This window comes from Bactrocera tryoni, chromosome 4 (genome assembly GCF_016617805.1).
Source record: "Bactrocera tryoni isolate S06 chromosome 4, CSIRO_BtryS06_freeze2, whole genome shotgun sequence".
NCBI classification, from domain to species: Eukaryota; Metazoa; Arthropoda; class Insecta; order Diptera; family Tephritidae; genus Bactrocera; species Bactrocera tryoni.
Window position 1 is genome coordinate 447,362 of NC_052502.1, and position 72,089 is coordinate 519,450.

The window sequence follows — 72,089 nt, forward strand, 5'->3', positions numbered from 1 at the left end:
GTTATTCTATGTAAATTAAATGTGTTTTTAAATTAATTATATATGAACTTGCAGTGGCTTAAAGATGAAACGATGATTTGTCCCTGCGATCTGACCAATAAGTGACTAGTATTTGTTTTTAAAGGGACTTATAGTTTTAAATAATCAAGAAAAATTTGGCTGTTTTGTAATGAGTCTTAAGTAGAAGATTGCTGAATAAAGGCTATTCTAATTATTGTGAAAAAATATGTAGTGTCTTGTGTCTAATTTGTTAGATTTTTTACACACAATATATGTTTGAAAACATTATGGGGAAAATGCTGGAAAAATGCCGATTCTAATTTGAAAATATTTAAAAACTTATATTAAAACATTCTAGTTTTGGATGTAAATATTCATGAATAACCCAAAGATACTTATTTTTCTTGATGTTAGTGTCTTATTAGCTGAGAGGCGCAAACAATTTGTGTTGATTAAAATACTGAAAATAACCAAAATTAAACTGCATTCCAGCAGAACTTGCTGTTTACTTTAAACCTTGCCTGGTGCGGACAAGTAATCGAAATTCAAAAGGTAAAGATGAGAACTAAATAAATGGAAATGACTTCAGCAATCATAATCACCGAGTCATGGTAAAGTTTGCAATCGCCCGCTGGCGCATTTGGGAGCTGGGCGTATGTAACTATATGGTAAGCTTCTAATGGAGTGTTTTAGAAGCGAGACTTTTAGACAAATAAATTGCTCAAAATTAATCATGAATGTGTTCATAAAATACCATCAATATTTAATAATTAATATCATTTATATAATGAACTTTTTAATAACTGTTCCATAGATTATTTTGTGTACAGAGAAGAGTGACAAAGAAGATAGAATAAAATATTTCATAATGTTTTCTTATAGAACTTTACCAATAATTACTTTCATAAAAGGGCATTGCTTTGTTGAGCTGAAAACTATTGTGATCCGTATTCAATTTGTTATCATGAGGTTAAATAACAAAAACGATATAGGAGAAGTGAAGTAAAACAGAGCATGGCATACTTAAAGAAGAAAAACGCGAATGAAAAAATTGGACAGCATTATAATATCGGTGTGTGGCATACTAGTTTTACATGTACAAATACATCGATTAACCCAATTTCTTAAACATGGACCACAATGCTGCATTTTTACTTGCACTTCGACTAGAGGCCTTACTTAAAGTAATGGATGTTCAAATCTTTATTTTAAGTGATACTTTGCTGGTTCTGTTATTGGCATATCACATAATTTATATTGGGATATCATGTTTGCACTTTTCGAGATTTTTGAATGCTATCTGCTATATATATATATATTTTATCTTAGCAGGTTAATTTAAAGGCTACTGTTATTTTGAGAATAAATAAAAAAAAGCTGCTGCTGTTTACTAAGCTCATATTTAATCATAAGGATGCTCAAGTTAATAAAATCAAAACCTAGAATTTCCTGTTTTTATTTTTTTCAAACATTTATGAAGTGACCTCAAAGTATGTTAGCCAAAGTTCTTGCATTAACGTTGTTTTTCGTCACTCTGTTATAATAAAAAAATTCAGTTACTTCTTGAAATCAGCAAACACAAATTGGCGGTTTTCGCTGATTGTTAGGTAGAAGATCGTTGAGCTAAGAATCAGTATCGTCGGCATCACAATGGTGAAGCCTTTTTCATCTTCTTCTTGAAATTAGTAATTTCATACAATTTTCAAAAAAATCGCTGTAGTCTTTCTTTACCAATAACGCTGGTTACTTTATGACGGAAAACACAATAAGCGTTACGGTTGTTGTTGTGAAATGTGCAGTAGGATATTAACGGCACTGCCTAATCGGAAGCGAATTTGATGCAGACTGGAAAATCATAGGAAAATGCCAAAGCTTTTGACTCAGTTACTTCCTTGGCAAGCGAAAATGTGTCTGCATTGGTATATGCTTCTGCGTATGAGGGAAAGCGGTTGCGGATTTAGTGGAGGGCAGGGGAGATATGCATTGCAGTGCACACTGATATGGAGTGGGTGAAGTGGGAATATTTGCATTGGTTTTAATTGAATGCACTGAAGTGTGCATAAGTCACTATGAATATTGCTGAGATTTATACGGTGTTGATATGTGTAGTGTTAGTACGGCTGGCTTCGTAGGTATACTATATAAGAGTGGATTGTTCCGTATTACAAAATGAAAGTATGAGGCCATTTGATTTTATTAATTTTTGAAAAACTGAAAAACAAATGAAATTTTAATGAATTTGATTCGAAAAAATTTAAAAGGATTTTAGGCCACTGAATCATATCCTGTGTTATTTTGTACTTTCCATTCTTTATCCTGTTGTGTTGCTGTTTTTTTTTTGGCGTACAGACTATGCAAAGCTAAGATCCCATATATAGTAAGCAAACTCGCCATATTTTGCATTTTCCACTTAATCTTCTTCATTTTCCTTAGGTGGTATGTGTATTGCCTAACAGAGCTTAGTGCTGTCTCATTATCATAGTGTTTTGTTTTTTAATTTCACCTAAAAGATCGGCCATGCAAAGGTTTGAATGAAACTGCTTCATTAATTAAAAACAAAAATGCATCCCCTACCACATAACACTGTATATCGATTCATTTCCGGCACTCAGGTCAATTATTTGCAAACAATTGTTTTAGTAAAAATATTTTTTGGAAAATTATATTAAACCCCTCATAGGTTTTGTTGCTGAATCTGGAAAAACAGTGCTATTATTAAGACAACCTGTACCTTAAAATCAGTTTTCTTATCAAACAATTTGTAAAAGGACCACCCTACTGACTTCACAGCCACACAGTAAGGTGGCTGCTGCTTTCCAAAGTAATTTCAATATTAAATTTGAGAATATAAAGAACAGTGAAGAGGGTCTGAAAAGCTTTCCTCAAAATTCGGCTAATTTGTGGGATAGCTTACATAACACACGGATTCTTCATATTACCTCATACAAGTTTTTAATGCAGTGTGCTCCCAACTACATTGTTGGTGGGCAGACGAGACAAGTGAGAAAATAATCGTAAAATATGGTAATATTTCTGAGCACATACGATGTTATCCATAAGAAAACACCGACTCAGAAGCTTCATAACTAATACAACGGAATTGAGGAAACCTGTCAGTATATGATCACAAATGTACATACATGTACATGGTTGCAAAATGTGCAGAAATATTTAAAATATTAAACAAACAGCTTTAACTAACACTAACAAATATTTGTATATTACAGATTCAAGTTACTAGAAGTGTTTCTGGTTGCCATTTTGAGAAAATTATATTATATTAGAGAAGATAGCCGGATTAAGCAGTATAATTGCAGTAAAGTAGTCGTCCTAAGTTTAGAACAATATTCAAAGTGCATTAAAAAACAATTAATCATTTTAAACAGCAACCAAGACCTCTTCTTTGCAAAATAAATCATTAGCAACCTCCGTAGTCACTGCCTAAGCAACTGGCCCGTCCTACCCTTTTTTCATTATCCAGGATGATGTTATAAAAAACTCATGTAGGATTCTAAAGGTGCTTAGATTGCTCATTACAATGCCATGAAAGTTGTCTATAATATTGTTAAGTGCAGTCGAATGCGCCAGTAGAGAGTGCCAACAAATAACAACTGCTATCCATGATGCTTTACACCCGCAACAGCAACTGCAACTGCTTCAGGTTGGCCAATAACAACTTGCTGGGGGGAATGGACGCAAGAATGAGGGAAATTTGTCGAAAGTGATGACTGCAGTGCAAACAGAAAAATGCGGCAACATGAATAATTCACAGTATTCTCAAATATGGCATGCATTAAAGTTTTGACGATTAGATACACATATCTAAACGGGTTTGGTTGAAAACCCGAAAGGAAGCTTGCGAGGGTGAACAAGCTCTCAGCCGAGAAAAGTTGCCCTGAACAGGGCATATTAAGTTTGCCACGAACCACCACCATATAAAATGCATTTATAAATGATCAGCATGTCGAGCTGAGTCTGTTTAGTTCGCTACTTGTACTGTTAAACATGTGAGAAAAAAAATTTAAAAGCAAGTTCTGTAAAAACTTGATCAAAAAATTAATGAATTAAAATTAAATTTGCTATTTACGCTTTTAGAGAGTTCTCTAAAGATCTTTAAATGAAAACTGTTGTAATGCAAATGACAGGAAGCTCTTACAGTTAAGTAAAGGTGTATGTAAATATGTGGGCATCAACAAAAACACCTTTCTGAATAAGAAAATCTTTGTGGGGATCGGATTCCCTCGCACATGTATTTTAAGTAAGTAAACTTATGTTGGTCTCAATTGATGCTACCTACAGAATGAAAGCCTTTTGAATTTTCTAAGTCTTCTGATGTTTTTTTTCACATTTTTGTCCCTTTATTCCCAAATTTGCGTGAATATTGCCATATCAGCTTTTAGGCTCAAGCTTATTGATGAAAGTGTTTGGCGTGTTATTTGAGAATTCCAAGATGGGAGCTGCTTTTATAAATTGATGAATGTTAAGTGCTTATTTTGCACTTTTTTCTCGTTCATTTTTCTCTTCTTCACACCGGCAAGGTAGTACGGTGCTCTAAACCTGATTTTTCCACGAAAATCGCATATTTTTGTATTTGTCTCGTAAATGACAAGAGCTATAGAAAAGTGACAAACTTGTAGGACATTTTATTTTCTACAAAAAAGGTCCGAGAGCAAACTCACTATCATTAATACTTCACGAAATATTCGGCTTTTTAAGTAAGGCTGTATGGAATTTTCATAGGTTTTTTAGTACATACACTTACCATAGGGTATTTCATGAGGGGATTAAAAACAATGAATAGTTAAAAAAAAACACCCTAATGTGTATGTATAGACATTTGTTACCTGTAGTTATCTGCAGACGTTATTTTAATGCTTAATTAAATTCCTATTATGTTATTATAACGTGAGAGAGGCTCTTTTTGTTTTAAAATATTTTACTACATTATCAAATACAGTAATATCTCTCTGATGTTCACTCTTCATGTTAAAAATCTCAGATTATTGAGAAATAAAATAAATTTTCACAAATGGTTGGTTGAAATAGTTTGTGACTGATAAGTAGTGGGTAACAACTGTGAAGCTAATCAACTGAAATCATTTCAAGTTGTGTTATTATTTCCGTTAATTCTGTTCAACTTCATTACTCACTTCGAATTCATTCCATTTGTGGGCGAAATTTCGATTATTTGGCTTGTGTTTATCTGTATTTTCAAATATCAAATTTAATTAAATAAATTGCATGCACTGTAACTGTATTAGCTATTTGTCAATTAGAGTACTTGCGTGCTTATATGATTTCGTTTGCCAAATATTGATAGTCTGTGGAGGTTGCTTTCAGCACTCTATAATTGGATGCATTAAAGTGCAGAAATTTATTAATATTTGCCAGTTTGATTTTCAGTTTTGGGTTCCTTTCGGTTGGAAAAAGTTAAAACTATCCGTTTAAATAAAGAAAAGCAGAAAGTAAGTGAACTTTGTATTAGTTTGTTTCGGGCAAAAATATTGTTGAAAAGAAAATGTACAAACCGGCTACTGTGCATAGTCATTTTACATACATTTAAATTTTTCAAAAGAATCAAAGAGAATGCATTTTTTTTAAAACATGTGAATTGCCATTCATACATTGAGTGCGGACTGTTAACTAATTGCTTCTATGACGCTGGTGGGTTCTACATTGCGTATACTTAACCTATATGAAACTCTACCGATAGACCTCTCCTTTTTCGTTTTTCATACCAATTTATGTATATTGAAAAGCATACAAGAAGAAGAGGTAAGCCAAAACTGTGATAAAGGTAGTGATGTGTGACTGAGAGTGAGAATTGACTGCCTACGATAAAACGAGCTTCTCTCGTATGATTTTTGCAATATTCTCTCTCATGAAGTTTATTTGAGTCTTTCCCTTTTTGCACTGTATGATTAGGCGACGTTGGCATTCATGGAGAGCAGAAGTTTTTTCTGTATTGGCGCACAATTACACCTTCGGAAGAGAGGGATATAGGGTTTTTAATGCATCCGTAATATTGAAACTCAATGACCAATGTTTATATTCTCCACACTTTAGAGTTTTTTAAGTGTTATAACAGATAGAGTATCGCTTTATCAAATTAATATAATACCAAAATTGCATTCCAAAGCATTAATTCGCAGAGGCATTTCGCTCATGACGAAATATCATATACATGTTGCATTTGCCGCTCTAGCAGTTTCCATCATAAATGCAAAAATGCCGCTTCAACACAAAAATGTCATAAACAACTTTTAGTTGTTGAACTGACAAATCGAAGAGACATGCTCTTACCCGTTGCTACAAGTGGAATTCAGCTCTTCTTTGACAGTCGCTGAATCATATAGATAAATTCCAATGACACTTTTGCTCTTCACACATTTTAGTGAACTTGACGTAGTGTACTGTCACACATGTTGCATCCGCATAAACAGAAATATAACACGCTTCTCTAAGTAATACTAAACGATGTGGTACGTACTTCAAGGTCTCTCTAAGTACCAAAGTTCAAATGAATTAAAATTCCGCTGCGTGTTCCCTGTGCATATATTTATGGGTATGTGTGTGTGGTTGAGTTGTAACTATTCGAAAGTTGGAAAAATGTAAATGAGTTTTGAAAGAGCGTCGTATGAAATACCGGCAGAGACATGGAGAAGTTCGATGTGAAAGCACTTGGCTTTGCGAAGTTTTCAGCTCTTTTCTACTTTGAAATCTTCCATAGAACTTCTCTAAAACTTGCGCTTACGTCATAGCAGTGAATGTGTCGAATGCTTATGAACTTATGATAAGTTGTGGTTTTTAATGGTGTTGGAAAGTACTGAAAAAGAAGCTTCTATTTCATAGAAAATTAAAACCATTGTGTTTGTTTTTATTGTGCACTGTTTTCGGGTCAACAGTTAAGACAAGAGCGGCAGCGTGATTAAAAATTTTGAATCTGCTAAACTAAAGAGTCAGTAGAACAGCTTGGAGTTAAAAATTCCAAACTTCTTGTATCATATTGATTTATTTTGATGATTCTTTCACAGTATTGGTTTTTAGTTTACCTTAATCTACAAAGCCCAGTCAGGTTTATCATAATTGCTTATGTTGCCACCTCTAGGTCATATGCTCCGCCAGTTCCCCTACCCTGGAATGTGAAAATTTATGAGCGTTGGGGAAAATTTCTCATCACTGTAATAAAATTACTCCATGTAATAAAGTAATTTACTGCTTTCAGGCGAGAATTGCTGTTACTTCTACAGTTGTTGGCTCTGCGTTATCCGCATTTTTGCATTCCCTTGTTGAGCAAAGCTTTTTAATTAAAAGTAATCTTTGATTTATGCAGTCATTAAGCTTTATTATTCACATGCGAACAAGGGAAAAATTGAAAATAAACGAGTTTACACCTTAAACTCAAATGAAAATGCAAAATTGCTTGCAAACGCAATATGTTGCGTATACGCAGGGGCATATCTGCTTTTGTGTATGGAGAGTGATAAACTTATTGGCAATCGGCGTACCTGTGTAACCTAATCAGTGCCAAACAGTGTATGTGATAGGCCAACATGTAATATCAGAAAATTTAGTAAAAATATATTGGCATAAAAATTCGGGGTAAAGCTTCCTTACCTTTCTGTAGAAGATATATTACGGAGAAGAAAATATATTTCCTTGAATTATTGGATAAAGTTATACTTAAAACTCTTAGAGCTACATTAGGATATAAAGAAAGTATAATAACAAAATTCATAGATGCATTGCAGACTAAAATTCTTTTCAATTTATCTTGCACAAATTGGCCGAATTATAGGTAAACACAAAAGAATCCACACTCATTATGCCACATAAGCGCCTTAACCGCTTTCTGCTTCAATGCAAAATGTTAATCAAAGGCCCGCATTGCTTGCTTAATACAAAGGAGTGCAGCTGAGAAAGTAAAGAACACTAACAGCAGTATCGTTGCACTTGGTTGCATGCCTGTAATCTCTTTTACATCACACATATGATGCTACTTGCACACTGCTGGGCCTAAATTATTCACAGATGATGGTCCTTTGCGATACCAAATGAAGTTCAGTTGCTAGGCTCATTAAGAGTAGTCACCTTTTACGAAGCCCCGCGCTTGACGCCAATTCTAACAGACTCTGCGGGCTCACCATCGTTATTATCCCGTGTATCATACTGTGGGGATCACAGATGCTAAAGCAACAGCCCTGTTAATGCGGGACAAGTGCACAATACACGCTACTGAGACTACCATAGCTACATCTTGCATGCTGGTTTAGAATTAGAAAAGTTAATTTTTGACTTGTAAGATTTTCAGAGCCAAGCATCCAGAGCGGAGATAAAAATAGATGTATCATGAGAAATACAAGTTGTCCCCATTGGTTCACATGAAGATCGGTTCTGTTTTATTTAAATTTTTAATTATTTGTCATTTTATTGAACTCAGATCCTCATTCCGCACCACCAAAGATCATTTAACGCTGATTCGGTTTTGCGACATTTGTCAAATTGCTGTGGTAGAATGAAATAAGTAATTCGACAAAATGATGGCAAGTAGAGAAACATGCATTTATTACCATATTTGCTTTCAGTTGTAATAGAGTAAGTTAGGGATATACGGCCCATGTGGGTAATATGGCCCACCTCAATATATTCTGAACCACAAAGCAAAGACATCGCACAATGACTTCATTTCGCTCATATTTTACCAAAGCACGACTCAGTGTTGTTTGACGAGTGTGGTGGACCAAACGTGCGCAGTACAGCCCGAAACATATTTTTGGTGGTAATTTTATACTATTTTGGTACGTTTTCTTAAGGTGTTTTTTTGTTAAATTTTAATTGAAAAATATGTTTGGGAGTGTTAAATATACAGTGATTGAACCTGTTTTCTTGAAGTGGAATCTAACTTTAATAAATAACTAGTGAAGTATGCATAAATAAAGAAAAAAGTGAAAAGTGTGTGGTGTGGGCAATATGGCCCATTTAGATGTTGATAATATGGACCAGTGGGCCATATTTGACACGTGTTTCATTCAAAGTCTATAATACTAAATTCTTTTATTTTGAAGGTTAATTTTCTTCTTTTGAAAGGAGCACCTCCGGGATCGATACATGCTAATCATCCCTCTGGATGGGTTCAAACCAATTTGTTTACTAAATGGTTCAAGCACTTCCTTGCTACAGTAAAACCTTCTGAATCATCACCTGTGTTGCTCATTTTAGACGGACATGCCAGTCATACAAGAAATATTGATATCATAGAGCTAGCTAGAAACAACCACGTTCGCATTCTTTCAATACCTCCGCATTCAAGCCATAAAATTCAACCTCTTGACAAAACTTTTATGGGGCAGTTGAAAAAATATTTGACCGAGGAAACAAGGATCTGGGTGATAAATAATGCAAAAGCATTGACACATTTTGACATTATTGAATTATTTGGTCGATCATACATGAAAACGCAAACTGGAGAACTTGCTGTCAAAGGGTTTTCTTCAACCGGAATATACCCCTTCAATAGGAATATTTTTAGCGATCACGACTTTTTACCTGCAGAAGAAATTGACGCACCGGTAGAAAGCATGGTGAATACAGTTTCGTCCTCAATGCCAACTGTACAAACTTCTGAAATTTTGCAATCGGAACATCGTTCTAATTTCGAAGAACCGATTTCTTTCGAACCTTCTACGTCCTCAGGTATGCAATCAAGGTCTTACATAAAGCCTCAAGACATTTCTCCGATACCGGTCCGTACCAAAAAAAACTTCAAACCGCGGACGAAAATCGGGAAAATCAGAACTAATTTCATCGTCACCATACAAGCAGGCTCTAGAAGAATCTCTGAAGAAAACAAAGACTGAGACGCATGTCAAGAAACTTAAGCCAAAAGTGGCAAAGCGCACCCGAAAAGAAAACATTTTAAAAAAGAAGGTACGAGTACTTAGATAGAAACTACAAAATAATTTTTAAAATATTAACTCCAAACGTGTTTTTCGGAAGAAACTTCAAAGTGTAGAAGAAAACACTTCATCAGAAAGTGACGACAACTTCGTGGTAAATGACTCGCCGGATCTTAGTCCAGATAGATCTAATCAGGAGGACGCAAAATGCATCTATTGTGCCGGTCTATTTTCTGATGATAAAGGAGGAGATCCATGGATGTAATGTGTTATATGTACAATGTGGGCACATGAACTATGTTCTGGAAACGAAAAAACATACTTCATCTGTGATTTTTGCATCTCTTAAATGATGTTAAATATGGACCATATTAAACGCACATGTTTTAAAGTGCTAAATTGAGATTCCTTTCATTTTTCAATTATATTTTTTATTTGTGTTATTTTTTTTACTATTGTTAATAACAGACTGAATTGATATGATTTTTAAAGCTTTTTAAAAAAACAAATAAATGAAAAATCATAGAAACCGCAGTTTTATTAACAGAAACGTTAAGGGTGGTCCATATATGCCGAACTTACTCTAACGTTTGAATATTTTGGAAATTATATAAAATAAAATATCCATTTTCATATATTTATTTTTTATTTTTGCACATTTTCGCTAATTTTCAATAAATTTGCTGATTGATGCCATGGATGAAGCAAAAACCGATTAACCAGCACAGGAAATATGAATAGTTTCGCAAAAACACCCAAATGCACCGAAATTCACTGTTAGGACCGCTACAAGCATAACTCACGTATCACAATAAATATTTAGAAATTTCATTATGAGTGAACAATTTTCGCGTTTTTGATGCATGTGTGTGTGAGTACACATTTGCTCTCTTTCACTTCATGCAAATTGTAATCTGGTCTCAAATGGCTTTTGAATTCTAATATTGCTATTAACGAACCAATGATTTTAATGGAATTGGTTCACCTGCTGATAGCTTCATATAATTTTGATGACCCGCTCGTTTTTGAGCGATGTCCTTTTTATGTGAAGGTGAGTGCGTTCGAGCGAAGAACAATGCACTGCTGCTGATACAATTTGTGTGGCAGAAATAATCAACAATTTGCACACTGTACATTAAATTTTTGTTATTTCACGCTGCGACTGTTATTCGCTTCGTAGTAATTTGTCTTTGACATAAAAAACTCACTTTTTATTATAACCTTTTGAATAAATTTGAATAAGCTTCCCAATATTCATCAAAATGCAATTTTTTCCTTTAGGTGCCTCTCTTTTTCGCCTTGGTTACGCTCCAAATTCAAAAAAATGTTTGATTTCGTCTATGGTTTAAAACTTCAAATTTCTCCTCCTCTTTGGATAATTTATACATTGTCTATCGACTTCGTCTACATCAAACTACACCTCTCGAATAAAAATATGAAAGGAAATATAATACATATTATTACTATTGATGCAATAGGTCTATAAAAGGTCCATGATATGAGGATAAAGTTTTCAAATGCCATCTCTGAAATTATCATCTGACTTTAAGATATTTAGCAAACATCTTTTTCGTGCAGTTGTAAATGAAATATAATTGTTTCCTCTTAGCTGTAAATGAAATGAAATCTTACCTCGAGTTCTGTTTTCTCTTTTTAAATTGAAATATACTTTTACGGGTTGCGCTTTTATTATCATTAAAACTTGAGATATTTATTTAAAATATAATTAATAAAATTAATTTCAATCCGTGCAATTCTATCTCAGGTTTTCACTGATGTGGACTTCGAAATTAAGATTCCTGGAATATGAAATGAGCGAAATATTAGTTAAAAACTTTCATTAAAAATACCAGAAAGAACTTACTCATCATAACGCATCACATATTAGCTTGTCTATCCGCGACAGTGGCGAGATATCGAAACCCAAATAGTATTTATTGCTATTGTGCTATGAGATGTAAATCAGGTTGCAGCCATAATGGTATAGTTGCTATCTTTTATATCGGCCACATTAGCATCCAAAGTGCCTGAGCGTTTGAGGTCATGAGGATGTCATCAGGTATGTAATGGGTCGACATAGCTAAGTTAAGGAGTTACCCTGATCTACAATCGATTTGCTTTTTCGTCTGCCTGCGTATTTTCAAAAGAAAGGTAAATTTTTTTAGATCGGTTTCATATAGTTAGTTATGAAAATTGTGCTAATATTATTCTGACCACATTCCATCTAAGTTGAAATGTTTTATTCGAAGCAACCATACTAGTTGAAACTTAAAAATTGTATGCGTATTTGGGGTATTGGCGGCGGGTTAGGGCGTATGAGCAACATTTGCGCAACACTTTATTTTATCCTTGGCTTGTATGTGTATGTATGTGTGTATTGGGTGGCGTTGGTTATTTCATTGCTATTAACATATCTTGGAAGTATTTACAAGAGTGCCTTTGTTTTTCCAAAATATGCAATAGCTAAAGCGGGCATAAGTGTATGCCAGCAGTGAGCTTTCGTATACGTTCATGGGTTGGTCTTTTATGAAACATTTGATGTTGTTGTTGCTGTTACATTTGTATGAATCATATCTTGATTTTGGATTACCAAAAATGTATTTTTTTTATTTTTATCTTATTCTCTGCTATAAGAGGGTTCAGGAAATTTGCATGTTTTGGAAGAAAGACGACTGCAGGATCTTTTGGTTAAAATAATTTTGGTTGTGGGCAAACTATTTATGAAAATTAGGTACTATGTCCGAGTTATTTATACAATTTATCAAAAACAAAAGGAAAATAATGCTGAATTTTAGAAGCTTTTTGCTTTTGTTTTTGTTTTCTTCAGTTTTGTGTTATAAGCGAGAGCATATTGGCATTATTACACGTGCAACATGTTGCCAAAGTCTGATAAAGCTAGTGTACTTGGCACCTGCTGTTGCGTCTCTTATCACTTAGCATGAGTTGCGTGAGGCTGAGTTGCCACCATAAATTGCTGTGGTTTCTGTATTTTTATGTGGTATTTGTTGTATTTTGAGGCGTGATCGATGAGGAAACTAGATATCTTGTACCGTTGTTTTTTTTTTTTCAAATAAATACTGAATTGTGGTAAAGGAATATAGGGATTTGCTAAAACCTATGCTATGAGTGCATAGCAAACAATTCAGCTTTTGCAAAGGTTCACTTTGAATGTGTGATGTTATTTTTATCCACCCCAAAAATGTGGAATTTGTTGGCGTTTGAACAAAGACACTTTCGCTAGATATTTAGAAAATAATAAAGTCGTTTTTTAGGATAACCAAACATGGATTATTGGTTTTAATGAAAGACAACCACGTGCATACTTGGGAGAGGGGCATTCAAATATTTGCAATGAATTAGTTTTTTTGCTTTGTTGTTTTTGCTTTCCTTTGGGTCAAGGTTCCTGCGTCCACGCAGCGTTTGTGTTGTGGGGTTTATATATATGCTGCTGAGTTACTTCAAAGCTCGAAGTCACATAAAGCGTGACAGCAGAGCTTCACATTCTTTACGAGTAAATAATTTAATTTTAAAATTTAATACCCTGAATAGGATATATCAAGTTATTAGTGCTGGCGAGGAAACGTCAGAAATCATGTAAATTATATATCTAAATGATCAGCGTGACGAGCTGAGTCGACTAAGTCGTGGCCATCTGTCTGTTCGTCCGTCTGTGTGTATACATGCGAACTATGAAAATTTTTGAAATACAGATCTAAAATTTTGCATATCCTTTTCTCAACATAAAGTTAGTCATTTGTCGGAATACGAACTGAAAGGTCGGTATCAACTGCTTGTATGGAAAACTTTTTCACTTAATGAGTTATCTTTTCCAAATTTAGCATGGGTTTTTTTCCAAGGCAACGCTGCAATCTCCAAAAAATTATTCAAATCGAATCTCTGAAGCATGCACCTACCAAAAAACCGGCTGATCATAGCTTTTAGAGGGAATATTTTGTTTTGGCGAAAGGTATTGTAGCGTGGGTGCAACCGCAGTTAACATACTTTCATGGTATTTACATTTCGGCTGCTAAGGTCGTGCCTTTAAGCAAATGGGAAATAGAAGTGTGGCCGTTTCAATTAGAAGAAAGGTGTGAAATAACTATGCGAGGAGCTCCAAATAGTCAATATGAGAATTTTGAACGTTTTTCAAACAAGAAAGTTTTCTGAAAACACGGATCAATTATTTGTCCCTGTTAAAGTTAGTACGCGGGACTTTCAAGCCCACCCAGGTGCCCACTTAGTCGCATTTTGCATTTGCTCTGGAATACTGACGGCTGATGTTGCTTGCCTCTTGGCTGACAGTTAGCTGTCACCGTTGCATTGTTTGCTCGTCGTTTTGTGACTAGCCGAGTTAGTTCGCTCGCAAGGTCGCTTTTGGCCGCAGGGCAATCGAACAAAGCGCGGACTAATGAAACTTGCTGTATGTAAGAAAGAGTGAGGGGCAAGCAGGAATTTCGCTGCATTGTTGTATGACAAAGTGGAAGTTTTGACATCTGCGCAGCAACAACAACAACCTGTGTTGCGTGCAAGTTTTTGCAGTTTCGACGAGGTTTAGAACTTTTGCTTGCATTTATTTTATGTCATTGCTGCTGTTGCCATTATTACCGTTATTTTAATTATTATAGTTGTGCGTTGTTTACAGTTTAAATTTTGCAGTTGCAGTTTGACATTGGGTTGTGGCCAGTGGAGACTCCTTCGCATTACAAATAAAACAGAACTTTCACAATTCTTCTTTAATTAAATGCAAATAGAAATGGTGAAGGCGAAGGCGAAGGATTCATTCTTTAGAGGTTAGTGTGAAGTTTAACGGGAGTCGTGACCATAGACTCGTCGGTCACAAGCTATTTCCAGTTTTCTGGAATCACATTTGACCATTAGACGAAATTATAAGCATTGTGGAAACAAACTACTGAGATCAAATTGAAAGTTGAATTTTGCCCATTTCATCTTCTTCAAAGTAATCCCCTCCTGCTGCAATACACTTATGCCAACGAATTTTCCAGTCATCGTAGCACTTGGAAAAATCCTCCGTCATGATGACCTTCTTCGGTTAAGCTTTTCTATCCACGATTGAGTCAAAACGGTGTCCTCGGAGTGGGCATGTGAATTTGCTGAATAGGCAGAAGTTACATGATAGTAAATCCAATGTAAATTTTGTGGCTGTGAGCTTTGTGGGTCGCTGCCTCCGATGCTTTAAAAATTACTATATTATTATACCGTAAATTATGCGATTTCTCAATTTTTTAATATCACATTTACAACAAAATGCAATTTAAGATACGAGCAATTGTTAGCCACATGAGGTCATAGCGGTAAATAACGTTCGATTCAACCTTGCCTATCAGCTTTACCAAGAGAGCGTATAAATTGCTGTGACGGATATCCAGTTCTACTGACTTACCCGCACTGCTACTTTAAAATGCTCATACATGTGTGTATGTGTGTAATAGTGTAACCGTAAAAATGTGCTATTTTTTACTGAATTGCGAACGACATCTGCCTCTGCTTCTCCCACAAAGTGCCGAAAAAAGTGCGAGAGTATTTATTTGAAGTGAAAAAGCTGCAAAATCATGGATTTAACCAATTGGGAAATACTCTATAAAAGGTGTCATGGCAGCACACATATTTGTTGTTATTCTTAATTCAGTATTGTAACAAGGTTATCGGCCAAATGGAGTTATTTCACCTCCGGCGCTTAAAAGCCTTATTAAAAAGTCAATCAAATGCAAATGAAATATTCAACAATATTCAGCTTTCATATATTAAGAGAAGCATGTAAACACGTCTGGGAAACGGGGATATCAGATTAAAACTAGTTAGTATTTGTGTTAACTGATACACATTTATGCTCGTCCACCTGGCGTCGCTCTCTTGTCAAGTAAGTAGGTACAGTATTCCAGCAAAAATACGAAATGAAAAATACGAAAACCGAAAAAAAAAAAAAAAAGAAAAATTGCATATAAAATTTGCCAGAAAGATATTTTCGTGCAATAATTTCAGGTCTAAATATTACTTTTTCAAAACTTCTCTGTAAGTAAAAAAGCTTTAGAAGGACCGTACCATTATTTTGGTGTTCAAAATTCCACTTGAATATTTTTCTAATAAAGCTAAAGGCATCTCACAGATTTCTCTGTGTTTCCAAACTCAAGAACCAAAACGGACCTCCATGGCTCATTTAGTGTTGGATAATTGGCTTCAACACTTGTTGATCGAGAACTGAAGGATCTTACTGGGAGAGTTTTTACTAATACCTATCGACACCAACAAACGGAGATAGACACATAATTTAGTTAATTTTCATGCAAAAGAAAATGTTAAGGAAATCCTTGGAATATTTTTCAGTACCTAGGAAGCCAAATTTCTTGGTCGAGCCAAAAAAATACCTTTGCTTGTTCGATAAACTAAATTTTTACAACAAAAATATACCCACGTAAATATTAAGATTTTCTAGTTTATAGCATACATGAACGCCCCAGTGAGACTGGGCCGCCTATAGTTTCGCTTCCGTCTTCCACCACAAAATGTTTGTACGTGAAATATTACATTGAAATCGTTTGCGCTGTATGATGGCAAAATACTCGTATAAATTAAGAAGACTTAGAAGCTGTGAGGGAAGCAACCGCTAAAAATCGCAATTTCAACTTGAGCAACTTCGGTTTCAACCACATTTGTTTCCCCGTTGCAAGGAACAGCCAAAAGCAAACATTTCTACCAAGGTCCTGCCGTGATGGCGCCAAAGCGTATGTCCCACACAGGGACATTTTCCAAAGTTGCATTCGAAAATTAAGAAACTTGCAGCCAATACTTACAACTACGAACAAATTATATCAGCACTTCTCTGTACCTTTTTAAGTCATTTGGATGTGAATTGCTTGCGAGAATTATCGCAATTATTCTCGTTTTTGGTTGGCCAACAAACGCCAACATTTCCTAATCTTCTGTCCCTTTTAGTGACTTAGTAAATCTTGAGGTAGCGAAGTGAAGCGTCCACATAAGCAACATCCCAGCAGAATTCTGAGTCGAAGGCAATGAATATGTACATTTGTGAGTGTGGACCATCACTTACTTAAGGCAACTTTTAGCAGCCGCAGATTGACTGAAACACTTCAAAGCGCCATAGCAACAGAGAAAGAGAATGTCTTTGGTAGAATCGCAGATCGCAGTGTTGCTTTCATTAGTAAGGGGGTGTTAGACTGCAATATAGATACAATTATATATTATAGATAAGATTATCTTTGCTAAGATGAATCGAATAGTTTAGTCGAAGATGCATTCTTTTTAGGCTTAAGAACTTTCGTATCTGTTATTATGATATAGAACTTGTCTGCATCGCTACAAACTGACATATAAGTAATATAAATCAGTGGAGGCTAAGTTTTAGGCAATTTTCATTATTTTCATAAATCTCTCTTACTTTAAGAAGGCTAAGTTTATTTATTCTACTCTAACTAGTTCTCTATATTTACAGTTTTTAATTTTGTGATAAAAAATTAATTAAAAATTATTATTTTGAGGTGTGACTAGGGTTAAAGGCTTAACGCGTACGAGCCCAGTCTGCATAGAATGAGAGCAGTAAGAGTGCAGAAATTGGCATGAAACCAGAAAATAATTGTAAAATACTAAATTCTGTGTCATCTGCTGATAATGATGACACAGTATTAACGATATTCATACAGATAACCATTGGTAATGCAAGAAAGAAAGGAAAACAAAACACTCGGCAAATGAGTAAATTGATGACTGTAGCGAGCAAATTAAAAAGCCATTAAATTAATTCCACCAAATTACATCGATGAAATTGTTTGCGGCGTGTAAAACTCGTTTGTGGGTCCATTGTTGGCTACAGTTTGTGCTTTATATACTTTTGTCATGCTTGTTATTGGAGCTTAGTTGAGAGCTTTTCATTTGAATTTTATTGTTTGCACTCTTATCGTTTACAGGGGTTCAACCTAATTCTCTGTTAATTAAATGAGATTGTAAATCTTAGTATAATTTCCATTGTCTTGTGTGAAAGCTCTACTGAAAGCGATGATCGTCGTAAGAGTTGAACTAGGTGAGCTAATATTCGTCCATCAGACATTGGAAATGTGAGAAAATAAAATAAAATAAAATAAAAAGGCATCTCTTCAAGCTAGTTTATCTTCCTCAACTGACAACAATAGCAGCAATATCAAGGAGCAATAAAAGCATCTAACGAGACGTACAACAGTCACAAGAATGCCACTCATATGTATGTATGAGTACACGTGCAACGAAAGATAAGCGAAAAAAGAAAAAAATTGAAGAAAGCTAAAAAAAACTGGTTGGAAATTAAAGTAGATATAAAATACATGTACATTTGGATGTAAGCAAAGAGAAAGAGTGCAAAGTTTGGAAGAGACGGAAAAGGTAATAACAACGGGAAGTTCATTTAGTGGTTCCGGAAAAGTGAGTAAGTGAAAAATAAGAACAATTAATGTGCGTGTATGTATGTGTGCGCGTGGGCGAATGCAATGCATCTAGGGCATATTTGTGCAAGAAAGTCAAGGCTTGCAAGACTGAACAAAAAATAACCGGGAGGCAGAAAGGTCGTAAATTGTTGCAGAAACAAAATTGCGCCAAAAGTTGATGGCGAGAGAGAGGGTGATGCGTACAAATTGCCTCTATTTGAAGAGGCTCTGATAGACATTATTTATTCAGCCGCGATGAGAAAGTAAATTTTCATTAAGAATAGTTTTTTTGGTTTTTTCTGAGTCTATACAAATATTTATTCGACTTTTATAAAAAAAAATCAATTAAAGTGAAATCACATTTGTGCTTTGGTGTATGTGGGTAAGGCAAAATTGAAAAACTTTACAATATTTTGCTTCCAACAATGTATGCCGCCCATATTACTTTTCGATGCGTTGCAACGCTGATATTGACTATGGAAACATTCATGATTTATGTGTTATATTGACAATTCCAATGCTCGACAATCATGCCCACGCAAAATGATGGAAGTGGGAAGAGAAAAATGCAATATAATCTGCTACGGAGAGGTAATCGAATGCGAGGCATATTCTCATAATTTTACGTACACGTACTGTTCCCAGTAGGAAATATAACAAAAATCACTTTATTGGCATGGCAAAGTAAGTAAGTGTAAGTAACAGTAACATCTCCCTACGTGTTAACATTTGCGTCAATTTTTTGCTTCGCTCCGAATAAGATGATTAACACGACAACGTAATTTTGCCTCATATACCAGACACAAGTATTTATAACCACGTACATATGTAGATTCTAGAAGGGGTGTGGAGTGTTTCCAAGTGAAAGAGCGTAACAATGAACACAATTAATGCCCATGTTGGCTTACAGTTTACATTGAAATATTAATTTCGATCCGTTGTGTATTCCACGCTCACACCACATACATAGAATATTATTCTGATTTTATACATATGTAATAAGTATGTGCTTTTTGAGCCAGCTGGCTCGCTTCGTGTAAATATTGCAGTTGGTAATGGTATTTAAAATGACAGCAACCCTGTGTTTTTCGGAGTTAAGAGTGCGGATTTGATTGTGTTAACATTTACACCTGCATATATTCATTTAAATAGGCAGCCAAATGGTAAGTTATGAGATTGATTTGAATTCAGCATATATTTCAACTAATATAGTTTCAAATACCAAATTTGGGACTTTCTGTGTTTCCAGTTTAGACATATCGACCAAAATATAAGAAACCACAAGGAAATGAATTTGAAATGGGTTTTCGACTACACGATTATATTGCACGATTTTAATATCCCTATTTTCAATGTAAGAACACATTTTTAAGTAGCAAATAAAATATTATTATAAATAACACTTTTAAAAACTGGTATCATAATACCACTTATTCAATATGACTTACTCCTAAAAAAGACAACTTTTTATTGCCTATTTACAGTTACTACAGTGAAGCTATGTACATAAGCACATCCGGTTTCTTAAACGTATGTGGAGGAACGCGTGGATCTTGAGTTCCAGCGCAAGCTCATATCATGCTATTCCTAAGAATTAGGAATTCAGTGCAGTCTAAATTTGGATTACTAACTTTCGAGCTATTAAAAGGGATTAATGTGGCCATTCCTCATTACAACCACTGCAGTGCTGCCTGATGCAGAAAATTCGTTCCATATTGCAACAACAATTACACACTTTGCTTAAGAACCGCCATAACGGTCTAACTTGGCAAACCGTTATTAATAGCGTAGTGTTACATTGTTTGCTGCGCTAAAACAAAATTTACATGTGTTGCCAGAAGTATTCGAAGAGCATTTGGCGCAACCGCCAAATTATAAGCAAAATGCAAAGCGGAAAAATTGCTGAGCGAACAAATTGAAGAAAGTTATATAGATATAGAAGTGTTGATAATGTCTTATTGTCACATGTGCCACATTTCTTATAGCTTTTGCGCAATTTACACGCCATAATTCCTAAATAAGTGATCAGAGATTGTGAAAATAAGAAAAAAAGGTATATGAGAATTGAGTTTTTGTTGTTTTATATACAAAGAAATAAATTTTTGTAAATGCGAAGCGTTTAGTCAGCTGTACAAACACACTTCATCAGATTCATTAGCAATAACAGTTATATGTAGACGTAAGTGACAAGCCATTAATGTCACTCATACGCACCGTTACACTCCTCCTTCCTAAAAAATGTTCATATTAAAGTGCCGCATATTAAGAAGTGTCCTCTTGAATTTCAATAAAGTAATGCACTTCTATGAGGAGATTACATAAGAGGACTCGCTGTTGAAAGATGCCGAAGGACTGACTATGGAGGAGGATTTAAAAGAACATAAATCGTATTTCAAAGTGCCTGTTGAGAGTGTGAGTGTATTAAATCCAACGATATCATCAAATTTCGCTAAAAGCCGCTTAGCCGTCTAAGTGAATTGCAGATTTGTACTTGGGGCGTAATTGGAATTGCTTAGATTTGTCCCCTTTTACTTCGGCGAATTCTTTTTTTATCCACTTTCTGATTTAACACTTTCCTTTATTGCTTTGGATTTGAGTTTCCACTCATCGTTATATCCGCTGTTTGCAAGACTTACCACGCGGGAAGGGAACAGAGGTAAAGTTTGTACGCTTTTCTTCATTATCTGCCCTTGGATGTCAGTTAAGGTTAGTTGTCGGAGTTTTGACATTTTTATGCTTTTCCCTTCCAATAATAAGGATTCTAGAAATTTTCCTGCCCTATCTGACGCTCGGACATGTTCAGATTTGAATAAAATTGCATTTCAGCGACTGATCGTACTGCTTCGTTTCAGAAAAATTTGCCTATTTTGTTGTGTCTTTTTAATTAAATATCAATCAAGTGCACTTGATTTTTCTCATCCTGCAAAGACAGAGAGCACAAATAAAGTATTCGTTAGTACTGGGGAAAAACCTTTGTCGATGGTATTTACAAATACGTATATATGCTGATATTCTTTTTTATTAAAAATAAGTAGGGATTTTTTGGAGACATTTCAAATGACTAAAACAAGGAATAGTCAGATGTTTATGCCTAACTGAAAGTATATTATAAACTAAATAAGGAAAACCTCGAGTCCAACGATCTTAGAAGCATAGAAGAACTATTTTGCTCTGGAGCATTTGTAATTATTTAAATGAGTCCGAAGAAAAAAATAAGGAGGTATTACACAAAAAATTCGTAGATACCATTTCCATCTGCAATAGATAGCAAAAGATTGAATGTGGTCTCTTACACTTATGTAAATGGAAAGTGTTTGGTGGAATTGGCAGTGAGTCATCTACTCTGAGATAGATCTTAGTTAGAACCATACCATTCTAACTGTACTCAAAATTCCTTCAATTTAATGCAAAAATAATGAATAAATTTGTACTAGATATAATACAAAAATATTTTTACATCTACTTAAAACCACTGCATTCTCAATTCCAACGACCGTTTTTACGTTACCGGAATTGACCCGAATTTTATCCGGCCAAGGGTTGTTATTCGATCGGTGAGGGTTAGGTTTTTGGGTTAGTAACTATATTTCCTGAGTTTGAAAGTATATTAAATACCGCCTGCCACATACCATTTCCTGGTATACATTTAATTATTCCACATATTTATTAAAGTTTTTGAAACAAAGCTTGCTGATTATCTATTTAATTAATCTCCACTAAATTAAATTGCTTGATGCTGATTCATTTATTAAAAAAAATTGACAAGTCACGCAGTTTTTAATTATGTCTACTTATTTAGATTGCACCAACAATCAGCGCAACATTCTATAATACAAATATATATAAATTTTTTGCCATATAATTGTTCACATTTAATTTGATTTGAAAATAATTACTTTTCCTTTAAAGTTAATATGTGTGTATGTGACTTTTATGGAGTTGGTACTTTTTATAAGAAATTTTATTTTCTATGGAACAATAAAAATATTGGAGAAAAACAAAAATTTATAGAAAATTGTGATAAAAGCGGCATAAAAAACCGCAAATTTTTGTGGCAATGATTTAACGAGCGAATTTTCATTTGACAGCTTTTAAACCGGAAAGTTGTGCGTATTAAATCTCACCAAATTAGCAAATATATACATAATTTTAAACTGCAGAGAATACGAATACCTTTAAAAACCTGAACCATAAAACGATTGTGCAATTAGCCCTTAATTAAAAAAACGACTAAAATGCTGAAGGGCACGAGATCACACATACATATATAATTAGGGTTGCCACAATGATTTTCGCAAATAAACGGAAAATTTCATGCGAATTTATTTGTTCGCTTTTTGATTTTCTCTCAACTGAGTAGGCTCCCATTGTTGTTATCGCATAAGCTTGGCGAATAACTGCGGCCCAAAAATCGTTAGCGTCAACCGAATTCGTTGCTGCAAAATGTTTGCAAATTGCCGCTTGTTGGCGTGCTGTAAATAAATAAACGCCAATAGCAACAACATGCTCGTTTGCTTTGGTGTTGACAATGTTTTCACAAAACAGTAAATCTGCGTCCGCTTTGGGAATTCACCCAGTTTCTGCTGCAGTTTGGGCCCTTTAACAGAAATCGATTCGTAAATTTTTACAAATTTTCTCGTTTCACTGATTTAACATCTGTCTAGTTCAATTTGTCGCTTTAGTTTACGTGTTCTGGCGGTGAAATTTGGTACAAATTTACAGCATTGTTGTTGGTGGTCTTTCAAAATGAAAATATAATTACTTAATTACTCTCATCATATCACAGCCATAAATGTGATTTCAATTGGAAATTAATTTGAATTTATAATTACGTAATTAATCACTCTTATGCGACAAATGGGTATGTGGTCGCACGTTCATATGTCTCCACGCGAAATAGAATGGGCTTCAGAGTGCTTCACAAATCTATCACCAGAATTTTATCATATAGCATTGGCCACGTACTCTGCGAATGACTAAGAAATTGATAAATCACTTGCCTTTTATGAGGGAGAGTTTTTTGCGTACGAAGCTGACAACTAATATGGTGCACAACCTTAAAGGTTTAATAATGTATAAAACGTTCAAATAAAATTATTCAATCGATATAAGAAATAAATTCGAAAAAAAGTCATTTTTACCATGGAAACCTTAGCTCCCACTTAATGTGATTGCTACAGCACATCCTGTAAACCTCGATTTCGTGCAGAAAAAGCTTATCCGATTCTTTGTGGGTCGTGATTATAAATTAAAAAAATATATGTATTATGCTGTTTGAAATACTTCAATTTAATTTGTTTGTCTTTCTGCTTGACTGCGGATTTTAGTTTTGTGGTTTTCTTTTGGTTGCGCAGCTGATTATGTGTGGATAAAATTCGGTATGCCGCTTTCCAAAAATGGTGTAATAACGTACAGGATGATAAAAGTGAGTTACAAATATTAGAAACTCTTCGAAAATAAGAACACAAAATTGGAATAAAATGAACTTGGAAGCAAATTAAGTGCTTCGTAGAGTAACCTACAAAATGTTGGAGATTTCAGTTGCTGTTTGAAAAACTCAAAGGTTGGGGAAACGACGGAACATCTGTGAGTATGTGATGAGGGAAAAAATGGAAAAGATTGGCATTGTACGGATACATGAATATTGACATTTCAAATACACATTCACTAATAAATTTATCAACCGCCAACGGCGGAATGTTTTTCGATTTCATAAGTGAGATAAACACGATGATAGCTAAGTCTAGGCGAAAGTTAAATATTATAATTAAAGTCATGTAAACGGAAAAATTGAGAAACTATTAGAATCAGGTATGGTCAGTGAATTTTAAGAAGACCTGTAGCTGCCTTAAAAGAATTGCGAATTTTTATGGCCCAGCAGTTCAGTTTGGCCAAAATACTTTTCAATGTAAAGCAATTAGCGACAATTGGAGAATTCCTTTCTCATGAAATCGAAAATATTTAGAATCACATTTCCATACTGTTGTTGTTGTAGAATTGAACAAGTTTGTTGAAACCAAATAAAATTTTCTAAGCGAGTGAGTATCCTTTTGCACAGTAACTTCAGGAAACTAAATTGTGCCATTTTGTTTGTCGCCTGCTTATTCTGTTCGCAAATGAGCAAATAAAATAGCAATTTTCCGAAAGGATTGTTGAAATATTTTTATTTATTTTTCTTAACTTTTAAGTTTTATTGGCCATGCTTTGTATTTATTTTCTCATAACGAAATGGGCTACTATCCCTTCCTTTCAAGCTTTTATTATACTCTTGCAACATGTTGGTACAGAGTATAACAGTTTTGTTCTCCTAACGTTTGTTCGCATCACCTAAAACTAAGTGAGATAGATATAGGGTTTACCTATATAAATCCGGTTGACTGTCTGTCTGTCTGTTCTTGATGTGGCTTGGTATGCGCGTTCTTTGGAAAAAAATACATCATCACACATCTCGGGATCCGACTGAGCGATTCCGATTAAATTTGGTACGTGACTTTCTTGTCATACTTTCATATCACACTGCAAAAATGAGCGAAATCAGACAACAGCCATGCCACTTCCCATATAACATAATTTTCAAGTCCATCTGATGCTTTCCAGTCGAGTGTACAAATTAAGAAGAAAGTAATGTAACTTAATTAAACTTCGCATTTAGAGTATGACACCTTGTGATCAAAAATTGTTCAAATCTAACAAAAACTGTTCAAGGCCCTAGGTACTGAATTTGTAGATCAAGTACTTACAGTTGACTTTTTGCCGAAAATATTGGTCAGTGTGCCAGATTTGTAATTATATTGGGAGAGAAGTTTTTCCAGATAGTAGTGTGGGCTGCAAATGGGCTAAATCGAGTCAATGAGGAACCCCTTAATACCCAATTAAAAAACTTTCGAACTTCCTGTTTATACCGCATATCAGCCAATTTGTGAGGTAGCGTGTTCTTAATATAACAAATTTGTGCTTGGTTAAAGCTGGTCCTAGACCACAAATAAATACTGAAGGTACTTCCCTGGCTTTAATTCTTGCAAGTTGCAAGTGTACGAAATGTTCGGTGACACCCGAACTTGGCTCTTCCTTATTTATTCATATTGTTGTTGTTGTGGCGCAAAGTGTCGCCATTTGCATGACAAGTTTTTCAACATTTTTTCATTTTTATTTCACCGCCAACGTGCTTATTACATTTAATATGCGATTCAACTCATTAGGGATGCTTCACTGCATAAAACAAGAAACAAGGATACAGCAGCGAATGGTAAATGCTTGAAAAGAGGGAAAAATGTAGTAAGTAGCATTTTATCCTGTTTTGAGCATCAGTCACTACAAGTATTTAATTTTGGAAAAAAATTAATGTTGGGAAACTCATCGCGTGAAATGCCAAGAGGAAAATCTCTGCGCCAACTTTCCTGCAATTTATTAGCCAAAGTGAAGTGAAGTGGCAACAAAACACAAACACTCATTCAAGCGAAGAAGCAGAAATACAAAAGCGCCTTCCCGTGCGCGTGTTACTTGTCGCGCATTTCTATAACAATTCGATTTACCTCGCTTCAACTTTATTACTGTTCACGCGACACACCTACTTGCGTTTACACTCCTTTGTTGGAGCCGTTTTACCGCTAGAGATATTAAAATGTCTTGCTTTTGAGCGTCGAATTCAACACGTGGCAAAAACTGCAACACCACCATCAAAAACAACAACGACTGAAGTGTTATCAGTTGCATAACAAAGTTTGCTGGTGCAACGGGGCGTATGCGTAATCTTTGAATGGGCTTTTTTGCCAGTAAACTGAAAATTATTTCATATTTCCCACAGCAGTTTTCTCGCCTGTATGTACGCTTGTCGTATGTTTGTCTAATTGTTTATTCCTGCTTTTGAAAGCGGCGCGTGAAGTTGAAAACATAGCAACTCGCATCAATGGCGATGAAAGGGTGCAAACGATGAACATTGTGCATAGTTTTTCGTATAGGTTAACACACACACTGAAATTCACATCCATATTCCCATATATAATAATTTCACTTCGCTACTACGCGTGTACGCGAGTGGAGTCCCTTCCGTTACACTGCCCGTTGTGGTAGCGGAAGTGCGAGAAGATGGAACACCACCGGCGATGTAGAGCCGCGTGCCGCTTGGCTGTGGCTTTACTTTGCTGTTGGTTTATTTTGATTTTACGGCAGTCATAGTTGTTGCCATTGCCATGGGCGTTAGCGTCACTGTGGAAATTGTTATCGTTAGCACTGCGGAACTGGACCAGTAACCAAAACAAAGGCTGTTAAAATAATAGCAAAGCGGCTAATTGGTAGCATTGATTTTACTTTAATTCCTTTTGAGTACAAATCATTTACATACATTTAATCATCATGGACTTTTTGTTTGCCGTCAGCACGCACTTAACAGCATTTTTATGCGCGTCACGTGCCACTTCTCAGCCGAGCAGGATACAGTGCGAAAACAATGAAAAAATCAGTGGCTTTGTAAGTTTTTATTTATTTCCTTTCCAATTATTTTGTTTCATTCTTTTCACATCTCACGCTCAAGCGTTTAGTATATACTTGTGCTTTTCCTTCGACAGGGAAGCCTCAGACACATCTTTATAAGCGTTTTACTTATCTTTTTGCGATTACCGTTTTTTGTATTTATTAAGCGTATTCGCAATATATGCATGACATGTGTGAAAATTGGAGGCATATGAGTAAAATTTAAACAAAAATAGGATGCGTTTGATAGACAAGACAAATTGGAGGCATATGAGTAAAATTTAAACAAAAATAGGATGCGTTTGATAGACAAGTGGGCTTGTAAGCTATTTGCATAATTGTTTGGAGAAATATTTTTTCTGCAGACTTAAATTTATTTTTTAATTCGAAGATAGTTGCACAACCTTTCATTAAATTTTTTGATTTACATTTCAAAAAAAAGCTGGAGCCAGTTACATTGCCAAAGGGAATCGAATAAAAGTCACCAAAAAATGGTTTGCTGCCAGCTTTTGTGCAACAAATACAGGGTGTCCCAAAAGTAACGCAATATTTAAATTTGCCGTCATTATTATTATTATCTTTACAGCTGACATTATCATTCACTGCGATAATTTTGGGACACTCTTTATAACATAATAAAATAAAAAGCGGCAGATCAAGAATGGTTTTTAAGGCAAAGTTGAAATCATAATGGAAGAAGCAATTAATTAGACATACCATAAAATCAATGAAAATGCAGAAAACACAGCCGTAAAGAAATATAAAAATGTAGTTTGAGTTACAGATATAATCTCTATTACTCCACAGGCGACCATAAATTAAAATACAAAATGGATAATTTGTTGGAAATAACTTCAATTTCTAAATTAGCAGAGCAAACACATGTTACATTTGTAAATGATCGCAGGGTAAATGGGAAGCGATTTGCTTCAATGTGTATGTGGGGGGGGTTTGCGGCGACAGCGTGAACTAGTAAATGAGAAAGGAACACGTGGAAAAATGGAAGAAGAACCAGAAGTGAAGCATATGGTTGTGTGTGCATGTGTGAGGGCAGAGGTCGTTAACTTCCTCAGTGAAATGATAAATGTTGTAAGAGTTTGCCTGTGTAACTTCTGTGGTTCCCTTGTTTCTCAATATGCTTGCGAATGAGCTAGAAGTTGAGAAACATGCTTTGAAAATTAAAGCGCCACGAAGCAGCAATGTGGCAGTATCTGCTAATTACGCTCAACTCAAGTGGTAATTAAGTGACTAACGCCAGTGTAAATGCTTAAGAGTATGTACTATATGTGAATAAGTACACTGTTGGCACTACAAATGAGAATACTCAGCGGAAGACAAATGAGGCAAGCGTAGCAAAACAATAGGCGAAACCTCATTGTTGGAAAATGAAATCACTTACATTCACCTCTGTGACCACGTGTGACCACGTCTTACCTTGATGACTGGCTGTTTTACTAGGTGCAAATTTTCATTTCTTTGGCTTTCTCGCATTACTTAAATTTGCTGTGTTTTCTCAGATTTGCAGAGGATTTATGTGCGTTATTTACTTCGTCCTTTTAGCATTTTCTTTCTAAAAAATTCAAACTGTGTTCTTTTATTATAATTAGCACTTTTATTAGTGAGTAGAGATATGTTACGCTGTATGAAAGAATTGTGTGCTGAATGTTCATTATAGCATACATTTTGTATCACAGTAAATAAGTAGAAGAGGCAGTGGAAAAGATCATGGGAAGTCAAGGCTATGACGCTGTTCATGATGGAAAAGAGTAAGCTCGTTTGAGGGACTAGAATTTAACTAATCTGTTGGGTCAAAAAACAAAAATTATTGTTTAAAATTAGTGCCATTGAGAATGTTTTTTTATCCTACTTTCATATCATACATACTTTTGAATTTTTCGCTTTTATATCGAAGACTTTGAATATAAAATAGCAAAATAGAAGAAACAGCAAAAAAACCTTGTAAATAAAAAATTCTGTGACCTGCGATGGCCGTTATTGCCAGCGCTTAGCACACTTTGCAGTGAGATTGTGTGTCTGGAATTGCTTTTGGCGTCAACTTCTTATACGAGCACTAAATTGCAGGTACAAACCACAAGTGATATTTTTGCTTTCATGCTTTTCTCTGGCCAATTTTCAGATGTGTGCTTGAATAATATCTTTACTATTCAACGACTAGTAGTGTTACTAACACGAAACTGAATAGATGATTGGATCGGAGTCGTTTTCGGCGGCTCTCTCGAGACTGTTTTAGTAGTCGAGCAGGGCGTGAAGACAGAGTTCCTCTTGCCGGGTCAGCTTTGCACACTGCAAATACAGAAAGAAGGAGAAAGTGAAAGCCATATTTGAATTTTTAAGAGACGCGAAAGAAGTTCAAATGAAAACCCTTCTTTGTATTTGGTATGGTGGAAGGGTGAAACTAGCAAAAACACAAAATGCCTTCTATGTACAGGTTAAAAGTTGTACTTCGTGCATATACCCTGATTTACGGAAGTGATTGTTGTGTTAAGTGTTTTATTTGAGTGGCGCCCACATTTATCATTTGTGGTGTGTCATGCCGGAGGGGAAAAGTTAAGAGCGGTTGCTGTTATAAACACCAGCACGGAACCTATTATGGGCAACCTTTCGTTCGTCCCCATGGAGTATACGTGATTCATGAAATTTAATATCGGAAACCGTTAAAAAAAAGTATGAATCGAATAGAAGACTGTGGAAGGAAGAAACCGATGACGGCAGCATGAAAAGTAGAATCATAAAAATGTTATGAGAAATTTGCGGTGCGATGGATGCTTACTCGTTTACACCTCGAAGCGATTCTCTGAGCTAAGTAACACTTTGAATGTGAGGAAATTTCTTGTGACCTAACTTTCGTCTTTGTGATGTCTTATTTGATTCAGTCACTGTGAGTTTGTTGCGGTATTCTTTTAGCAGCGATTTGTTGCGCGCATTTCTTACGGCACTTTGCGAAAGCGCACTTCAAATTCCATTGAGCGAAAATATTTTGCACTCATTGTTTGGTAGATAATTTTAATGATTGCCTTTATCACTTTTGTTTGTTCTTTTCTCGCATGTTGTCACCTTTCTCTAACTATGATCTCCTTTATTTGCTTCCAAAGCGTTCACCGTTATCTTAATAGCTATTGTGTTTTTTCAAAATTGAATTAGCCTGCCCCAAATATGCTGCGATTGGCTTTACTTTGGCAATAAGGTTAGCTCAATAATGGTGCTATTGTAGCAGAAAATCACTAACAACACATTGTTTGCAGCTAAACTTATATTTGCTCACCTGTTCGCTACTTTACGGGTCAACAAAGGACTGCCACTGATGGCAGGGGAAAATAGAATTGTTAATTTGATAAGCTCATAAAAGTTGTCACAAAAGAGTTTGTGTGTGTGTGGAAGTCAGCAGTTGAGCGATTAAGTTGTAAAGTTGGCTGTTCCCTTTATTGCTCTTTAATGTTGAGGTAAAGTTCAGGTCATAAGGAAGTTTTTGTCGAAAATTTGTTTACCAAAAACTATAAAATGAACGCTTGGTAGATAAATATGACGTTTTATGCATAGGTGAATCGTGTCAGTACCGAAAATTATCTTTTCGAAGAATAAAAAAGTTTGAGTTCTTTTGAGACCAATATGCAGCTTACAATATAATAACCATAAATTATAGCCAATTGAAATAGAGGCTAAAATGCTTCTAAGCGGACACTAAATATAATAATTGTTCTGAATAATAGGTGATCTATTGGGCGTTATTAGCTCAAGGGACTTAACGTTCCATTGAAAATGAATAAGTGACAAACGAAAAGCGGGAAATTCCAGTCTTCGGTAAGCTTTTGGATGATAAGGTGGCAAGGATAAGGGCCTAATTTATATCACGATCTCATTAAAAATCATACAGATTTGATGCCACGATAACGATTATTGCAGCACGTCCGGAAGGTGATGAATGAAATGCAGAGCTGCCGACGACTTGGAAAGTCTAATACTTGGGTCGTTTGAATATAATCACGTTAACGATGGCTGAAGTTCTCACGCTGTACGTAACGGTATCAAACGGGTTCTACCTACCCTGATTGGAAAAATAGGAGAACATCAGTGTAGCAAACTACTAATCGCCTAATTGAATTCAACATTGCTCCTGTTAATGTCTGAGAGTCAAACGTCTGGTTGCCGTGAGCGTGGAAATTGTTAATTTTTGCAGAAAAAATTGGATAAATGAGATAAAGCATGCTGTGGGTTAGCTTAATATAAGCAGACATCCTAGGAAAAGAACTGACGAAATGTGCTATAGATATTGGAGTGGAAAATATTATTTCCCTCCTTTACCAGAGTAATTTAGTTAAGGGGGTATTCTCATGTAATCACTTCGAAAACTCGATTTTTTTTTTATATTTTGACAGTAAAACCTATTGAAAACATGCTGTGACATTCAGACCGAAATTGATAGAATTTGATAAGTTACATCTCATAGTCGCCGACGTATCGTAAGCGACTGTCTGCAGCTGCTACGTTTCCAAACGCATTTTTCTCGAATCATCATTTTCGGAAACTGTCATGGTCCTAAAAAAAAAGTATTCAACCGATTGCTTTAAAATTTATATTATTAATTCTTCTACTCATTTATAGTTATCGTCCCTATTCATATTTCATATTTTTTTTAAAAGATTTATAACGAAAAAAAACAAGATTTTCGTGACCTTTTTTTGAAGCTCGACATTTTTTTAATGAAATTGATTATATTTGGTAGGGACGATAGCCGCAGAACTACTGACTGATAATACATTCGATTTTTTTATTTCAGACAACATGAACAGCCGCTATCACCATGACCAGTGAACCACTTTTTTTTGTTGGAGACTACTTTGATTTAAAAAAAAAATATATATTAAAAATGTAAAAAACAAAAAAACAAAAAAAAAAATTTTGTACATTTCAAAATACAAATAAAAATATATTAAAAAATTAAAATTATTGAATTTTGTTGTCGCATAAAAAAAATGTTCCTAAAAAGTGGTAAAATGCATGCGTTCACATGAGAGTACCCCCTTAAATAACTAGTGTAAGGGTTTTTTACAGAAACATTTAGTGAGTTATTACTGAAACTTTAAGCAAATTTTGCATAGAACATCTCAGATTTATAACCTGTTAGAGCTCATTAAACAAAATTGGAAATATCTCGATAATAAATTGGGCTGTATGTCCGCTAAAATCCATAGTAGAACCCATCGCCTGCATCGTTCTACATTATTCTACGAAACAGAGAAATAAATGAAAGCTAAGCAGCAGTGGCCGGGGAAATTGCTAAAGATTGCTTCGCTTAACACCACTGCACTTTGGTTTTGCGACCAAACCAAAACTAAATTCCCAGCGGGACATAAATTACACCAAAACACATCCATTCATGAACATACCGGCAAACTCTGGAGATAAAGGGGAGACAGTGAAGCATTTTAAAAAGAAAGTGAAATTTTAAAAATAAAACCCACAGGGGAGTGTTAAGTTAATGTACTAGAACATAAAGTGGAGCTATTTGTTCTTTCGCAAATTTTGCCCCGCATTTCGTTCTCGCGCTAAGTTCACTTTAGCTTAATAAATGTATGACAAATAAATTTACATCGCGTGCAACCACCCACACAAATAACTACTATAAATACATGTATTAACTTCTGCTTCCTTGACCTAAACATACGCTCTCCTAATTCTGTTTTTTTGCTACTTTGTTGATTTTTCTGTCTTGGGCGGGCATCAGTGCCTCTCATAAGTCTTTGAAGCTTTGCTCTTAGTGACTTTAATCTTAGATATTCATCTTAATTGCTTGACGCTGGGGCGAAAGACAACCAAAAAGCCAAGCAAAGCATGAAAGGCCAAAAAGTTAGGTATTTAAGGGAACAAACGATAGACTTGGTGTACAAAGTGGCCACATTAGAGGATTCTTCATGTTTCCGAGATTTGTAGTGCAATAATTTTTAACGAATAATATATAAATTTTTAAGGGATCAGTAGGGTAATCTTTTTTCAAATTTTCTGTTCTCTTGTACCCTTAAAATTAATGTATAAATCCACTTTGTATGCTTTTTCAATACATCAAACTTTAAACCCGTTTTTCCCAAAACACACTTTTTTAAATTGGCGGGCATGATTCCGGTTGAACTACTCAACCGATTTGCTTAATTTTTTCTTAAATGTTCACAAAACGCCTAGCTACTACATTCATATTTTTTTAATAATTTATTGACAACTAGAGGACCCGTCCACGCTTCACTGTGGTTGATACAGAGATAAAACTACTACTACCATCTATATGATTTCTATTAGTTGGATTATAACTATAAGCTAATGAGATATAGCAATTTTGTTAAGCAACTTGTGTTAGTTTGCAAAAAAATGGATCCTAAAGCATTTCGTGTGTTAATAAAGCATTGCTTTTTTGGGGAAAATACTGTTGAATCCACCGTCCGTCCACCGGGAAATCCACCGTTGAAAAGATATTTGCTAAGCTGGAAACAGCCGAAATGAGCAAAGTAGGTGCCTCGCAAGTTCATAATCCAACAAAAAGAACGAATAACTGATTCTAAGAAGTGTTTAAGTGCTCTCTATTCGGAATAAAGCCGAAATTTTTCATCGGTGATAGAAACATAGCTCCATCATTTTCCATTGGAGTCCAATCGACAGTCATTCTAGTGGACTGCACATGATGAACCGGTTCTCAGGCGTGGAAAAACGAAAAAGGCGGCTTGAAAGGTTATGACATCAGTCTTTTGGGATGCACGTGGTATAATACATACTCAACGACTTATTACTGAGCCAGTTATAATCTATTTCACTACGTATTTGGTTGCAGTTCTTTTCTTCTATTTCAAATATTTAGCAACTGTATTATTTTTGAGAAGACTCTGTTTGAAATTGTACGCGTACATATATTCAAATGATTGTTACAAACATGAATTTTGAACAAATGCTTATCATTTGAAATATAATTTTTGTATTTATTAGTTGTATTAAACTTTGACATAAAGAAATAAAAGGTATCCTATGTCCTTACCCTGGTTCTAAGCTACCTCTCCACCAATTTTCAGCCAAATCGGTTTAGCCGTTCTTTAGTTATCAATGGTGTAACTAACAACAATTTTCTTTTATATACTATAGATGTTATGACAAATTTTATGTAAAAAAAAACATGGGGAAAAATTTAAAAAAAAAGTCGATTACTTTTTTATTTATCAACATTTTTTCATAATTCTAGTAGGGACGATAACCATTCACGTACTCTTTAAGAATAAATTGGATTTTTGTGTTTCAGATGATCCAAACATGAGAAATCGTATCCGCCAGTGAAAAAACGCATCTCATTTACCCAGCCATTTCTCCAACAGATACCATGAAAAAATTCCGAAAAAGTTTGTTTATGCACTCCACGGTATACCTCATGATATGTAAAAAAGGTCTATTGTAGAATAAAAATTTCTATGAAAAAAAATTGTCAAAAAAGCAGGCCAGATTACCCTACTGACCCCTTAATAGAAGCCAATATTGCTTTGTTTGTCAGTTACTAGTTATGAAATTTCTTTTATTAAATTATATTTCGGCTTTCATAAGATTTTTTCGCATTTCACTAAAAAAGATTTAATGCAATAAGTAAAGTGCTTTTCATCTCATAATGTTAGGAAGCTTCCATTTCCACTTTCCGTGATAATTTTTGAATGAAATGCTCGTCAAGTACTAAGAAATTTAGACGAAATATATGTAGATCGCTATATATTAATTTAACAAAATGTCTTAATTTTGTCGTCGAAAATAGTAAAACAAAGTATTGCTAACAACGATCAAAGTTTATATGAAAACAATTACTTCATCCTCGTTGCTTAGCAAATGTAGCCAAAGAAGAAAGAAAACGATATGAGTTCTCGTATGCGCGACAAGGATTTTTCTGCTTTGGATTGCTCAACACCTTGGGATTGGCAGACATCTCGGAATTTGTAGTCTAAAGTAATTTAATTTATTTGTGCGAAGCCAGCGCAATGCTCAACATTGCTATGCAACTGAAGGTTCGACATAACAAACAAAAAGCTGAAAGTTGTAGAAACGAAACATCGCGAAAAACTAGGAGATACAAATCGATAATAATTGCAAATTATTCCTTTGGGTACAAGGTAGTAAGACTTTTTAATTTAAACTTCGCGCTAAAACCCATAAGCCGAAATATTGTTTTTCTAGGTTGGTATGCCTGTCATTTAGTGTACTAAATGTGTCTTGTTTTAAGGATTCCTTTTAAAGTTGCACAAATGTTTACAAAATACCTGTTTACAGCTTAAAAGTATGTCCTAATTTCTAAAAATTATGCGATATAATGCTTTGACCCAAATCTCCGCAGCCGACTTATCTCCAACCGTCATAAGCTCGGGTAATTCTTTCCTTCTGCGAAGATTAAGAGAGTTTTCTTGTTGTTCGGCAAGATACAAAGTATGTTCCTTCTTTCTGTGACATCTTCCCTGCCAACTAACAGAAAAGAATAAAAGGTTTACTATCTATCTGTTTGTGCAATGTATTTTGTTTTTTGCCATTAATGTTTTTATTTGCAAGTTTGGTTTATATAATCCTTCCTGGCGGTTTGCTCCATTTCTATTGGGTTCTGCTTCCTGCTTCGCCGTTGCTTTTTTAGGGCAAAGAGACTGCACTGCTTTCGTCCCCGTGTTGTACTGGCTTGTTAATATTGCCGTTGTGTCCTTTGTTTTTCTTTTATTGCAATATTAGGATTTTGTTGTTTCTACCTTTTTGTATTGTTTTAGGTCATTAATGGTATATTTTTTGCTTGAAATATGTAACTTGTTTTTGTTTTGCTTTGTTTTGTGATTCTTTTCGTCGATAACTTTCGATACGATTCGTTTATTTTGGGAATGCATCTGGTAGTTCTACGTCTTTTTCAGAATTTAATAATGCTTTTACGAACTTTGTACTTTGGCAAAAAATTTCCCATTTTGTTCTGATTGACTTTGTATGTAAGACTCTGGCTTCTGCTTTATCATAACAAATGGGTAAGAAAGGAATGAAGAATGTACAAATTGCAAGCCTGACCAATGGGTTCTTCTTAAGCACCTGATAAGATTTCCTTTTCGAACAGTTTTTATAAATTAGGATATAAAGAGATTAGTGTTTTATTCTGCAGACTTCCTTAGGCGCTATTTGCAGATAGCTCTTCTCTAAGCTATAATTTCTTTTGTGCAAATATCAGCATTGCGTCGCTCCGATAAAGATAATAATTGAATAAATTAAATTTCTTATAAAAAAGCAAATTAGCAACGTTTATTGACTGCTTTATTTGGCGAATCAAATTGTTGTTGCTGTTATAAGACAGTTGACAATTACACACATACCTGTGAAAACTTGCCCGAAACAGTAAATGTAAGAGACCACTTTTATTTTATTTCACAATGAGCCAGACAAAAGCTTTAATCCAGTTATCCTCCTACCTCCTCATCTACATCCATATCTACATGTATTTGGCTTTCGAATTTATCTGTTCTGTCGGGCGTCAATTTCACTGCTGAAGGCTTGCATAAGTTTTACCTTTTGTTTCCATTCTGATTTCCCTCTTCGCCGGTATTGCAAATGCACCGCTATCAATCTGCAGTTTTTGACCTTTTAATTAACATCCGTTCGGGAAAACCGAATTTTCACTGTGAAACAGGCGGCTACAAAAGTTACTACGAAATGGAATGAAATGAAATTTCCAACAAAAGTCCAAACAAAATGCAGAGATAGGCAATTTCAAAATAAATGCAATGGTAGTGAATCCAAACGGAGGGCAGACCAATTGTTAAATTGACAGTTTGTGACAAAAAGCTTGAAATATTGATAAAAGTCCAAGTAAAAATGACAAACAGCAGTCGACCAATGTCCACAGGGAATAAGCTGACAGTTGAACCATATTCATATATTTACATATATACTTTTGTAATTGTCCAAACAAAAATTAACCATTCAACAATGTCGCTGCGCAGATCATCTACTTTCTTTCATACATACATATAAATATCAAAAGTTTGTTGAACTTCAGGTAAGGGTCAAATTCTATTAAATTCTTGCACAAAAATGTGAACGCACGATTTTATATTATTTATATAAATTCGAGCAGAGTATTCATACCTGTATATCCTACTGCTCACCTGTTTGGCTAGCGTGTCAAAACGGTTGGACGACCTGTGGTCTTTACCAAGTGACATTGGCAGATTGCAGCAAATGGTAAAACATGATTTTATGTTCAAACACTATTTTCAATATTATCTCAGTCAAAATTTCGCATATTTGTGGGAGTATGTTACTCATACGCCGTGGGCAACACTACGTGTTCCAGTATATGTCCTCACAAGAATGCACATACGCTTGCGGAGTAGACTCCTTGTTGAGCTTAGCCCGATTTCCATTCAACTTTCTGCGGTTCATTTTGTAATATTTGCATAAGACCATGCGATTAGTGTATGCTTTGTGGTGAGGGCAAGGAAACTGAAAGTGAATAAATTTCTATTAAAGAACAAAAATAGCAGTGATTGTCTTACTCAACGCGGAATTATGTTAAAATTTTAATTATTTTGAATTACATTGTGAACAAGTTAATATAATATTTAATAGAGATGTTTAAATTCTGCATATATTCCATATCTTCTTCAAGAACATTTGCTCATATTAGTTATATTGAAATTTGCATCCAAGAAGCTAGTGAATAATTGAAGCTTAAAATAAGATAAAAAGGCAAAGCCAAATGGTTGACAGCACAAAAAACCCGATTATAAATATCTTCGAGTTAAAGCTTAGAAGCGGAAAATTGAAATGCATCGACTTTTCCTAATACACACAAGCTTATTTACCAGCAGTGTTAAAGCTGCTACAAACATGCCACAACGAAGCCACAAAGTCTTTCCAAAGACAACAACTCAAAAGGAAGAAGCAAAAGTGTTTAGTTGAGTGATACAAGACAAGACAAGAGGCAACCCTTGAAAGCACAAGTGGTTAAGTGGCCTAAGAAGTTCACTCCCCTTAGACAATGCAGACATACATATATGTGTTTGTGAAGTAGGTTGTATCGCATAGAACACTCTGGAGGTGAGAGGGGGAATTTGTGAGTTTGCAGCGGCAACACTGTTGATTACTCGTGTGAAATAATTATAACTCTTATACATAGAACCTTCTTTAGCTCAGCCTCAAGTTCTTCGTGTAGTTCTTGTTGTCGTTGTGTTGACAAATGGGAAAGTGCAGTGGCGCGCGTAATGGCGGAATGTCGCACATATGACATTACAACTTTTATGAATAAAACAGGCACCTGCACCCGGCAAGAAATAACTTATCATAATAAATATTTTCCTATTTATTTTCTCCTGATGAATGCTCAAAGTATAACTATTTACTTTTGCACTAGCTGTGAGGACTCACTTTAGCTGTTCTGGTGAAATATTTTTGTGTGCCACTAAACGCACGAATATGTAGTTTGAATATAAGCGATTTTGAATGAACTGGAATGAACTCCTTTGGACGTGTACTTCCTTCGTATTTTATGTGGCGCAGACACCATTCTGTTAGTTGTTGCCACGAGAAAGCACTACTTTCCCGTTGGCCACACTTTAGCGTAATTGTCTGTCTTCTTAACCACACAAAAGTCCCTAAATTTGCAGATTTTACTATCTGCTATAAAACCGTGAATATGCGATATGCTTTTAGTACTGTCAACAATAGACAAACACACACGAGCTAGGAAAGTTATGAGCTCATTGCCAGTACATTTTTGGAGGGTAAATCTTAAATTGGCAGCTCACTCGAGAGTTTGAGGAAACGTTCTACTATGTGGAGAGCCTGCAATAATAGTCTAGGAATTCACTGTTATGTGTATATGCCTGTGATGAAAACGACAATTGAAAGCTTCAAACCGACTTGACCTCGGCCTTGGTGTCACATAATTAATGATATTTTATTAGTCGGTTATGAGGGGAATTAAATCTGTCCAAAATATTTGGCTAAGATAGTTTTATTTCATCCATTCCTCTTGAAATTTGTATTTTAATAGTTTCTAGTTAGTTGTTGACAGCAAACATCAATTTGAAACGAAAGATCGGTATGTGTGTATGTGTGTGTATGTGAACAGCCCTCGTTGAATTTAATTGAAAAGTTTCCATTATACGGTTCAAACGAGTACACCGTTAGGAGTTTTATGGCTACTTAACTGAAGAGGCTGGTCAAGCATTATGGAATTGACAAGTTAAGTTATTGAAATCGGGGTCTCGGGTAGAAAACACTTAATTTCAAGATATGTAGTTTAAGAACAAGTTTTCTTGTATCGTTGCGATTCTGAAATAGGAACGAATTGAGGAATACCACCACAGTAAATATACTTTTAGCTTATGAAATATTATTTTTCAGTTTACTAGATGTCCATTCAGATATCGCTTGGTTTATTATTATCAAACTTTGCATACGTAAAATGTATTTATGTTATATGTATTTTGTTTCATATATGTATCTAGTTATTCTCCGCTTTTAAAACGAAGCTGAAAGTTGAGAGAGTGCAAAGCATTTGCGAACAAAGTGTGGATGAGTGCAAAAACGGTGAAAGTGTGTGTGAAAACGGTTCAAATTTCTTGTGTTGGCACTAAACTTTAGGAGTTATTAAACAATAACGACGCCAGCAAAAATAATTATGGTCTGCGTGGAAGCTTACAGTCGATAAAACACATGCATACACACATATTTTATTTGCGATGCCAAAGTGATTGATTGAGTTTATTGGACATTTACTGAAATTGTTTAGGAAGTTACACATGTAGAGAATATTTGAGGTATTTGGAAGTAAAATATAAAGGAGCTTACTATATTCCGAAAAAGCTTTTTTGCTCGTTTTAGTCATTAGCTAATAAAATAAACAAACGCATTGGCTTCGGTTCTGAGAGTTTCTATCTCTTCTTAAAATTTATTCTCTAAAATAGTAATACATTAAATTTGATACATGCAATTTTAACTACAACAGACTTCGAATTTCGTGAATCAAACTCTATTAAAACTTTTATGTAATTAATTTTATATTAGGGCGAACCGCGGGCATGAAAATACTCTATCTTTCCTGAAACTGTCGACTCAATAGTGAATTAAATTGACCACTATCCTTGTCTATGTTCTCTTAAACTTTAATGCACATCAGTTCACTATCAACTAAGGTGCTTACCTCGAAATTACTAAGTGATTCTCAATTCGACTCCTTTCTCATTAGTTGAATTTGTTGCGTGGGTTATAGGGCTTCAGTGCCGCTTAGTTTTCGTAATAACAGACTCTAAATACATATCAACTGCATAAAAAATCGGTCATATGGGAACATATACAGTAATTTGTTCGTCGGTGCTTTGTAAGGGAGCTTTGTCAACACGCGTCGCTTTAAAGTTGCAAAGTAATTATGAAATTTTAGGGATCCAATAAGTTTTCAGAAATTGGTGGTAAATTTTGTGAGTGGCTCTAAAGAATATACCATATATATATTTTACTTAACTAGAAGGAGGTAAATATGTTGAACAATTAATATTGTAATATTTTTTTGATATGAGATAATAAAGTTCAAGATAAACAATAAAATTCCTCTTCGCTGGCTTCCAAAATCGAAATTGGCAGCTTTCGTTTGCTAATATCAAACTCCGATTTAATTGTTTCCGTTGCTTTACTCTGCTCTTGCTCTGCATACATATACATTTTTATAGAGCCGTATATCCTACTCTTCCGGTATTTGCCTGCAGGCACAACACTTGAAGACGCTGCTCGGCAAGACCGCGAGCAATGAACCAATACGGCACGAATATTGGAAATACCGAAATCAATGCCTCACGTTGAGCTTTTATTTTTTGTACACGTTATCAGCCATGTTCGTCACTTCTTCATCACACGAAATATACACTTGAAAGCAAGGAATTGTGTACCGACCCTCCACAACACATACATACATACAATCATGTTAAGAATATTAGTTTAAAAATAACACCCCTTTTGGTTGCCTTCCAATAACTCAGAGGTGAATGTACGAGAGGATTTAAAGCCTTATACGTTGACTTACATCAGACTACATTGGAAAAGTACAAAAACCAGATAACTGTTGAAAATGGTATTGGTTTCTGAGACGAAAGCTTGCTTCGGCAATCCCACTGCTTAGCTGGGTTTTTGGGGTCCACACTAAGCCTTTGTTTATTCTGTTAGTTGACAGCCATTAAATGAAGTCCACAAAAGCAGCAGCGTATAAAACTGAAAAATCACTTTGCTTCTCTCTCTTTGGAGACATATATTTGGTTTCCATTCTGAATTCACTGGCAAAAGGTGAAGTTCCTTTCAAGATAAGATAAGGTTTTAATTACGTACAATGTTTGCTTCTCTATATAAGTAAATATGTATATAAAATGTAAAAACTTAAGTTCCCAACTTCAAAAAGATTTTTAGACACGTTTTCGGACGCTCTAATTTGGCTCCAATGGTTCGTAAGTAGAAGGAATGATTTTAGCTTGAATTTATATGTTCTGATAATGTTGTTGATGTTGATTGTGTGTTGATGTTATATTGTTTTGTAGTTACTCTGTGAAAGTTTTATGTTGATGCTACTTCTGTCGTTATTGCATTTAAACGTTGGTTGGAGTGTTTCCGGCTGTTTTTCCTCAATTGCTTGCTTCTCGTATAAGGTCCTTCACACTCCTCTTCCGTCTTTTTGTAACCTTTTTCCACTGTTTTGACTGTTCACCACATCGGTGCCGCACTTTTAGACTCTATTTTCCTAGTCATTTACCTCGATTGACGGTGTTGGTGGTTTTTTGCTTTGATTTTTGTGCCAATAAACTTTGTTTTTTTGTTGCTTTCACTGTTAACACATCTCACTTCCACCGTGGCTCTTAAGCACAGACAGCTCAGTTACCTCTTGAGAACAAATAATAAATATGTTGTATTGTATTGTTGTATCGAATGATAAATTCGTGTTCGCGTTTGGTGCTTATTTGATTCCAAAGTATGAGTATGCTTTGCTGTGTTGAGCTTCTCACCTCTTGAGGCGAATTTAAAGACCTCTTCGATTATCACCGCTAATTGGTAAAATTAAATATTTATAAACTAATTACAATCTAAAAAACAATATGTTAAGTATTTTGATTCGCTCAAAACTCCCTTCCACCCCTACTTCTCATACAAAAATATCGTAGGATTTGTTATCATTTATTTAGGAAGATAATCTATAATAAAGTCGTTGTTCAATACAAATATTAAAAGTCTTAAAGTTGGTTTTCAGTGCCCTTGGTAGTTCGCCATCTATTTCATTTAATGAATATATGTAAATATTTCAACTTTTGAAATTAGTTGAAATGGTCCAAACCACCTAGTATATATATATAATTTATAAATCCTCTGCAAGGGACTCTGTAGTTACTATATTCTATCTACTTGTTCATATGGCTTTGGTACATGAGGAGAATATTGTTTATCCAGTTGACTAAGGCTTAGAATATCTTCCTAACATCAAACATTTGCTTCCCAAATATAGGAAACACAAATGTCTCGTCTGTAGCCCAGCAGAGTGAAATCACCATTTACTATGCGTTTAAGAAATAAAAAACACACACTGTAATGTAAGGCAAACACGGAAAGATTTTGCACATCGCGCTAACTTTTCAAGGCAAATTAATGTTTTATCAATAGTGAAACAAGCGATTCCCTTCTGCCGAAACCATTTATTATCTTTGGTTTGGCACTTGAGCAACCGGATGAAATAAATTTTGTAGAACTCTTGTGAAAGTGAGTGGAGGGAGTGGCTGTTAATTTTTTGTTCTAAGTTATACCATAAATAACTCGGCCTATCCAAGTAGACCATAAAAGTTCGTATATTTTTGTCAGAATGAATAAATACGCGAAACCAACTTGCCTGTCAAGAAAATGCGCAGACATAGCGGAATAATGAGCATTCGGTTAAGAGCAAAATAAGAAATTATGCCACTTGAATGTCTACCATTAGTCTTAAAAGTGTTGAACTATCCGTGGGGGTTAAGAGTTTACTTAGTTTTTAGCTTATTTAGGCATAGCACCGTGGAGATATTGGGAATTAGAAAACTGTAGAAAAAGTACTAAAATCAGCAAGAGACTCTACGTCATATTCACATTTATTTTTCTGGAATATTTTTGAGAAATTATAGTGTTTCTTTGTAGCTTTTATAATTTTGTGCTCTGCATTTTTTTGTATTTGATAATAATATGCCTGATGACGTTTCAAAATATTGTGAGATTTTTGTATACAAACAAAGGAGAGCTCCATTAATGATGACGTGAAAACATATTGTCATATAATTGTTTTTAAAATTTTAAGTATTTGTCATTTGTAACAAAACTTGAAATGAAAGTACTCAATTCTGCAACGCAAATGAGAGTGAAAACTAAAATACTGGAGCAGAAATGGTAAACAATAAAAATTGTGGAAACATAAGTGTTGCAGCAATGTTGCAAGTATACGAAATATATGCGAAAACCGATTTGTGGTGATTTATGTTCGCTTCAAGTTGTAATATGGAATATTGCTCTTATTCAGCGGGGGCTTATAACAGTGTAAAGCTTTTAGTTGCAGATGTTGTCCAAAAACAAAAAGGAAACCTCAAAGTTTCTACTGATTGAAGGACACGAACGTATAAAATAACCTTAATACACGGGTTTGTGAGTTGCTTTATGTTCTTGTCACAGCAAAAAAGATAAACGATTTCATGTAAAACCAGAAACCATGTGATTCTTTGCTACCAGTTCATTTCCTCCTGCATATAAAAGAAGCTACTAAGTAGTGCTTTTTTAAAATTTTTCTCCACTGTGATTTTCAGAAACCATTTACTTTCCATTTTTTGACGATGTCACAACATTTCTCCTTAAATGACTTTTTTCTTCTCAGACTTAGTATTTGAATTAAGCTAAGAGTAAAACAAAGCAATTGAAAACTATTAGGAGCCATTGAATATATATATGAAAGAAAGGCACAACAAATTAATAATTTATTATCTTAACAAAATCCAAATATTGACCTTTAGTATAGTACAAGTCCTCAGCAGTCTTTTTCCAAAAACTTGTCTCATATAAAAAAAAATATTTTATTGGAATTTTTTGTTGTTACAAACATACACTATTAACCAAAAAATTCTGAAATTTCTTGAACAAAATGTTTTTACCTCGACTATTGGGCGCCCGCGTTGGCAGGATAGCAGGATCATCTAAAGTGACAAAAATAAAGTTTAGTAAAAACATTAATTTAGAACTTGCTCGAAGGAAAAAAATTAAAATTGGATTTTGGGCAGATATTTTTTCGAGCCCACAAGGCTGTATCTCCGAAACTTTTACTCTGATCAACTTGCACATTTAAGACAATATTCTAGAGATGCTGTTGAATTTAAAAAGACAATAAAAAACAGGAAAAAATGCACTGAAGCTAATACACCTTTCACAGGTGCATTTCTGTTAGCAACTATGTGTTCATTTGTATGGAAGCTATATGCAATAATAATCTGATCTGAACAATTGTTTCGGGGATTATATTATTACCTTAAGCAGTAATCCATGTCAAATTTCGTGAAGATACCACTTCAAATGCGAAAGTTTTCCATACAAGAACTTGATTCGGATCGTTCAGTTTGTATGACAGCTATATGTTATAGTGGTCCGATATCGGCCGTTCCGACAAATGAGAAGCTTCTTTAAGAGAAAATGGGACTAGTTCGTATATATACAGACAGACAGACGGATGTGGCAAAATCAACTCAGCTCAACTTACTTATCATTTATATATATACTTTATAGGGTCTCCGGGGTTTCCTTCTGGGTCTGGGTTACAAACTTCGTGGCAAACGTGGGTATATTACGTTCACGTGTTCAGGGTATAATAACTTTTTAATGTAACCCCTTATTGGAGATCTATTTGCCGGTTGTGAGCCCGTTATGGTTGCCGCGCCAATGCCACTCCAAAAGGAAATAGTTCAGCGAAAATGGAGAACTATTTCAAAATGAAGCATAAATAACAGCGATGTGTACCAATTGTTGCAGCAGAGAAAATGCGAATTGTGGCACTCGGATAGCAAGTGCGACAAAAACCAGCATGCTACACAAGCAAGCACTACAATGCTACAAAAGATGGCAAGTTGTGAGATGTCAATAGTTACGTGTGCCACAGAAGTGTTAGCATAGACATGAGAAAAGGCGAAACACACAACAACAGCATTGTCGACGATTGCAAGAATGCCACATAAACAGCAACACCTTATCCTTGCATAAATGTTGAAATTTTCTTATCGCACCTCGTTGGTGAAATTAATTTCCTACATCTTTTTCTTCCAGAATGAAATTAACATGAGAAAGTATTAATGGTATTCAAAGTTGCAACATGTGGCTATGTGTGGGTGTCTGTTCGCTGGATCAAGATTTTTGGGTTCATCTCAATTTTTCTCGTTAGTAACCATGCACATCTTATTAATGCTAAATATATTTTTAAATTCTGTTCAGCAATTTTGTGCAATGACCTTTTTCCAATTGAGTGCGTAAAGCAAACAAATTTACCAGGTTGAAAACCGAACTCTGTGGCTGACAGCCGGACCTGTGAAGCAGAATGTGATGAGCCTGACGCCCTGTGATAATTTTGTTGTGGTTGTAAGAGCTGATGGTCCACAAATTTTGCTGACGCTTGACTTTCGTACACTTGGTTTGCAAAACTACCCCGTAATAAGGGCAACAATGATATTAAGTAGCATTTGAGGAATACTTAAGGGATATCAAAACTTGAGTAACTTCAACTGCCTTGAAAAAGGTTGATTTTGAGAAAAAACTGCTGATTGTTTCGAGTCTGGCCAATTAAGCTGGAATGTGTTTTTTACCTAGTTCCAAAAGAAAGTATGTCGGCTTATTATGTCTTCTTTTTGGCAGATCGATGAAATCTATATTGGACTAATTGTAAAGGCTCTTGTACGAATCCTTGTGTTTTAAAGTGCCTTCATCAAAGAAGAGAATACCAAACACTCAGCTAGTAAGAATTGCTTGCCTGTCTGCACAAAATCCAACTCATAAGTATTGACTTCGCAATTTTAATAATCTATCAGACTAGATAAGTAAATAAAAAGTAGCAAAACTATTCTGCTTTACATTGAGTCCATGAAAAACCATATCCTTTATAAATATAAATATTTCCGTATTAATGTTACTCGATCACATACTAACATAAGAATACATATAAAAAGAACGAAAGAACACACGACCTCAGCACTTTCCCTAAATATATTGGAAAATGTCAAGGACGTAAGGAAGTATTTGTTGTAGGAAATAATGTCAATGTGCTTAGTCGACTTGTTCCAAGTAGATGGGAAGTGCATTGAGACGCAGCGTGAGCCACTGTCGCTGTCTTACATTTCGAGACAGGATTTCTGATGGAGGCACTGGGGCTCTGGGCCTCTCGGCATCTTGTGCGAAGATGCACGCTAAATTGTTACAGTGCATTTGTACATCTGTGTGCGTTTCGATGAACTTGCGTCTTTGTAATTGTTGTTGCTTACTGGTTCGCATTTGGGTTCGCTTATTTTGGTTTCTTTTTTCGTTTCAAAATTTTGCTCTCATTTTTTTACTGTGGTTGACTGCCACAATGCCTCACTACAACAAACTCTACGCATGTAATCGTCACATCAAACATGAATTCACGAGAATATATGCGATTTTGTCGCTGCATTGGGGACACAAAGTTTTGGGTGCGCCAAAAAAGGTCCGTATATAAATGTGTATGTTTTTATTTTCAACTCACTGCCAATGACATTTTCACGTTCATGTCGTTGATTTATTTTTTGCGCTGTTCTAATTGTCTTCGCTGTGCTGTTTTTGTTGCAATGCTCATAGGCCGCTTGTGGCCTCTATGCAGAAGCTGTGTCGCTTGTAGTTTGTTGTTTTCACCCCTCATCCATTTGCAATGACATTTTTGTCCTACTGCGGCAAAAAGTAAGTATTGTTGTCTATCCTTGTTGTTGTTTATCTTCATGTGTATTGCATTGGAATCTCTGTTTCTTCGAACTATTTAATTTTTGAATTTAAACTGATGGTTTCACATTAACAGAAATATATTTGAATGTGTTAACATTTGATAGAGTTGATGAATGGTGCCCCAGAAGAAAGAGCTTAGGTAACTACTGTGCAATAGTCTTTTACGTCAGTGTTCTCCAATATTCATACTCTAATGTTCCACTAAGTTTGATTATAAAACGAAGTAACCTGTTTTACAAAAGCTTAATTATTTATTTAAAGGCCAAGTTCGTTATGTTAAAAAATTCTTTATTGTAAGAGGAGAGGAGAGCGATCAATCATTGTTGTACCCTTGTCACATTTACACTCCGAAAATATTAATTCTTGAAGAAGCGGAATTTTCCAAAGGACACAAAACAAATTAATGCTGTTTCAGTCAGGATTTCCATTCGTTGGTTGGCTCATTTATTTGCATGCGCATCATTAATGTCGTGCTTTGATAATCCTCTCGCGTGCGAACCACAGAAATCTACCGTTAATTAACTCGAACCACTGCTCTGTTTGCTTTGTGGGAATAATGGCATGAGCGAAGTGCCTATGTCAAACTGCGACCATTTTAATGAGATTATTCCATCGGCATTTCAAAAGCGTCACTTTTGCGTGATTTTGAAATATTTATATGGTAATATACGTATTCATACTGTTTTGTTTGCGAAGTGCGAAAATTGTAAAATATTCTGTTTCCAAATTAGGCATATACCTCAAATTTTTTTTTGCACAAAGGAACCTGATCATCAATTTTCATCGAGATATCTCTTTTTTGAACCAAGAGACAGCTTGCACGGACTAACGGACAGACAGACAGTCAACAGGATTTCAGCTTTTCTCTTCATCCTGATCATTTATGTATATATGTATGTATAATCATAAAGTATGTTATAAATGATTTTATTTTTATTTGTATAACTAGTTCATTTATTCTTCTTTTTGAATTAGTAAAAAGTAAACAAAAAACAGTACAACCGTTAGGCGAACGAAACTATAACATTCTACAACAAAATAAAATAATACAAAACTATAACACTCTGTGGCAACTGGTTGTAAGAGTATAAACACAGTACAAAAAAGTGAATACCTAGCAATAATTTCAACATTTTTTCATTGCTAAAAAGAATGAGATAGAAAATGCCAAAATATTAGTCACATTTCAACTGTGAAATTTAAAAATGTTCCACTTCGCTCTCTTAGCATACCTGGTGCTGTTTAATTACGGTTTCTTATGTCGCAGACTCTGGATTCAATTTATGAACATCTAGGAAGCAAAGTAATTCTAAGCAGTGCAAGGCTCAGGCCGAGGAAGTAATTTAAAACAACTTTATAAGACGTTCAAATGAGGGGGTGTATGTACAATAGTAGTGAGGGGTTGTGAACATTGTCGTAAATTTTGCTCAAGTGGAGTGCCTTGAACACTGTTATTGTATGATTCGCTCGATCTGCAAATAAATGTTAATATCACTTGAGGTATGTAATTGTATTTGTTTTTATTGCGTTCGTTTCCATTCCATTAACGTTACTATTCTGATTTTTTATTTGCTCTTAAAGTCAAATTGCGAAAGCAAATGCAGCTTAGGGTCCTTAAAATTACCATATTATTCACATATGGAACAGAGATTTCCTTCTCGGCCTACACAAAATATATCACTATAGAATTTGATATTCACAAATCGTTTTGCGGCTTTCACTTAATAAGAATTTTGGCAATTTTTGTTCGGTAAAGTGGAAGAAAACAAAGCCAAATGACTGTTGGTATACAAATATGACCAAACAAGTATTAACAATGAGTAGCCTCGGGCTGATTACATTGTTGAGATTTGATTGCATCAAATATTTACGTAATTTGAATAATCAGTTATCGGGTTACGGCATTCATAAGTTTAGTTTTTACTAATTTTAAAAGAAGAATAATTGAACTAATAATACAAATCAATAAATACAAAATAAATAGTTTTAGATATTCACACTTTGCGGTGTGTTATAAAACCAACGAAATGCAAGTCAAATTTTACTCTCCACTTTGAGGAAAAATTAAATATATATAATTAATTTTTAAATTAAATTAAAATGGTATATTATCCATGGAGGAAATAGTTCTTATTCAGAGTTATAAATGCATTCTCTAAATGCCGATTATTAGTTGAAAATAGTAAAATTGGATATTAAAAAACTACTTTAAAATTCTTTGCCTTATTCTTTAACAAACTTTCGTTCAGTTGCCTTTTCAAAAATGTATCATATGTACAGAAGTCATATGTATACAAATTCTCTTACATAAAAAATCGAAATCTTTATTAAATTGAGCTTTTTCTTACATTAAAATCGTGATTCCATAAAGCATGTTGTCACCTTGTCGTATGAGTAACTTCTCGAGACAGATCAGAGGAAGACTTACACAGAATAACGAACACAGGAAAATTTGTATTTACAATTTAAACGCCCTTTAAAATGTGATTTGAAGAATACTACTGTCATAATAAAGGCATTCCGTCAAAAGCGGGCAGATGAAAGCATTTCGTCAGCCAGTCAGATTGTGGCTTTCCACAGAAATGAAAACGAATGCTCAAAAAGGAATCCAGCACAGTGTTACAAATGTTCCGGTAGCATTAGCCCTCACAAAGGCGGTGAATCAGAAGCGGAAAGGAAAACATTCAAAAGCTACAATACACATTGTTCCCACTTTCACGGCCACAAGTCCGATTGTTGTGAGCAGCCACAGGCGAAAAAATGAACAAGAAAAGATTTGCGCTCACACGTGCCAAGGAAATGCAAACAAATAAAACGAGAACCTATTTTTAGTAAGGAAAATGTAACGGTAAAAAGCAAAATATAGAATCTCAAAACAAACCAAAGATAATAATCAGGAAGTAGAATTACAAAAGTGCCTCACTTCTCTTAAGTTGGTCCCAAAAAAAAAAAAAAATGTAAGCACATTTAAATTTTTAATAAGCGCTAAATAATTTAGAACTTATGACTTTTGGTACGTACTCTTTGAAATTTACGGAGACTGTGATTTTGTTGTTCTTCCAGAGTCATGTTTCGGATCCTTGTTCTGTTATTCATTGTCTCAACGGATATAGCTGAAGATGACGCTGATTGGACGACGGAAACCGTGGACTGAGACACAAAAAGCACTAACGGCTGTTAAAGGACGCGCCTGGGCGTTTAATTAAAATGTATGCGCCCACGCTGTTTGGACTTTTTTCGCGAGCGCGATATAACCCGCCGGACTAATAACCGCATTAACACACACGCAAGCACATGGTCTTTATTTGTTCAGCAGAAAGGTATGCTTGGCCGCTATCAAAATTTTCACTCAGTCTCTTATTGGTGCTTTTTCTGTTCGATTTTTTACCGGCACCACTTATCGTTTATTTCCTCTTAACCACCTCTTGCTAGTCACTGGCTTCGGCTTTTTAATTATTTTTTATGGTATCGTAGTTGGCAAGTATTTGTTGTCTTGCTGCAGCTTGCTTTTAATCTTCTTTACCATTGTATTATAAATAATAACAATTTTTCTAAGGTTTATTGTTTTGTTAATAATTTTTTTTAATTTTTAACTTTAACCAATATCAAAAGTCCAAGTAAAGAGCCAAAGAAGAAGGACAGGAGAAAGGGTGAAAAAATTAGTTTGTTCAAATTACTCCACAGCCCAATTGAAAACATTTGCCCAAAAAGCCTGAAAATTACATCTCATAATTTACACAGAATTTCAGTATTTAAAAAAATGGGAATTTACATAAGTTTGAAAACAAAACCGTGGAAAACTTGGCAGGACCAATGTATGGATATTTCTGGTCCTTAACTTTACCTGCTCTCTGCTTTTTAGGTATGCTTGTATTCTTCTATTTCCGCATTGCTCGTTTCTGCCGACAAGTAGCGAACCGTCTCGTATAAGCTCACGTTCGAAACTGAACTGAATCTCTGCAGCAACTGAGGTAAAAAGCCAAGGGCCAGCCGAGTAGTTGAGTAAAGAGCTGAGATGGATGGCGGAAGGCGCAGATGCGAACTTCGCGGATGCGGAGGCTGTAAATGAAGGCAGCGCTGCTGATATCGTTGGCTTTGTGCTGGTGCTAGTGCTGCTATTGCTGCATCCTTGAACACATCATTGGTGTCCACGTGGTCTCTCATGCTGCCAGCGACGGTGCTGCCATGACATTTGCCGGCGCTGTTGGCTTCGAGATTCTCTGTTTGCACTTTAATATTGTTGCTATTAAAATCAACAGAGCTGTCCAGAGGGATTATATTCTGTTATGTTGTCAGTAGACATGTTGCATACTTTTAGAAAGACAAGGGTTCGTGCCTCGCAAATAGAAATACATTCTCTTTTCTGAGAGTGCGCTATGTTAAGACAATATTAAGTAAAACAGTACACAAAGAAAGAGAGAGATTAATGCATTAGAGTACTGAATGTAGTGTTCATGTTCTCATATCTCATTTTCTCGTTTTGGTTACTTTCAGATCTTTGGTGTATCGAACATGCCGGCTACGGCCTCTTTCAAAACTCGTGGAGTGTAAATAAACAAACAGAGTGGCGGTAGTCACGTGTCCTTAGCAAAGTAGGCAGCATACAATGACGGTGAGAGAGCTTCTTTATTAGAACCTACGCAACGAGATTCATAGTGGGATAGCAGGAAACCCACCAGCCAACTAGTACATGGTACAAAACACAGTTAGTGCATTCAATGTGGATATTCTATAATAAAACAGCTAATGTGAAGAACATTAAATATGCATATGTTCTGTTATTAAATTCATAATATTCATAGATGAACCCCTTGTTTGGGGATACAATTATGATGCAAAGATATATGCGAATCGGTAAGCTAATAGCAGAACTGATCTTATCAGAAAATCATTAGAATTTTAATTAAATTGTTTCAGAATTAAGTAAACTTCAAATTTATAAGAAAAGTTATCTGCATCATAATAGTTAGCAAAGATGACCGGAAAATCGAATTACAGTTATAGACCAATTATCCAGTTCTCTGTGGCCATAGACTCCGAACTTCAGTAGTAACTTTTAATAATTTCGACTCGTTGTTGGATGTTCGTGATGAAATGCCAAATGTTGCTAAAGAGAAATGTCAAAAGAGCGGGAAAAAATATGGCATCGTTTGCTATCCTTATCGGTTTACTTTTGCAGTACCCTACTGAAAACCCCTTTATTGTCATAAGATCATTACCCTCACCCTTGCTTTGATTGCTTTCGCCCCACTTAACCTTTTTTCCGAATACTTTGAAATGAGCTTTCTACAATAGACTTTCTTGAAGTATACAAGTTAAAAGATCATTTCAAAACACACATCTATTCTGACTACGATTTTAAGTGAACTCTCGTAACATTCAATGGCATTCAAATTTCAAAAGAGTACAGGATACGCACGTTCGTACTTCTTCCTGATTTGTATTTTTTACTCAACAAGCATTAAAGAGCTGTAGATTCCATGACTCACAAAATCTCAAGCAAAGCAAATAAAGTAAGTCATTATGTTTTAAATTATCCTTTTTCGTTCATTTTTCCATATGCTCGTTTCGAATTCTATTTGTCAGAGTTCAACGGCATTTATATGAGAACTACTTTCACCCAGAAGGCTCACTCAAAGGGTCAAACGTACTATTAAAATAAGCTTATCATATATATTTGTACTTGTGTGCATGCATATTTTGTATTCAGCATTTCGCTTTTCTTTCAATTTTCTCCAAGGAACTCTGTACAGTTACTTAAGGTTAAAGCTTTTTTGAAACAAACTAAAGTTGACGACTCCTAGCTGGCAGGCGCCTGTCGGCGTTTTGTTGCTTCTGATAGGACGAAATTGGTATTGGTAGCTGGTGGGCGATTGCAGGGATAGTGCTGCATTTTTCTCAACGAGTCCCCATGCAGTAATAAAGTTACAGTAAATATACCTAAGAAAATTAGATAAAAGCAGCGAGGAACTAATGCTGAAGAGATTGAATTCACATCTTCGCTTAAGAGCCGCATACATTTGTAGTGCTTCAATTTTATTTGTGGATTTTTCTTCATTTTTGTATTTGATTGCTAAAAAGCAGCAGGTGCTTAATTTCTTTCATAATTTTTTTAGAGTTCGAGTGCTAATAAGTACGAAAAAACAATATTTTGATCAAATAGTAAGTAAATATAGGCATAATGGTAAATATCTCAAACCTTTGTGGTAACAGAAGTATAGCTAACTGAGGAAGGCTTTCGTATCTAATATGCCAATAAAATTTTCTAATATTAAATATTTCGCTACTTTCTATTTCATTAGTGATTACTGAGCTACTTGAAATATGTACTCAAATAGTTTACTAAAATTTGTCAGTGTATTGAATAACCAGAAATGTTGTTCAGGGATAAGTATTCTATATATATTTCGTTGTGACAAAATGTTTTCTGAAACAAATAAGATTTAGAAATTCTGAGGGCCTACGGGAAATTTTTACCCGATTTTAACCATTTTTGGCACATATTATAGTTCGATTTCACAAGTTTGGCTCTCTATATGTGCAAAGTTGATATTTGATGTGTATGCTGTCCATGGATATTGCGATCCAATACTGAATTTGTGTCTTAATGTAGTACTTAGTCAGGGGGCTTTAGAGGTTTCTTTAATGGCGTTTTGTGTGCGTGGCAGTAGCCCACAAATATCACAATTCTTACTCAAGTTACCGCTTGCAAGGATATACGGACACATACACAAAATCTATATATATTAGTTTTATATGATACAAGCAACCGTTAGGTAACTAAACTGTTATACTCTGTAATAATATGTTGCAAGAGTATAAAAGTTGCATAGCATAAAAAAAGGACCACGCTATGGTAAAAATACTTGCCATTGTTATATTGTTGTGTGGCATAATAGTTCAACATCTACTTTTCTCTGCTATCACATTTTGTAAATCATGAACTACCATCCTACATTCTCGTTTTCTCCCTTCGCTGCTTGACATCCTTCCGCCGTCTACTTGTGACTCGACTCCAGCTTTTACTTGAAGTGATGGGTGTTGAAATCTGGCTTTCAAGTGATACTTTGTTGCCTTTGTTGTTGGCATATCAAATAGTTTATATTGTGATGTCATGTAACTCTTTGCACTTTTCGAGATTTTTGAGTGCTATCTGCTTTCAGTGTTTGGGTCACTCAAGGAGTCGGAAGGGAACAAAAAACGGTTTTACTTTTTCTAGACCTTGGTTTAAAGTTAATAAATAAACAAAATTATATTTCAATACAATTAGAGTAAAGCTTATATAAAGCTTCAGCTTAACCAATATCAAGAAACTACCTAAATTGTAATTTTTTTAATTTTGAAGTATTTATGAAGCGAAGAAAGTATTTTTTTTGTATTTGAAGAAATCAACAAACAGCACTATTACAATAATAGTTCCCTAAGGACCACAACGTCGAAGCTTTTTTCATTTTCATTTGAAATTAGTTATTCCACAATATAAGTATTTCCAGAACAATTGGTGCATGCTCTCTTCGCCAACATCGCCAACTTTAGTGGTAGAGAGTATAGTTGACGTTACCGTTGTTAGTTGAAGTAAGATATTAGCGGCATTGCGTAATCGGCATTTCTACTGGCGGGACCAAATACGCTTGCTTGCACACTTACAGGGGTGTTGTTGTTGGCGATGGAGGCGAAATTGATGCAGGCGCGAAAATCACAGGAAACTTCCAGACGCTTTGACTGAATTAATTCTGAGGCAAGAGAAAATGTGAGACTGTGAGACCATCAGTAAAGGCTTTTATGAATGAGGGTAAGCGGGTATGGATTTAGTGGAAGATGGGGAAATATGCGGTACAGTGCACACTGAAATGGAGTGTGTGAAGTGAAAATATTTGCATTGGTTTTAATTGAATGCGTTGAAGTGTGCATAAGTCAATATGAATGCTGCTGGGATTTCTACTGTGTTCATACTTATGTATAGTGTTAGTATGGCTGGTATCTCCAAAGTTTATAAGAGTATATTCTTACGTATAGACACAAGAACGTATTTATAGGGCTAGTTGTGAGTCTATCCGTAGTTGGTTACAAATAATGAGAGATTATTACACTTTCACTAAAAACTGAAAAGCAAATGAGTGTTTTTGATCTAATTGGAGTAACCAACTACAACATTATTTTGGATAGTAAAAGTGACTTATTAATGATGAGCATTGCAAAATTAAATTAATTAAGAAAAAACGACTTAACTATTTACTTCTCCATGGTGTAATTTTTCTATGATAAGAATCATAGACTCGGCTTTTTTGGAAACAGAACTAAACCTTGTAATATCGACATCATCTTCAACTATAACTGGCCTATCAGCAATACCATTAGCATCACCGCATCACCAATTTCAGTCCGAAAGTCTGCTGAAAGGCTTTTATCTTCGCCGTACAATCAAAATCTCGATTATTTTTCCAATCGATTGCCCCAAATCTGAATCTGAATTCACAATTGAATTGAATCTTTAATACGTGGCTCCCTATGACGATATACTCGCTTGTGTATATTTGCATTTTGTTTTCTCAACGCTTTGCCTTTGGTGACCTCAATTTTCGCCCCCACTTTACAAGCAATAAGTGGAGAAAAAAGGTTAGAAATACGATTCTGCAAGATTTTGGGTCACTGAGTGGTTTCGTCTAGCACATACCCTATGTTCTGCATTAGCAGTTAATTCGATTTCCTGCATTGTTGTTGTTATTTTGGGCATTCACAGCCTGCAAAGCCGTTTTGCAAATTTTGTAAGAAAATTCGGCGCATATTGCATTTCTTATTTTTTATTCAAGAGTGTGTATTGTGGAGAAAGCCACTTCCTCTGTCATCATATTGGTTATTACTTTGTCTAGAAAATTGGTGATGTTGAATATGAATTACACTGCAGCTCGTATTTAATTAATAAATACCGTTCTTGCCCTCATAACACTGCATTTTGGCTACTCAGAGCAGTTACGTGCAAGTATAATTAGATTTTTCGTTATATAAAAATAAGTAAATATGCCAGAGGTAATAGATTTTAGGCCTTTAGAAGAGCCGTGGTTAAAATTGGACGAAGAGCATGGCACCGCCCATGTTCCAGTGAAAACCCATATCTCATGACCTACTCTAAGTTTAAATTCCATCTGATTCTTTCAATTTCCAAAAAGTAAATAAATCACCAATTAATGTGTCGAAATTAAACTTTTACCGAATAGTGAGAGGAATTACGGCCTAAAAGTGTTTAAATCGGACCAAAACAATTCAAGTCTCCAGTTACCGAATATGTGGATCAAAGTTCCAATTGCAACTTTGTGTCGAAACTGTCGGTTAAACTGCGAGATATATTAAAAATTCGGAGAGAATCCTTTCATAATAATATTATGTCCTTTTGTCTTTAGCTCCCATATACCTAATAGAAAAATTTTTAAACTTCCAGTAGACTTTATACCTTCTGTAGCGGCATGCATATGAGTTATCTTATTAAAATTGAGGGAACATGTTTTCTAAGAACGCATTCTTGTGCTAAAATGAATAAAATCGTACGAAAGCTTGCCCTAGATTCCATATAGCTTATAAACCTTACGAAATCTAAAGGTATTTCCATCCACGTCGAAGTGGCAATCAAATGGCTAAAGAGCTGAAAATTTCGCAAAGTTCAATGCAACGACTGTTGAAAAATGAGCTAAAGGTCAAGCCTTACAAGTTCCAAACAGGACACAATCTTACACCGCAGCAAAAAAAAGTTAGACTCGAAAGAGCGAAGGAGTTGTTACACTTGCACGAACGTGGCGAATTTCCGAACATTGTGTTTTCTGATGAGAAGAATTTCCCTATTGAGCAATTCATAAACTCTCAAAATGACCGTGTTTACTTGACCGAACGCACGTACGAGAATTTAAGCCTACGAATGGCCACCCGAAGTAATTTCCCATCGCAAGTGATGGTATGGGCTGCCGTGACCGCTGATGGGCGCTCTCCAGTCATTTTCATCGAGCCTGGTGTCAAAGTAAATGCGACTTATTATCGTGAAAATATTTTGGAAGGTGCTTTAGAGCCGTGGGCACGTAAACACTTCGGCCGGAAAGAATGGACGTTCCAACAAGACTCGGCGCCGTCACATAAAGCGAGAATTAACCAAGAGTGGTTAAAAAATCATGTTCCACGCTTCATTTCGTCGACACAATGGCTTTCGAATTCAACAGACGCAAATCCGATGGACTTTTCCATCTGGTCCATTTTAGAGAGCAAGGTGCGGACTAAAAAATACACCAGTATGGATGCGCTCAAGAAAGCGATTGTACGTGAATGGGCCAAAATACCACAAGCTCACATTCGTGCAGCATGCAACTCGTTTTTTGACCGTTTGAGGGCCATAGTCAAGGCAAAAGGTGGCCATATCGAGCTAAAGTGAATGGATTCTAAATTTTTGATTATTTTCATACATTTTTGTCATTGAAATCAATAAAAATATTATCAAACTAAAAAATTATAGTCGTTTGAATAGGTAACACTTCGAGTGGGTAACCCATATTGTGTCAGTTGTACAACAAACTGACGGAGGTCGGTACTTCTGTTTTATGGAAAGCTTTCCCTAAGTTATGGTGAGTTTGTGTGGCTAGAATATTCGGCTGTGCTAGCTTCCATAACTGGATTAATCTATGGAATGTTCTCCCAAAAACAGTGTTGGTTGCTCCTCCCCGCGTTGTAAAGTCTTAAAAGATGGTAATATTTAAAAGCACTTGCAATGCAAATTAACAGAAAGCAGCGACTTTGAGGCTTCATAAGCAACATTTTTATACTGAAAGTGAATTTAGAAGACCTTTTAGTTTGTATTAATATATGTATGTATATACAGTGTCAAATTTAGAAGCAATAATATTGAACAAACAGAATATACCAGCACAGCATAAGCCTTGTTGGTCGCAGAAGTTAGCTACTATAGTATGTGTGCATACTTTGCTCCTTAATTTAATATAAATATATTCATTTCAGACGAAAGATACAAGTTAATAAGACCATCTAGCGCTATTTGGGGGGCATGACCGAAGTAAACATTGCAAATGAAGTTAGGAAATCGTTGCATGAAAATTCTTTGAAGTATGGGATCATATATATAATATACACTGCTTAAACAACCCCAAATGGTACATATCTTTTGACAACTATGTATTTGTGCAATTTCGTTTAAGTGTACTCACGTCAACCTCTTTGAAAAATAAATACCGTTGTATGGAAGCATCATTAGTGTCCTTTGTACCCACTATCACAGCAAATAAACCATCTTACATTTTTCTTTACTTCTTCCCTCTCTCTTTGATCCACATACCAATTATCAGACTTAAATTATTCTGAGTAACATACCTTTATGTAAAAAGATCTGTGATATACTAAGGGTGCTTGCATTGCTTATTAAAATACCATGAGTAACTTTGATAATACGTTTAAGGCCTCTCGATTGCACTAATAGAAAGTGAGTACTCCCACAAGTTAAAACCAACACATTTGATACTTCGCACCCACAAGAGCATCATCTTCAGGTGTGGTCAAAAACAACTTGCTGGGTGGAATGTACACAAGAGTGAGGGAAATTTGTCAAAGCGATGACTGCAGTGCAAATAGAAAAATGCGGAAACATCAATAATTCACAGCACAAACATCTGAATCATTTGTTGGTCAGATAACTAGACATCGAGGAGTAAATTGCCGAAGCGCGTTTTTAGAAATTGTCTTGAGTAATAGTTCACTTTTTGTTTAGATATACTTTTTATTTTAAAGTTTTGATATTATGTTTTAGAGATCTCTCTGTAGCAAATTTTAGCTTTAAATTTATACAATAATGTGTGTGAATATGTGTCCTACAATCTCATAACTGTATAATAAGACGGAAGTTAACTGAGTTTCGCTTGTAGTCTTAATGGTATTTTAATATTGCAATATATATGTATATGCGTTTTTCTGTATGCCAAGTTTGTTGACTTCTTCGCCGCTACGCCAGAGTTACTGTGATAAACAACGGAACTGCGTGCCAACCGACGGACGACACCGGTGGTTCATAATGGTTCATAGCACACCAGTGTCCTATATATAATCACAACTAACAACAACATCTGTTGTTGTTTCTATTTTTGAAATTTGCAGCACTATTGACAGGACTATTGACAGTGTTTCCTGGAATCAACAACTTAATGCCTTCCTTCGCATACATAATTTATAATTAAAGCTTAGTTTATTGAAATGTAATACATTTTTATATTTGGTTTAAGATTCGAAATTGTTGAAGCCGGAGGTTCTGAAAATATCATGGTTGGATATCAGTAAAATTCACAAAAATAACTAAAAAAAAGGCAATAAAGTGGCAATTTCTGAGTTGATAAGAGATATAAGAATTACGTAATTAAAGTTGACAGAAAAAAAGACAGTTTCCTAGTGGGTAGCATTTGCGTTGCCAATCAACTTGATTACTTTCGAGTAATATTAGCCACACTGCAGAATGATACACCTGCTGTTATTCCGTACGTTCCGCCGGTTCACCTGCTAGTCTGTAGAATGTATGCATTAATGGCCGATAATGAAAATTGTCCATCATTTCAATAAAATTCCTATTCCTATGCAAAGCAAAGCAATTTAATTACAACCAATATTTGATTAATGCAGCCATAAAGCTTCATTATCCCCATCTCTGAATTTATACCTCGACAGGAGATCAAGAAATGCTTGCAAACGTAATAAATTGCGTATACGCAGTGGCATACATGTTTCTATGTGTGGAGGAACGAACTCGCATTTGGTTTGCCCGTGTAACTGGATCATTTCCGTGTATGAACGTGCCGACATATTTTCGTTATGACTGATTCAGCTAGTCATAAATTAAGCAAAAAATTTAAATATGATTTGTGGCAATTGGCGTCGTGAACAGCATTCAGCTGATTGCATGTGGTATTCCATTTCAGCAGGGAGACTCTATCCATGCTTAATTAGCAATAGGAGGTTATAAAGCTCTTTTATATCATATCAGTTATTTTCATGTAATGAAAATGTCAAGAGTACATTACAGGGTTCCTATGCGCCTGCAGCAGAACTTAGTGTGTCGGGAAACATAAAATTGGAAAAAGTCTCAAATAGTATGGTTCAGCAGTTCAGTTCTGCTAAGCTTATACCATTTATTTTTAGTCAAATTTAATGAAACTTCGAATTATTCTGCTTGCAAAAGAGAGCGAATTCACCATGAATCCTCAAATTTTTGGTAAGTGAATGAGACACTCTTCACTTGATTCAAACCAGTCCAACGTGTAAAGTACTTACAAAACTACGGAAAAAAAGATAGAAATTAAAAGGAGGGTAGCCCGTTTCTTACTAAAAAAGACTAAGATAACATTGAGTACTTTACTGAAAATATTTTACCTTCATAATTAATTCTAGATAACAAAGATTGTGTAGAACTTTTTCAGAATTCAATCTAAAGTCTTCTTTTATCAAGCGAAGATGGTAATAACCTCGGAAAATAGGAAACTTATTATTTAATGGCATACTTAACACTTCCACAGCTGCATAAGTCTTAAACTCTTTATCAATGTTCTAAAATGTTACAAAGATAAAATGCGGACAAAAAATCTTTTCAATTTATCTCGGGCAAATTGAACTAACTACAGGCAAATAAAAAAGCATCAACACTCATTAAGCCTCATAAGCGCCTTATAAGCTTTCTGCATCAATGTAAAATGTAAAGCAAAGGCCCGCATAGTTTGCTCAGTAGAAAGGATTGCATTTGGTTGCATGGCTTTAATCTCTTTTAGATAACACATATGCTTCTAATACACTGCAGGGCGTAAATTATTCAGAGATTATGCAATACCACACCGTTGTCGGCTTCTGACGGTGTTTATACTGCTGATTTAATGCCATGAATGACGTCCTGGCGCAACACTTTTGGACAGCCACATGATTCAAGTCTAGTGATGACGTGTGCCGGTAAAGAAAAATGAAGGCAAGAACAGCGACTAAATGCGGATGAAAATACATTAGAAAGCTCTTTTCACTCCAGTAACATTTGACAAAGACGTTGATTAAGCTGCTTCGATGAGAAGCAAGTGGTTGTTCCGAAATCACAGCCGTTGTAGTTCGTGAACTTTGTATGAGGTTATATTGTTGGCACCGCTGATTTCTAAATGAAATTACTGTGATGAAATTGGCAATTTTTCAACTTTGGTTAGTGATATTCATTCATGAATTGGTAGGTTATTAAGCTTGTATGGAAAATTATTAATATTAAAAGTTATTGAACGTTTAATGATGAGAGTTGAATATGTTATTTGAGTTTTCAGGTCTGATATATTGTTAAATTTCACAGCACTAGAAATGGAATAGAATAGAAAGTAAATAAACAGCGTATATATATAAAATAATGACACAAGTTTTAAAGAAAGAGCACAAAATGAACAATTTTGTTCTTAAAATCAGAGCTGAGTTGTGAAGAAGCTATGCAATCCCTGCCATATATCCGTTGACTGGGGACTTAAAAAGCAATGGTTCGAGTTCAACCATTTTTGAACGTTTGATACTCCAGAAATACTATTTTTTTAAGGTTTTATTCTCATTACTTTACAGATGCTCGATCTATATTCTGTAAAGTGAATGATTTATATAATATGAAATATATCATTAAACAGAGAACGAAATAAAAAGAAGCACATACATATGTCTTTCTGAGTACTCCCAAAGCGAATTAGAAAACGAGTTTTTATAACAGCATCAATGTTGAGGTCAAAGGCGTTCTATTCCACTTTCATTGGTGAAAGGAGCAGTAATGGCCGAAGAATGACGTCACATAACTTCTTCTCGCTGAGCAATGGCAGGGACAAGATGGATATGCGATATCGGCAGTAGACTCATACCAATCTATAATTTGAATTATTCTTCGTTTTGGTGCACAAAAGTGCTTCAGTGCAATCAATGCTAATCTAAATAAGACAGAACTTACAATGAAACGAATATATCAATTTCTTTGCCGCGGAAAACTAGCTACTTGCTAGCTAGCTAAGAATGTCACGTCGAACCTGATATGGTAAAATTTCAGGCTATTTGGTTACATCAAATGGCACACAAGTTAAAACAAAGAAATATCTTAGCAATAAATGGGCGAAGCAAGCATTTACAAACATATATAAAGTAACTATTGACTTTCTCTAGACTTCTGAAGCATGCGAGAAGAGCATAGGAAATGCAATACAACCACGCACCGCATAAAAATACATAGAAACAGTAACAACCACAGTAGTTGCTTCTTAAGGTGACGCATGAAAAATTAGGCGGTTTTCGTGAACTTTTTTAAAAGAAAGTACTACATTGGAATGCTTCGACGTTCTATGGACATAATAAAGTATACTTTTAGCTATATTAAAATTTTTTTTTTACAAAAATATTGAAAAATAACGGAGTTATGTGCTGTCTGCGGAAGTGCTAAAAAAAAAGTGCCTCAACTGCTGGCATGATTCCGATCGAATGAGTAGCTGAAACAGAAAAATTCAAAATGTTTATTAAACTTAAATATATTTTCTGTACAATGAACTACGATCTTTGAAAAATATCAAAAATTAAGGAAATGGCGTAATTTTAAACATAAAATCGTTTTTTTACGAAAAAAATGGTTGCTTTTTTAATGCCAAATTGACAATTTTCAACCAATCAAAAAGATCGTAGTCCATTGTATAGAAAATGTATTCAACTATACCCAGTTTTAGTTTGAAGTCGATCGGTCAATATATCGTTGAGTTATGATGTCAGCAATTTTGAAAAATGTCGTTTCGAGAAAAACGCGTTTAAATTTTCACTTATATATGTTTGCATCTCTGAGTGGTCGCTATTTAGAACGCTGCCATTCAAAAACTATTCAAGATACGACCTTGCGAATTTCACAGGATAGTTTTGAATATCGAAAAAACAAACAAACAAAAAAAATTTTTTGAAAGTGTCACACTGGTATAGCCCCTTAAGTACGAGTATGGAACTTAAGATCAACTACTGTGGTTGTTACTGTTTCTATGTATTTTTTTGCGGTGCTTGGTTGTATTGCATTTCCTATGCTCTTCTCGCATGCTTGAGAAGTCTAGCTTCCTCTGCAATCGGCGCTGTGTGGCCTTCTATCTTTTCTGGTTTGTTTATTAGCATTATTTTCCTCCCCAAATAACTCAATATTGCGTTTGCGGTGAACTCAGCTGGGCTCAGTGTAGTATTGTTTTGTTGTCTGAGCGTGTATTCTAGGAAAATATCAAAATAACAAAGATGTACCGATGAAATGGTTTTTTACCTATTGATATAGGAAATAAATGCTTAAAAAATTGGAGGGTGGTGAAGATTTTAATAATGTTTTACTGCATTCTTTGATCAAGAAAATGCATCTTGGTGAATAAGTAATAAAATAGTTAGTATAAGGAAACTTGTAGATCGACCATCCACGTTTATGATTTTTTCAGCATTTTATTTGTTTATGTCTATGTTTTCAAAAGTTATCTCTCTTAAGTGATTTAACCTTCAGATCTTCGATACAAAATGATATATATTTAATATTTGATGACTGACAGACAATTCCGCCCCAAGTGAAATATTATATTATTTTAAAAAATATTATTTTTCTTCTTTAGCGCAACCACACTCACAAAATGATTCACACCACCATCCTTAGTATAAGAGTTTCATGCCGCTTGAAGTAGAGAAGCGCCAAAAGTCATTAGCAGTAAAGTCTCACAGATTTTTAAACAATAGTATTTGTATACAATTCCTTGGGAGAAATCAAGCAAAGCAAGATGATTCAGCAAAAAATAGGCAAACGTATGGGGGTTTTTATTTATAAGTGAACATATGAAATCATAGAGACAAGCTGAAGAAACAAATAACCATTTACTAACTATTTTAGAACTAGTATGAACAATAATGCAATCTAGCCAGCTGAGTGTCCTTTATCATATAATCGCCGTGTATTTTTCAATATTCATGTCTATCCATATGACAATTGTTATATTTTATTCAGAAACCTGATCAAATAAACAAACATTAAACAGAAAGTATTATTATTGAAACATCAATAATTATATTGGTTGCTTTTGTAAATAATTTATTGCTGACTTATGTACATAAAATGAGGTGATTTAGGAATCTTCTAATTCAGGAAAGCTGTTAAAAGTAATTCTTAAAAACTTGCATTTACAATTGCAAAAAAAAAAATTGTTTTATACTCACTAACTGTAAAAATGTATAAAAAAAAAATATAAAAGATAATTAAGTTCGCTGAAAGCAAAGCTAATTAAAATAAACACAGCGGACAGAAACGTTGTACTCAGACAGCCGTCTTTGTGGACACTGTAAATGCCAAGTACATATGTAGTATGTATATAATATATGTATGAACTTATGCCCTTACAGTTGTTTAGAATGTTTGAATCTTTTCATTAGTTTTATTTCCTTGAAAGCAGTCGCAACTCAAATTCACTGAAGAGAAGAAAGAGAGGAATAAAAGTGTCATTTGAGTTCGAGATTAACTACATAATACACACTTAAATACATATATCCGAATGTATATTTTTGTGGGGCTCTCTGTCATTTCTTATCTTTCTTAAAAACTCACTGCTTCCTCTGCAAACAAAGAAGAATGAAATGAAAGTGTAATTCCCATCATATTTGCATACATCAATGACTTTAGCTACAAGTTTTTGCTAAACAACGGACTCAAATTAATTATTTAAATTTTGTTAAACATATATGTATATGTAGTATATTTGTATGGTACACGAAGATGAGGGAAGTAAGTACCCGTTTTGTATACTTCTGCTATGCCATTGGAAGTGGCGAGATTTGAAATGAAAAACTGCTGGAATGGTTTGAAGTGTCTTTGATATCCCAAAATGTTGATGCTTCGAGAATGTAATGAGCTAAAATACGAAATTAAAAGGGCTTAAAGTATCGGAAAGAAAGGTTTAATATGAAAAAAGAAGAAAAAGTTATAGTTCATTTCTTAGCAAAAGCCTTTATTCTTGCTTGCTTATGGCCGCCTTTGCGAGGTCATCCGCCTAGTTATATACAAGTTGCGTATGATAAATAAGAGCGAATGAAAGACGAATTTGTTCCCGTTTATTCAGTATCAGTTTTCAAAAATTTTCGTATTTTACTACTGCAGGGAAGCTGAGTTTGTCTTTTTATCAAGATATAGTTCATGCCAAAGCTAATAAGTCTCCTCCAGTCCACGGTCGTGATATTGTGAGGAAAAGGATAGGAGCCATTATATGTCATATATAGAATTTTCAAAATATTATCTTCAGCTACCCCAATATAAAACGCATTACACTAGTTCAAAAAACATGCTCTCAGCACTAGTGAATAATCTCTGTCTGGCTAATAGCACGTGAGCACTGGCTCTCTGTTAGTTTGTTTATAGTTGACGAGTTTAGGAAGAAACCCATAACCGGTGTTTTGGATCTAAAAATAACTAAAAAGAGAAAAGGAGATAAAAGAGAGACTATAAAGGAAAATTTTAGTACACGTCGGCTACCACAGAGAATATAATACGACTGCATTTGCTTCTCTCTTCGCTATTTGTTTTTAATATTCTCATAACCAATCCCACCCTATTTTATAAAATAAAATGTATTCCTTCAAAAAACCTTGCCTGCTTAAAAGCATGTTATGAGTCCGCTGACTAAGTAACATGTAGTATAATTCCTGCAAATACCTCTGTTAACTTTAACAGCTATGATTTCAATAGTAAAACGCAAACAGAGAAACACTAAGCCAACTGTCCCGGCAAATGCAGCATTGCTGTCAGCGAGAGAGACCACGTGGACAACAATAGTGTACTCAAGGATGCATCAAACACAGTACTACCACCAACACAAGTCTGATGTATCAGCAGCGCTGCCTTTATTCACAGTCTCTGCACCGGAATGCTTGCATTTTTTGTGCCTTTCGCCTCAGCTCACCACTCGGCTACACGGCTATCCCTTGGCTTTCTATCTCGCAGCGGATATTCAGTTCAGTTTAGAACGTGGGTTTGAACGAGACGGTTCACTACTTGTCGGCAGCAACGAGCAATATGGAGAATAATGTGTTAGAAAACTGATGCAGAAGCCAAGCTTTAATTGAAAGTTAAAAAAAGAATTAACAAATAAATAAATTTGTAGTGAAACAGTAAAAACTGAAGTAAAATGCACTTCACCAGAATAATAAACGCTTGGGAGCAGGGAGTTGGCCGCTTGTATGCAAATACTCGTATAGACGACGGCTACAAATGTCAGACGCTCATCAGAAATGCGGTAAAAAGAAGTGAAGCAACGAAAGTGGTGGAGAGTGGTTAAGGATAAAAATCGAGCAAAAATAGCGCCAGTATAACTCTGAGTGAGAATTGTCATACCAATCTGTGTTCAATGTGTACGACGTGCTTGAGTGTTCGAAGTTATTAGACCGTAGCAGAAATTCAAACCGCGGGGAAGCATAAATTTTAATTAAATGCCTAGATGCGTCCCCTGACAGTCGTTTGCGCCTGGGCTCACGGTTTTCGTCACCCAAACTGCGTCGTCGTCAGCAATATCCGTTGTGAAACTGCGGATTGTGCCTCTGGTGGAACAGCGAAAGCAGCGTCATCATGAATTTTAAAATGTACGCACCAAGAGTCATTAGTTCTAAATTATTTAGCCCTTATTAAAAATTTAAATGTGCTTAGATTTTATTCTTCTCGCTGCAACAAATTTGTGGCAAGTTAGGCACTTTAGTGATTACACTTTTTGATTATTATTTTTGGTAATTTGCTGATTTGTGTTTGCTTTTATTTGTGCGTTTTTGCTTTTTAATATTTACTTTGGCTGCGATTGCATTTTGGGCGTTACCGTTACATTTTTCTTACTAAAAATAAGTTCTCGCTTATTTTGTGTGCCTTTCTTCGGCACGTGCGAGCGCAAATCTTTTCTGTTCATTCTTTCGCCTGTGGCTCGGACGCAATCTGACGAAATGTTTTCATCTCCCCGCTTTCGATAGACGTGTCTCTATTGTGTCAGTATTATTATTCAAAACACATTTTAAAGGGCGTTTGAATTTGTAAATGGTAATTTGCCTGTATTCGTTGTTCTGTAAAAGACTTGCTCTATCCAAAGAAGTTGCTCATACGCCACGTTGGGGTTCACATATAACATTCCTAATATTTTCGATGCGGCTTTCAATAAAAATATTATACTCGTTTTCGGAAGAAATTTCATTTTCGATTTCAAGTCAGGACGATTGATGTAAACGTAACATATTTAAAAATTTACAATAATAATTGCAATATTGACGCAAATGCGATTTTCCTTCAAAAATGAATTTAGCTCTAAAGTCGAGCGGGATTTCAATATGCGTCAAAGAAATGAGGGCCGCAGCAAGCGGATAAAGAAGATTATTTCAGGGAAGGAGCAAAACCGCAACCAAAACGAAAGAAAAGTAACAACAAAGAATGAGACTTATTTATAGGACAAGTTCATCGATACGCACACAGACGTACAGATACTCTGCTCCAAGTGAGCGCACAAAATCCCCAAAGACACAGAGCCCCAGTGACACCATCTGAAATTCAATCACAAAATCTAAGTCAGTAAGTAGCTCCTGCTGCGTTGCGCCCCTCCACAATCCTTCATTAGTGGGAAGACTTATAACTGCATTGTGTCGGCTCTTTAGAAACCCTCTCCGCTTAGTAGATGTTCAGATATAATTGCCTACAACAAATTCTTGCTTTCGTCCTTGACATTTTCCAATACATTTGAGGGACGTGTCGCATTTGTGGTTTCATGTTTGTGTGTGTTTTTGTTCTTCTTGAATGGTAACTTTGTGTGTGATTGAGAAACATGATTGAGTTTCAATGAACTCAATGTAGCGCAGAAGAGTTCTGCTGGCTTCTCTTCCTAGATACGCTGTCAGAATTTTACAGTTCATGAACATGAGCATTAAATATTTTTGTGGATGGAGATTTAGTGCCCACACGCAATCAATACTCGTATGGTTTTCCGTATCTATAATTGCTGACTGAGGAATAGATTTGTAGAACCCTGCTAAAGTAGCACAATGACTTGGTCCGGTTAAAGTGAACAAACAACAAAGTAGCCACAGATGATTTGGGCAATTTAGTTAATAGGCAAACACGCTTTATTAGACCGAAACGTATACTTCGTATATTGAAATTTTTTAAAAGTGACACGTCTACATAATAGTAGGTTGGGCACAGTTGCCCTGATGGCACAAGCACAATGTTTCTATTCAGATTGAGTATTCGTTGAACAAAACTGTAAATTTTTTCAAAAGTTAAAAAGTCTAAAGTATGAGTCTTAAACTCAGCGTTTTATATCAAATTTAAATCCTATTAATAAAACATTAATTATGAAACGCTTTTTTTCTATCAATTTGCTACAAAATTGCAATCACTTTAAATACTCTCCAAATTCGATTTGATATTAATCGACACACATGGGCACAATGTTGTCGTTGTTGTTATGAGCTGTTTTTTCAAATCAAGTTTTCGAGGCTCATGTGTCAACAACAATCTGTACAATGTCTGCTCTTACTGTAAATTCATCAAAAGGCGACAGCCACAAGCTTATTAGAATCAGTCGAAGCTGTCAGTCATAGGGTTAGGCATTCAACTTGGTGTATTTGTTTGCTATACGCGCTCAATTGGATGACCTTTTTCCAAATTTCCACAAAATTGCAGAAAAGCATTTAAAAGGGCAATAACAAAACTTTCTTTGGCCACTGAAAGCAAAAAGTCAAATGAGCCCTAATGAACCCTAAAACATAAGCAAATCCAACGAACATACACACATACTCAGCTACATGTTGCTATTCTTAAAATATAAAGGCTAAATGCTTCCGAAAAGCGAAAACTGTGACAAACAAATGTTCAATTTCCTCAAATAATCCAGCAACGAGGTGCAACAAGACAATTGTAGCAAAGAGGAAATAAGGAAATTGGGAGCAGAGAAGTAGGCATTCAATCGCGGCGAACTTTGCGTTGCTAATGGGTGATTGTTGCAACCCTTGACAATGCTGTTATTGTGTTGTTCGTATTTTCGCATTTCCATGCTAATGCTTTTGTGGCACGCGTAACTGTTGACAGCTCACAACTTACCACCTTTTGTAGCATGGGCTGGCTTGTGTGGCATCTGCATTGTTCGTTTTATTCTTCACACCTTTCCCGAAGCTTTTGTTATTATTGATGCTGGTTATTGTCGCACGTACTATTTGAGTGCCACAATTCGCGTTGTCTCTGTTGCAACAATTAGAGCACTTCGTGGTTATTTGTGTTGCATTTTGAAATAATTCTGCAATTTTGGTAAATTGTTTACTTTTATCTTTACCGTTACACTGAAGTGGCATTGGTGTCATAGCAGCAACGAGGGCATAACTGGCAAATGGAGCCACAATAGCATTAGCAATCGCGAATATGTCGCAGAGAAGAATATTCTCTCTCGTAATATACAGCCGTGGAATTTGGTTTTGGTATTATTTTATTATTACTCAGTAGCTACTTGTGCAGACAAATATTATCCCAATCAACAATAAACAACAAATCACATGAATTCTGGTTTTACATCACAAATTTCATCTTTGCTGCAACTCAACATAGCACTGTTTCTATCTTTAGTCATTTCTACTCTGTAGTTGACTTTTTGTTCTTAGACAACTTGACTACTTAAATGCGTTGCAATGTAACAAGCTCCCGCAGAGTAAGAGTAATAGTTGCACTTGAGCGAGAAGGCTCGTCTTTCTGCAGTTAAGCAGATTCATGTTGCAACTTAAGGCGACCATAAATCATCGCAAATTGCAGTTTGAATAAATTTCGCTCGCTTACAAGAGTGTTGCAGGTTTTCGACAGTCTTTGCTGCTTACCATTTCTCCGCTCTCATTTTAGTACTTATTATCATATGCGTATGTAGAAGTGCTCACTTTTATAGCCACCAAAATATTGCACTAAATGAATGGTATATGAACTCATTCGTGACCTCATCGAAACAATTGGTTTTAACTTATACCATATATATATATCTTTGTATATTTTGGTAAGGCTTTGACTAACAACTTCGCCTCTTTGCTTGATGTGAGCAAAATGAAAATTACACATCATCACCATTTATGTTGTTGTTCAACATTTTTTAGACTAATGGTAAATATTCATAATTTCTTATTTTGCTTTTAACAGAAGGCCCATTTATTCCACGAAGCTGTCTGCTCATTTCCTTGTCAAGCACTTCCGCTTTGTTTAGTATTTAGTTCTGGCAAAAACTAACGAAACTTTGAACCTGGAATAAAAAAAATATTTGCCTTCTTTTCGCCTACTCCCGCATTATAATATACATATATACAGAATAATGTTTTCATCCTTTTACTCAAGTGCCACGCCAAAGACGATAAATTGTTTCCGATGGAAAGAAATCGCTTGTTTTACTATAGGCAAGACATTAGTTTGCTGTGAAAAGTTAAAGCGTGTTAGAGTCCTTTTTTTCTGTTTCCTTTGAAAATGATTTTGATAAATGATTTTGATATTTAAGCCTTTGTTAGTCCTTAAACTGATTCATCAATTAAGTTGAGCTTACTCCAAGCAAAAAAGCATTAACCTTCTCGACGTGTTTAAATCATTTTAAGAGTTAAGTCAAATGTAATGGAAAATTAAGAAAATATATCAGCACATAATCCGATTTATAAAGAAAAAAGTTTTTATGTGTCTAATGTTTAGTCCGCTCTACTTTTTTTCAAACTTTTACACATAGGAAAGGACTTACTATACTTACCCCCACCATTTTTTTTTTTTTGACACATTAGAATGACCATGCATCATTTCAACTGATTTTATTAGTCAATACATACAAATAAAAATTAAAAGAGGTCGACGACGAATCAGCAGGGTTATAAAAGGCCAAGCATTTATAGTTTGTATGTCAGTTTTTATTTATAAATATTAACTTTATTATTCCCATACTAACCCGCATATTCAATCGATAAATAGCAGAACTTAGTGCTCTTCGTTCGCAGCGATATAAATACCTAATTTCATATATTCTTTAAAAAAATTCCTAAACACGATTTTAATTTCTTTTTTTTTTACTTTTTCTGAGTTGCCGCCTTCCTCGATGACAAAATAAACTTATGAAGCAACTAAATTGTTTATCTGTCGTTCAATACCCAGAAAATGGCAGTCTTGACTAGTTGTACTTGCTAAAAAGTTCGAAAGTTGCTACTTGATTTCACCACAGAAAAGAGGATCTTTGAAGACAACAGTAATAATTTTATTCACTTCATTAGCAAAAGCTCATCTCAACAAAAGCTTACACAAATGCGCATGTGTATGTGCTGAAGGTAGTCCAAGTATGTAGGAAAATCTCATAATATGGTTTCATATAAACAGAAAATGTGAATATAAATTGGAGAGAGAGAAGGCCAGAACACATGCAAACGTTTTTACATGTGTTTGGCGTTAACATGTCATGACGTTAATTAAAATTTTATTCAGTAGTTTGAATTTTTTTATAAGGGTTTTGATTTTTAAAGCTGTTCGGTTTCGGTGTTTAAAATATTTCTCCCAAAGCGCCTTTATTTCTATGTCATATACTGATGACGTACTCTATTTAGTTGGCAAGTTGAACAACGAAATTGATAAGGTATTTAACCTAATAATATTAAAGTTAAAAATTTTTTTTACCGCTGGACGAGATGAGCCACAGTGATCCAACACGAGTTCAGCAGAAACTGTCGAGCGGCCATCTATGCTAAGTAAAGACTGTTGCTGCTGATTGCGCAGCTGCCTTCGCCTACATTTAGCTATACACGGACACTTTCGCACTTACACAAACCAAATACGTGTTTTTTATTCTCCGGAAGTAAGTGAGTTGTCTGCGTTGAAAAGCCATTGGGGAAGTGAGAGCTGCTAACAGACGAAGTAACAGCTAAACCACAAGGCGCTTAAAAGCCAGCAATACTACAAAGTTTATTGACACAAAAAATCAAAACGGCGGAAAAACCACAAACACCGTTATGCGAGTGTTAAATTCCAAGCAAAAGAGAGTTTGAAAGTGCAAAACCGAAGTGGTAAACAGTCAAATTATGGAACAAGGCAAGAAAAATATGGAAGCAGAATGTAAAGAACCTTACACAATTGAATAAAAACAGACCGAATCATCAATAATACAATCAACAAAAACAGTAATTAAACATAGAAATTTCTACCTTTACACTTACAAACGCTTATAGACGCCAACCAAAAATGTGT

General features: G+C 35.1%; 2 long non-coding RNA genes across 12 annotated transcripts in view; one reads left to right on the top strand and one right to left on the bottom strand.

Annotated features, from left to right (window-relative positions):
• Positions 1-11,574: 11,574 nt before the first annotated feature.
• On the bottom strand, positions 11,575-50,770 carry LOC120775285. 10 transcript variants are annotated; one of them, XR_005705307.1, is made up of 7 exons: positions 50,667-50,770; positions 49,844-50,415; positions 36,952-37,288; positions 28,984-29,098; positions 20,540-21,245; positions 11,761-12,026; positions 11,575-11,695 (listed from the first exon to the last, which is right to left on the bottom strand). It is a non-coding gene; the product is annotated as an uncharacterized LOC120775285 (long non-coding RNA). The 10 variants fall into 10 exon arrangements; XR_005705314.1 differs by lacking the exon at positions 28,984-29,098 and having other exon boundaries at positions 49,844-50,373; XR_005705309.1 differs by lacking the exon at positions 36,952-37,288.
• Positions 50,771-65,858: 15,088 nt separating this feature from the next.
• LOC120775877 overlaps positions 65,859-72,089 on the top strand; it is a 25,912-nt gene continuing 19,681 nt past the window's right edge. For both annotated transcript variants that reach the window (XR_005705361.1, XR_005705362.1), the window contains exon 1: positions 65,859-66,463. This is a non-coding gene — a long non-coding RNA (uncharacterized LOC120775877). The remainder of the gene's footprint in view (positions 66,464-72,089) is intronic.